Source organism: Glossina fuscipes, unplaced genomic scaffold (genome assembly GCF_014805625.2).
Source record: "Glossina fuscipes isolate IAEA_lab_2018 unplaced genomic scaffold, Yale_Gfus_2 174, whole genome shotgun sequence".
In the NCBI taxonomy this organism is placed as follows: Eukaryota; Metazoa; Arthropoda; class Insecta; order Diptera; family Glossinidae; genus Glossina; species Glossina fuscipes.
The window spans coordinates 2,245,598-2,316,935 of record NW_023998517.1 but is presented as its reverse complement, the minus strand read 5'-3'; the positions used below and the strand labels follow the sequence as shown (position 1 = coordinate 2,316,935).

The following is a 71,338-nucleotide window of genomic DNA, read 5'->3' as shown; positions in this document are numbered from 1 at the left end:
AAACGACGACGAAGTCAAGTTTGTCAAATTTCACATCGGTTTTCTTCATTGAAAGGAAAAAAGAAATACTTGAAAAGTCTTTAATTGTTAAAAAGAAATCCTGAACGCTTTACCAACCGGGACTGACAGAATTTTTGCTGTTTTTTCTAAACATGGCGCGTTTAACTAACGTATATAGAACGGAAGAACTCCGTTATGTGAACATCGGCAAAAGGCAACTTCCAGTTAACGCAGGAGATGATAATCTAATGGTGAGATTTTACGTAAAATTCATCATAATTCTGTAGTTATCATCAAGACAAGGAGATTAGCAAAATGATCGAAAAGTTATTTAAAAAGTCTATTTAATACGCATTATTATCGATATAATTACGTACATATATATATGTGTGAAAAGCATCGTGCACTGTTTCAAGTTAAAGAAGGGAATAATTTGATGTTGCCATTATCGCTTATATATGCTCTCGAAAGAAATAATTCTTATTGAAAGTGTTGGTCTTTTTATCGACAAAAATTATATATATCTTATCCATAGTTTAAATTACTATAACAAATATATGCCTTGACCATAAAACACCATTAAATGCAATGGCAGCAGTGCGAACGCGAGTAACGCCTACAGTAACATAATTTTTCATTGCATTAAGGGAAAATTAATTAATAGGAAATTTTCCTTTTATTGTAGCTCCTGTTAATTATTATTATAAGTTAATCGTCAAATATCTACAATTGAAAAATATTATAACGACTTATCTTCTATTCAGAGGCCTTTGGAAAACAGGTTTACAAAACAAATGTAATTACAGCATAGACAATATGTTAAAATATTGTTTTTAATCAAAGTTTTCTGCAGCGCCACTTGCGACTCTGCTTCTCACGTCTTCCCAAAATGAAAACTAATGTATTTATTAAACAAATGCATTTATGGCATTTTCATCTGATATACGAAGTTCAAGCGTAATTTGCCCACTTTTTCATCTAGAATATGGATGACTTTCTAGTCAATTTCCTTTCCATATTATTTCTCATATTTGCTTCGAGTCGCGTTTAGCTACTATATGAAGATGCACGCTGTGTTCTATGCGTGAAGCAGCCGGGCACTGATGATTAAACATTGTGAACATTTTAATGTTTTAATCCGATCAGAGTTTTCGTTGTTTGATAGATAATTCATTATCTATTTTTCTTCTAGTTTGCTATCAGATGACGTGTTAACATTTTTATGCTTTTCTAATGAAGGCGTCGTGTTTGGTAAGGAATTGAAATAAGTGCAGTCGCTGAGGTCGGATTGTGGATAATTAACAGGATTGTTAGGCAATTGATTGACAATACCATTCAATGAGGTAGAGAAGATTTCAATTTTTGCTCGACGATTTCATTCATTACCCCGGTCCAAATATACCGCTTTGTTACCTTCTTCATATTCCACCGACATCACAACTGTGTCTTAAATATCGTCCACTTAATTCCTAATGAATATAACGACGACCTTCTTAAGAGGAGAGTACAATCAATAAAGAAGCTACTACTATTACTGTGCTACTGCCTTACGTGGGTTAGTGTAAGAAATTTTATTATTCTGGAAGATCAAAAAGGAATTTTTTTTAGACATAAGGAATAAATCGAATCATAAACTGAATGTCCGAAAAAACGAAAACAAGGAGTCGCCAGTCATTGTTTTGCTCGTGAATTAATTAGTTAAGGGTTAAGTATGGGACTGTATTTGAACATGACAAGGTATTCTAAAGCTTTGAAATGGGGCGAGCAAATGCACTCTTAAGTTCTGTTATACGTATGCATTTCTTCATTGATTTATGTAACTTTTTTTGCAGATGTTAATGGATCTGAATAGTAAAGGTCTTTGCATTGATTGTCCTCATATACGTGGAAAAGAATTGGAAGAGTTTACACGTAAATTTAATTTGCTTACAAACGAAGAATTGCGTCAATCATTGGAAATTAACAGCACCACTTTCGTATCGGTTTTAAACCAAAGTGTTCAATGTGTTGGTTGTCGTAGACGGGTGGAACGGCTCTTCTATCAATTGACGCTTTCCGGACATCCCACTCTAGATCCACTGATTTTGAAAAATTCGTGCATTTTAACTGTAACTGATGAGAAAATGAAAACTCCTCAAGCTCTGGGCACCTTACTGTACCGTCACCATGAGATTCTGAATAATCTGCTGGAGAGTAAATTGCGTAACAAGACGCGTTGTGCACTGCACTCATTGGATGCGTTTCGATCGAAACCATTTTCGGAGTCTTGGCGGGAAGTTTGGTCATCGATGAAACATAATTGCCGTGATGAGTTAGCAGTAATAGAGACTAAGGAATTGCATGAAGTGTTGGATAATTACTTGAAAAAGCACAAATTCTGCACTGGCTGTCGTACTAAAGTAGGTTTTTTTTTGTAATGTTTGGTCATGTTTTCATTTATAAACCTCAACACGCAGATCGAGAAGGCCTACAAGATTTTAGTGGGTGAAACACGGACGAAAGAGAAAGGCTATGTAGCTGCTCTTTACTCAAACATAAAAAGATGCCAACCCGAAAAGCATATACATGTGTTTACGAATAAAATTGATTTTCTTGATGCTCTCATAAGGCGAGCTGAACCTGAAGTCAATGGCAGGTAAGCTTGTAAGATTTAGATAGTATCTTCAAGAGGTTTATAAATAAGTTTAAGCGTAATTCGTCCAATTCACAGTTATTCAAAGTTACGTGAACGTCATGCTAAGACATTGGAAATTGCTCAAGAGGAAGTGTTGACCTGTGTAGGCATGATTATGTATGAAAGACTACGTCGGGCTTATGTTAGTCTGCGTGAAGAAGAGCGAGCTTGTCAACTTCTAGCGGCTGTGGGCGTTCATGCGCTCTGCCGTAGTTTTGATATGTTTGTGGAAAAAAAACAAGGAATCAGTAATTTAGAGCTGCTTTATCAAGAGATTAGTCGAGCTGAAAAAGCTAAAGAGCATAAACGCGAGCAAAAGAAACTGAAGAAAAAGAAGAAGAAGAATGAGAAAAAGAATTCCCATCGTTTATGTGAACATGCAGATGCCAATTCTGAGGAAGCACAGGAGCACAATGCCACCGATGACGAAGATGTAAATGAACTCGATGACGAGAACGTTGATGTTGAGATCGATGATGTCGATACGGCCATGGCAGATGAGGTGGAATATGATACTGAACTGGAAAAGATAAAAGACGGAAACGAAAACAATGAATTGCGCGATACGGTAGCAGGTTGTGATCAAGTGGAATCTTATCGTCATTCTTCCACACCCGGCCAACAAGTATTCGGACAGCAAAAGAAGAAGAAACAAAAGCAAAAACAGAAACAGAAAAACATCCAGAGCAAAATATCGATAAATAACAACAATGATATTACCACCAACAATAGCAACATGAAAGCGATTAAAAACGAAAAATCTCAATCGGAGCAAACAATGTCTAAGAGGCCCTCGAATCCTGTGTCAAGCATCAATTGTGACGATTGCCATTCTCCCTCCTCGGAGTGTCCTTGCGAAAGCGACGTTAAAGATTCGGGATACGGGAGTGAGCCCCTGTCCCAAGGAAACTCGTGCACTTCCAGTGTAGTTTGTTCTGCTGAAGATACGTCGGAAGGTTCCGAAGTCTCTTGTTCAGATGGTTTCTGCAACCACGAATCTAACGCTGTTGTAAATGAACTCGATGAAGACGATCATTCAATTGGGAGTCACGGTTGTACTATCACAGGTGATAGATTCAACTTTTGCATGCAGCAGAAATACTTGAATCCATTGAGTTTGCAGCAGATGTTGGTAGGTTTTGTTAATTTGCCAAATTTTTGCTTAATATAATGTAACGCATGTGGTATATACCTAACAATTTCTTTTGCTTCTAGAATGATGTCGCTGGTTACGAAGAAAATGAAGAAAGTCACATTCCCGAAGATGTGGTGCTAAAATATCAATGCCAGCGTGAAAAGGTGCAACAACAACGCCTCCAATTGCGCGAAACGTTACGTGAAAATTTCGCACGCCTTTGCATGCAACATCGACGAGCAGCCACCAGTGGTTCTAAACAATAAACATTAAATCGCTACATGACGAGCGTAAATTTTCATTATTAACAAAAAAAAAAAAAAGGAGCTGGAGAAAAATCATAATTATTGCAATGCAAACTTGAAAAGGCTACACAACAACATTAAAATGAGCGAATCGAATCCATCATGTCTGAATAAATAAATGATGAATGTAATGTGTTATTGAAGATACTTTATTCTTTGCGAATTGATCGATTTATGTTTCTTATGTTAAATATACACAAAAATGGGAAAATATGTTAAAAAAAAAAAAAAAAGAAAGTCTGTTTTGAATTTTAAAGCTTAGTTTTTGCATTCTTCATGGTAAGGCTCTAAAGTTCTTAAATCACGCCATGTTGGCGGAAGACCGTTGGCTAAGAACTTCCCGCAACGTTTGCAAGGTTCCACAAACAGTCTGCTATAACTGTGAAACCATGCCTATAAATAACGGAAAATAACTCAGCATCTCTCATATATAGGAGAAGTCAATTACCATATAACTTTTTATCGCTAAATCCGGTAAAGTAGGCGAGAAGAAATGTAACATAGCTGCTTGTGTATTTTCTTGAACTTTGCGAAAAACGGCATAGCGCGATTCAGCGAAGAGATCGTCAAAATCAATATGTTCATCAAAGCCCTTGACGGAGACCCATTCGATTAGTACCCCCTTGCAAACCAAAGCTGCTTTCAGCACATGGCTTATAGTGATCTACAAAAGGGTCAAAACCACCAAGCAGGCCACACATAGGAACAAGTACACAAAAATAAACGTTTACTCACCACAACAACTGCACTTGAACCAAATGGACGACAAACTTTGTAGGTAGTGTTTGGATGACTCATTTCACTAAATAAATTGTCCGTATGACTTTTTTGTTTTGCATGCGTAAGACAAAAGATGATGATATAGTGACATATATGAATCAAAAGTAAATTTACAATTTGTATTTACACGCGAGGGCCTTAAGATGCCATCATGACTCGGTCACACTAAATATTCCTAGACTAGAAACTGCCCACTTAATGGCGCCTGAGTAACTTCAAACCTGTGCAATGTTTGCGTTCTTTAACATTATTAAAAATCAGCTCATGATGATTTATCATTAACTAAAGTGTTAAACTATGTGATTTCAGCGACTACAACTTACAAATTTAACAATGTTGTTCTAGATACAAAAGTCAAAAAGCAAAGCAGCAATCCATTCTATTAAGAGCAAAAATATATCGGTATTAACTTGAATGCGGAATGAATTGACTGGTACGTTGACAAAGTTTACAGTGCAATCTTCACGTTTAGGTCTTAAGCCTGTAAAAATATATATCCCTTTCTCATCCAAATCCTTTAAAATTTCTTAAAACATTTTTGCTCCTTTGTCTAGCTTTAAGTCAGCACTAATAAAAAAAAAGCCAAATGGACGCGTAAAGAAGTAGTTTTTCTACCCAGTTGTGGCGTTAGATAAACTTACTCTGGATCAGGTGTATTACAAGTGGAACATTGGACACGTCCCCTTTTTTGTGAATTATAAATATATGAACGACGTAAGCTGTTCACATTCAGGTTATTGTAAGCTAACAAGCTATGATCATGCACCTATAAAGAACAAAACTGGTTTTATTCCCCTAAAAAACGAATCCGCAAGATAATACGATACTTTGTCGATCCATTTGTAGCTATTAACCAGTTGCGAATATAAGGCTTGCCGATCCTGTGTAGTTTCTTGGGCCAAATAAGTAGTATTACCCAAGTAATACGGGGCTGGTGGCACTTGCAAACTATTTATTATACCTTCCAATTCCCTGCGGAGTACGGAGTGATTGTTAACATTGATTTGACGAAATCGAACATAAAGAAATATTTTACTTTATTTGATGATTGATATCACTAAAGTTTTCCTGAAACTCTAACAAGAATTTCGCATTGTTTTCTTCATTCTGCTCTGGACTGCCATCGGCCAATTTTTCAAAGCATTGACGCACACTGGATCGGAGGTTTCTTACAGCTCCTAAAGTAAAATTCAATTTTTCCATGTTTCCAGGTATGAATGAAAAAACTTATCGTTTTTTCTTGTTTACAATGAAACAGCGTTTAAGATGTTGACGATTTCCTTATGCCCAAGCAAAAAGCACGAAAGACTGAAATAAATACAATTTCAAATGTAAATAAATAATTCCGATGGGCGTAGTTGCCAATCTGTTTTCGAAAAGTGGTCGTTTACGTTTAATGGGGGGATGAATGTAAACTTAACGAAGCAAAATCAGTAAATTTATTGCAAAGAAATTTTTGCTAGCACATTAAAAATAGAATAAAATAATAAATAGGAATAAAAATATAATTTATAAAAAGGTAAATAAATTTTTAAAATATAAGGGTTTCTCTCTCAAGGATTCACATGCTTTTTAGGAAATCAACGATGCTCCATCTGACTAGTGGACGATCCTTTTGATCCACTTGTTATTGAACAGCAGTAAAACAAAATTCCCAACACTTAAATAGACTATGAAGACAATTGGGAGCATTGCCTCTTCTTGTTGACTTTAATTGAACAGATAACAACACATAAGGAATGTCAGGACCAAATAGTATTTTGGAAATTGATGGCAAATATCTGGAAGGTGGTGGACAAATCTTAAGAAACGCCTTAAGCTTTAGTTGCATATTGTATGAAATTTTGACTTTCTCTGTTAGGAATATTTTAGATTAATTTGTACTTTATTTAAGGCGGCGACCTGTCCGCATTGTAAATATTCGTGCGAATCGCCCTAATCCTGGTTTATCTAATCAACATTTATTTGGTTTGAATTTGTTGGTGGATATTACTGGGGCTCAAGTGAAAGGCAATTCCATTAAATCCACAGAAGTAGAAATTTGCCCTGGGAAAATTAAAGCCGGAAATTATTATGTTAATACAAAAACTGCTGCCAGTATATCGCTTGTATTGCAAAGTGCCCTTCCAGTGCTTATATTTGGAGCAGCCCCTTCACAACTAGAATTAGTTGGTGGTACTAATGTGGGCATGGCGCCACAAGTAGACTTTATGACTGAGGTACTTCGTCCTAATTTGGAGAAATTTGGTGTTACATTTGATTTTGATCTAATACGACGAGGTTATTATCCGCGAGGAGGCGGCTGTTGTAAGGTACAAGTTCCAGCTATAAAATTTATTAAATCGGCTTCTGTGGTGAATTTTGGTAAATTACATGAGATTCGTGGTTGGTGTTTTGTGGCTGGCAACTTGCCAGAGCGCTTAGCCGGTGCGATGCAACAATCTGTTGCTTTAGAATTACAAAAATTGAACTGTCGGCTTTTAAATATTGAGGCCTACAAAGAATCGCCTGATGTGGCTAAAGATAATGGTTCGGGAGTTATTTTGCTTGGTTTAACGTCGGAAAATTGCACTTTAGGCGTTTCGAAACTAGGCGAAAAGAAAATTGATGCCGAGAAAATGGGTTCTGATGCTGGTCGCAATTTATGCAATCTCCTTTTAAGTGAAACCTGTGTGGATGAGTACGTTCAAGACCAACTTATTATTTACATGGCCTTAGCCAAGGGAAACTCGCAAATAAAAACCTTACCCCTGACTGATCATACACGCACTGCAATATATGTGGCCGAGAAAATGACTGGTGTGCATTTTGTTATCGAACCGCAAGGTAAGCATGTCTTATTATCCTGCACAGGAATTGGTTATGAAAACCAAAATTGAAAATTCATGTAAGAACAAAACAATATTACATGTAAATACATAAAAATGTCCAGCACATAATTATTACGTAGTTTTAATTCGTTTGAAGTGTGTAATAATCATCGTATGTGATAAAAAGTAAAAATGTTTTAGATTAGATTATTCGTCATTATATGTTGAGTGCAGCCGCTTTTGAAATTTGGAAAAATATTGGCGTTGTTTACGGTTTTCCCAACATAAATGCAGATCCAGTTTGATAATTGATGCGAATCAAGTAAGAGTTTTTCGCAATGTAAGGCGGCGGAGGGGCAGGAGAGGTAGTCGCCGCGAAGGGAGGGGGGGAGTCGCCGTAAGAGAGGGGGAAGGAGCTCACGAGGCCCCCGAACGGACAGACGTCCATACAACACACTATAATTTGTAAGCACTACTATTCATAATTTTTAATACACACATACCGTATAGAAAAAAATGCTTTTATAAAGAAGATCCCTATAGAGATTCGAATAGCTGTTGTGGTATAGGTTATTCGTAATTGCTCTTACTCAGTTGCTTGTCAGCCCCTACGTACCGCATTGGTAACAAATACAATCCTTCGGCAAGTATCCCATAATTTCACATTACAATTGCGATTACTGTCGTTAGTTACTTAATGAGTCGATAAATAATGTAATTGCCACTACAACGGTGGCCATTACAATATTTTTTTTTTTTTTTTTGGTATGTTGAATGGAGATAGACCAAACCAATAGATTTGTGGCTTACATGTCCAGATAATAAACTGTCGTAATTTTTGGTCACAATTATGTACAAAACGTAACAAAAAAAAGAGCGGCCGGAATAACTGGAGCCAGCATGTTAAGTGTAATTGTGTGTGTGTAATTGTGCTTGTTGTTTTCTTGAAAGTCAAGCAGTCCATTACAATAATGAACGAAAAAATTTTTACTTAGCTCCGAGCGTTATTCAAAGAAATAAACATAAATTGATAAATGAGAAATCAATGAAAAAAAAAACAGATAAATGAGAAATCAATGAAGAAAAAAAAGATAAGAAATTGATTATAAATGAAGAGAAATGAACCTGGGCACGCCCAAATTTGTTTGTTTGTAAATTGATAACGAACCTGGGCACGACTATGTATCAAAGGTAGTCTCTTCTTCAATTGGAGATTTTGTGAACGTTTTTTTAACTATTTCTATTTTTTGGCAACACTAGACATTTTTTTAGAACTTCTTCACGTGTTTAACTAAAGTAAATTTTGTAAATTAATGAAGCATGGCATTAAAGCGTTTAAAAAGTAAATATTTTAATTTGCAAAGTCAAAAAGGAACTTTAATTTATTATTGTTTGGATACATTTACTTAGCGAAGAAATCGAAAAGGATAACGGGCCGTTTGAAGCATAAAATTGAAAAAAAGGTTCGTGAGCACAACAGAAAAGTGCGTCGTGAAGCTAAAAAGAATCCCATCAAGAAAGGAAGCAAAAAGCAGAAACTCATTCAAATTCCCAACATTTGTCCATTCAAAGAGGACATACTTAAAGAAGTCGAAGAAGCTAAAAAGCGCAAGGAAGAAGAGCGGAAGAGAAAACGGGAGGAATTTAAAAGGGAGAAAGAACAGCATAAATTTAAGAGCTTGGAAGCTTTAGTAAATAACGCGGATGAACGAGACACAGTATATTCAATAATACACGAAAATGAAACAAAGGAAGGAGAGGTATGTCCGATTTTAATTCTAAAATCCAGGAAATCCATGGTCTAGCACTTCATTTCATAGCTGAAAAGTTCCTTTTAAAAACTGAAATGAACATCTGCTACAATCAGCAGATGCTTAAGTGATTGTTTTGTGGGTATAATAATGACTTTAATTTCTCATTTTAACAGAATATTGACTTCGATTTCTCGTTTTAACAGAATCTTAGCATCGATTTCTCGTTTTGATATAAAAATTTTTAATTTACTTTTTACTAAACTTGCAGGAAAAATATAAAAATGTAAGCGACAAAGAGCAATCCCTAAAGCAGTACTTTAAAGAATTCAAAAAAGTTTTGGAAAATGCTGACGTTGTTCTGGAAGTTGTCGATGCTCGTGATCCCTTGGGAACTCGCTGTAGTGAAGTGCAACGTGCGGTAAGGGCGGCTCCTGGTAATAAGAGATTGGTGCTGATTCTTAATAAAGCTGATCTAGTACCGAAGGAGAATCTGAGCAATTGGTTAAAGTATTTTAGACGGCTCGGTCCAGTTACAGCGTTTAAGGCTTCAACTCAAGATCAAAACTCGAAATTAGGGCGCCGTAAGTTCAAACAAATGTGCACTGACAAAGCTATGCAGGGTTCAATATGCCTGGGAGCTGAGCTGCTTATGTCCATGCTGGGTAATTATTGTCGGAATAAGGGTATTAAAACTTCCATAAAAGTGGGTGTGGTTGGGATACCTAACGTAGGCAAAAGTTCAATTATCAACTCTTTGATTCGGGGAAAATCTTGCTCCGTTGGATCTACACCGGGTATAACAAGGTTGGTCGATAAAGAAATATTTTTTTAAAAATCTTGAAGATTCGTATTTCGTACATTAGAGCTATGCAGGAAGTAGCGCTGGACTCGAAAATCACTCTTATCGATTGCCCTGGAATCGTGTTTACTAACAATCTTAAAAGTGAGAACGTACCGGCTGTATTGAAGAACGCTCAACGTGTAGGTGATGTAAAAGATCCCTTCACTGCAGCCGAAAGTATTTTGAAACGGGCCAGCAAGGAATTTTTTTGCAAATTATATGATATCACTGAATATGAAACTTTTGAAGAATTTTTTGCGAAAAAAGCTGTGCGCATGGGTATATAGATCCAGAAGACTTCTCTTTAGACACATCACATATATTGATGTTTGATTTTTATAATAGGGAAACTCATGAAAAAGGGGGTACCTGATGTGTTGGCCGCAGCGCGTAGTATTTTGAATGATTGGAACACCGGAAAAATTAAATATTGCACTGAGCCACCTGAGGAGAAATTCGATGATCCACACGTCAGTGCAGCTATTGTTCACGAAGATGCTCTTGTATTTAACGTTGACGGTTTTGAAGCTATGGAAACTGAGATTCTTAATAAATTCGACGTGAAAGAGCAAGATGTCATGAAAGTCGATAGTACTGGACCAGTTGAAAGCAAAATCCGCGAATGTGGCGTAGAAGATGATAAGGAAGAATATAACGCCGTTATTAATGAAACGAACGTATCAAATAAGAGACGGAAAAGTAATTTAGAAGAAAACGTGGCAACTCAACAACAAGAATCCACAAAGAATTTGGAGGGTGAGTCATTGTTTTGCTTTTGAAAATATTGTAGACAAAATATTCATTTTTCGTTTCTTTCTATAGGTAATCAAACCTTGAATAAAAGTATGAAGCAACAAATGAAGAAACGCAAAAAACAAAGCGCTCGTAACGAAAAGAAAGTGAACAATATAGCTCAAGTACTAGATGGCTTCACCTTAAATGCTTCGAATGATGAAAAGTACGATTTTGATACAGATTACGTGATTGAATAAAGGACTTTTAGCGGATTTTATAAATTCTTGAGAACATACACATGGCTTTACTAGAAATATACATGACCTCATAGAACAAATGCGTATTTATTTTAAGGTTTTTAGCGAATGTTATAAATTTTTTTATAAGTAAGGAAGTGGCCAAGTTTTTAATTTGTGCAACTTCAGATAATAGTCTCCTTTTTTTGTAAACACCTGCAGCTAAGACAATTCTAAATATTTTTAATCACCGAATCAGCTGGCATGTATAAAACAACGCGCTTGTATGTGCGTTAGTATCAAATGCCTTCAAGTCGACAAATGCGCTTTAGAAACGTCCATTTCCTTCCCATGGAAATTTGTCTTTTAGACCATTCTTTAAAGAGAATGGGAGAATAGGAGAACTATATTTTTCCGACGCTGTTATTTGAAGTTTGGATGCTATCAGAGTGTTTGTAAATAAAATGGGCTAAACGAAACATGAAAATTCTTTTTTTTTTTGGCTGTGCGGATGATGGGATGTTATAAGTAAAATAAATACAGCATCCCATTGCCCTCGTAGGTTAGCATCAATGGTCCATGGATTGGATAAAGGACGACAGTTGCGAAGTATATCTAAAATTATAAAAGCAGTGGGTGACTACCACCATGTTAGGTCAGCCCGATTGTTAAATACTCTACGACAGCTAGTCCAATACACTTGTTTAAGTTCCATTTCTTGTTGGCCTGTTTCTTTTTCAATAAATCTTTTTTAATTTTTAAGGACTTACATTGTGTTTATAGATTTTGTAAAAATTTACAAACCCAAGCAAAATCGGGAAATGTCTTACAAATGCTGACTGACGTCGAATGTTATACAAATAGAAAAATCTGCAGAAAAGCCCAGAAGAAAGTACAGAATCTTCGGTCGAAACGATCCGCGCCGCGTCCATGTACACGTTGCACTTGTTGACCACAATAATTCTCATAACCAGCTAAGATAATTATGGTTGTATTTCGTCCTACATAAGAAAACAAGAACTTATGTAAAAATACAGATCCAGTGGTTAGGGATTGTATGTGCATTCAAAATTCAACTGTACTACGAAATCTGGTAACCGAAAACTTGCGACAGCGGTGTTGTAATATTGTTTTCAAAAATTAAAAACAATTTTCTACCGAATTAAAAAGCAATTTCTAAAAGTCTTGGATGTCTTACTTTATTCTGAGGCATAAAAATGTTTAATATCGTATCTAATAATTTTCGGGAATATTTGAAAAGACGCTATCGCCCGTTATATTGTATTTGGTATGGACGGCGCAAGGACACGTGGAGAAAAACTAGGTTTGCCATAAATTCTGTGGCTGGAATTCTAATCGCTTGGATAATATGCAAATTAGTCTTGATATCGTTTTCATTTTCCAAAAGAAATGAGGAACGTATTTTATGGTTGTCAATGGGTATTGTTGGTGTGTAAAACCAAAAATCAATAATTCTAAGCAAGAGCTTTTCAAAGATTACATTATTGTTATGTTAGGTCTGGGCTTTGTATTCACTGATGGCGTCAAGTGTATTACGTTATTGGTATTTGTAGCTCTTGTAGGCAAATCGGGTCGAAGTTATTTAAGGGCGCTATGTTTTGCTTACGTTATAGCAGGTAGGTTGGAAAGAAGTTTCTTCTGCAAGCCTGTTGTTGTGTGCACTATGTACATATATGTACGCTACGAGTGGAAGTTAAATGTTGGAAGCGGATTTTTTTTTAGGTCCTATTGAAAATTTAGCATCAAACGTGGGTGAGGTTGTACGTGTGTTCTCCTGTTCAACAATATTAACCTACAATTTGACTCGTACACGTTTTGATTTGATGACCAAGCCATTTCAGAGGACAGTCTATCACATGAAGGAAGATATTAAGGAAGTTCAGAATACATTCAATGATTTAAGGAATGTGACTAACGCTGTTCATCAGGAGATTATGGGAGAGGACCCGGTTACAACAACGCCGCCTTTATCACCGATTACCGTTGCTAACGTCAATCAAACATCATCAACAACAATATTTTCCAAGATGATGTTTACAACCAGTGCTCCGATAAATATTGGCCTAGAAAATGAGAGTTCGGGGAAAAACTTTAGCGCAATTGACACGGCGTTTTATACAACCTCAGATTCTCTAAACGATACTTTCCTGTTTCCTGCTACAACTTCCAAACCCGTTCAATTTACTTTAGTACCTGTGCCAGTTAACGAGAGCGATCCTTATTCAAATATAACGGCAATTATAGCTGGTTTACATTCGACTATAAAACCAATAAACACATCAGTACCGGCTTCTAGTACGGACTCTGTCCCGGTTGAATCCTCTAGTTTAAATTCAAGTGCAAGACCAATCAATATTCCCGCAACGAGTAACGACACGTCTTCGAAACCGATTCAAAACTCTTCGATTTCTGAGCCAAACAAATCTGATTCCCCTACTTCGAACTACGATGTACTTAAGCCCATCGCATCCGCTCCGTATTTACAACTTGGAAAAATATTAAAAAGCGGTAAATTTTCATTTGTTCCAAAAAAAAAAAATTACGCGCCGTACTCCCCAAAACCTATGAAGAACAAAATAGAACCATTTCGCAAGGGTAGTACAACTTTGAAACCAAGTCGTTTTTCTACAATTTTTAAAGGGCGTAATCATGCACCCTCGTTCTTAAAAGTAAAAACATTTTCATCAAATGAAGAAAATCGCCGCAAATCAGGAGGAAAGATCACAACCGAATCAATTCTCGCTACAGATAGAATTTACAGTCAAAAGCCGTTCTTATCAGTGGTAAATAAGGACAATGACGTAGATTCGTTTTTGAATCCCACTCAGTTTCCATCGTTTCTAACAGAAGATAATAATAAAATAAAACCTTTCACAACTTCGACAGATTTAGAGTTTTCCTCCCTTCCGAAAATAGTTGATGATTTGAATCCCTTCCTAAGTCCTACCCAGTTCCCTTTCTTTCTACTAAAAGATAAACCGCCAACAAGGCAAGCGAATGTTCCCGATACGACAGCGCAACCCAACATAATCTCATCAATCCCGAAAGAAAATGATGACCGAGATCAACTTGGAATTCCTCACCAATTCCATTTGTTGCCAATAAAGTGTAAGCTACCCGAAGACGAAGCAGATGCCTCGGATATACACGATGACAAGATGTCGAAATCGTTAAACATCTTTTCTCCTCCAAGAACTAATGGCGGTGGGGATTTTTTTGCAAATCCTATGTGGCTTCCTTTATTTCTTATAAAAAATAAACCCCTACAACAGATGGAAAGGGATCCGATCATGACTGTGGAAACGACTACGAAGCAAATCACATATTTCCCAGTTTCGAAAGGAAGCGATGATCTGGACTCTTTTGTAAACATAAATCAAGTACCTTCATTTCCAGCAAACGATAAAGCTATTGAAACAGAAGACCCCGTCTTAAGCGCTCAGTCTACCTCGAACGGGAGAAAATTCTCATTATTGTCTAAAGATGATGATGACTTTAATGAATTTTTAAATCCCACTCAGTTTCCTTTATTTGTTACGAAAAAAAAAACGGGAAAAAGATCGGATTCAGTTCGAGGTGCCTTGGAACCGAAGGATTTTTTTTTAAATCCCAAAAATGGACAGGGCCAGGAATCTTTCTTAAAACGAACTCATTATCTACAGCCATTAATGATCCCCGATACTTTGTCGAAACATTTTGTTAAACGAGATGTTCAATCTGATGCTGAATATTCTCAAGAGGATGATAATTATGATGACTTTTCAAATACCACTCAGTCGCCTTTGGTCCTTATGAAAGAAAAATTTGAAGAATCAGCGGGATTTGATTCAATTGCAAGTGTAGGAAGTGAATTTTCCACCCTTTCTGAAGATGAAAGTGATGTGAAGTCTTTCTCAAATCGCACTGAACCTCTGTCGAAGGGTTTTGTTGATTCAGGTCTTCTACCGAATGCTGAGTACACGCAAGAAAAGTATAAAAATAAAATGAAAAAGCGATGTATTCAACAGCTGGATAACGGTAAAGACCGCTGCCGTCAAACATTTGCCAATTCATTGCAGAGATGTCGTGATAAAATGCCATTTATATTGAAGACGCTTCTATGTTGGCCTTTCAAGGCCGATTTTATATGTAACATAAATTTCTTGGGTAATCCAGATAGTATTTGCGATCCTTCCGACGCGATTCCTAACAATTTTGGCGAAGCTTATGCGGATTTGGCCGATACTGAGAACAAACTCTATACAAACGGCTCAGATGTGTCAGTTAGCTATAAAGTGATCAGCTTGGAATCATCGCCGGAGTTACAGTGAGTACAAACGATGAATACAGTTAGTTGAAATAAACATGTTCGTCCGTGCGTCCATCGCGCTGATCATGACAAATCTTATATTTGTATAAAACTTTAAATTCATGCCTGCTATGAGTTGTAACGTTACACTTTGCTGGACTATTGTAGATTTAATTGTGAACGCCCACTTGCGCCCATTTCTAAGCTTAAAAGGCACGGTTGAATTTGCTTATGATATTATTTTGCATGAATATACTAGGATATATGAGACTCTGTGATTAAAAATATTTTAATTAGTTTGAAAAAATTGAAATTGAATTTCAGATCCGCTAAGGAAACAGCCGACGCCGTCATGCAGGAATTTAATCTTAAAAAACGCTTATTCAATGCGATTCTAAGACAACTTCAAAGGGTTCTAGCTTTTATGATATTACGAGTCTTATGGGGTAAGGTGATAGTGTGTGTAAAAAATTGCCAAAAAGTTAAAAACGAATAAATAAATTATTTATTACAGCCTGCGTACAATACCATAGCAAATACAAAAAAGACGTCGATTTCGACAACATATACGTAACTGAATATTTTAAACATGTGGACGAGAGAAGACTTAAGGAGGGCAAAAATCCATTATTGCCATTAAAAAAGGTTTCCAACCTAAGAGTGTCCCTTTATCGATAAACATGATAAGATATTTTTATTTGCAGTACGAGAGAAAGAATTTAGTTGACACTACTGAAGGATGGGGGCGCACCAAGGAAGAAAAACGAGATATTGGTTATCATTTATTTCAATTTTTTGTGGAAATATTTTCAGGATTCTTTTTTCTATTTCTTGATCATACTATCGTTGTCTTGTTGCAAATTGTGCGAGAACATTCGGAGATTCATTTCCTTCAAGAGGGGGAGCATACAATAAAATTTTATGTAAGTAAACGGTTTATATGTATTGCAGACAATACGATTAACGGTAAGACACCTACGTCATCGTTTAGTTTGTGATAGTTAGGAATATGTGTCACTTGTGTGAACTTTGGAGACAATCTTCACCTGCAGAAATCAATTAAAAATAAGTAAAAGTCTCTTTTCTGCCGGGCGATAGACGATAAACGATGGATAAGTCAAAAGTGAAGATATTTTATTTAACATCGAATATGTTGCCGGCTATTGAAAGGGGTGTGGCTCTTTACAAGACATTTAAAAATCAATAATAGTCACTTTTCTGCGAGCAAGTGAACGTAGAGGATTGATTCAAAGATCAAGGCATTCTGTTTAACATCGAAAATGTTGGCGGCTGTAGGAAGCCGTGCAGCGCTTTACATGACAGTTAAAAGAAGTGTGTGCTGACTGACGCTAGGCATAGCAAATTGACTTACAAGTTTTTGTTTAACAAACGTACTCACTTTTCTGGTACACATAGAAAATTGACTCAAACGTCAAGGTACTTTCTTTCTTTAAACATTGAATGTCTTGTCGGCCAAAGGAGGTGGTGTCATTCTTTGCTTGAGTAAAGAAGAAAAGATGTGTTCTAGAGTACTAGCTAGTCTTGACTTAGTTCTTTTTTTCTACTTCCCGAAAGATCGAAGGAAGTGGACTCATAGCAAGGCTTCTACGAACGACTATGCATAATTTTAATATGCATGAAACGGTCCATACCGAGCTTTCTAACAAACAGTGCCTGCCAAATCCAAATGTATTACCTAGCAGGTATCTATAAATATAATAAAAATTTCGGAGATTTATTTCATTTTTCTCGTAAATATCATTGACAGTTTCTACTATAAATTGTTCAGCCTGTACGCAATAATATTGATTCTTATCTATCAAAGCACGGCTTTTCTGCGCTTAAGACGTGCCACCTGTTCGTATTTCTATCGTAAACGCGAAAAAAACCGTGTTTTGTATCTATACAATACTTTGATGAAACAAAGAAGAATTTTAATTAAAACTATGATCAAAAAGGCAAAACTGAATTCAGTTAATCGACGCGTGCGCCAGCAAGCAAATTTGTTCCTGGTAACTACTCTCGATCTTTTAACGATTGCATAAAGTATTGAAGGAAAACAAAAAACCTATTTTAGAAACTTCGTTTCATGTATCCGAGGTACTTTGGATGGTTGAAAAAGTTTAAAGTTGGACGACGTAAATGTGTTATATGTGACGAATTTGAAGGTAAAGAAAATTTATTAAAATTTCAATTTGCATTCGATGCATGGGATTTTGTCTCTTTTATGAAGTTTGGAGTTCGTAAAAAATTAGGATGAACATATAACGTATGGCCGGAAAGCGATTCGCGCTCATTAAAAGTAACTGCGTTTGCACATTAACAAGCTGAAAAGTATTTGATATTTGGGACAGAATTTGTGGCAAGGGTTTAACGTGGGTTCCTGCCTGTAAGGCTTAACCCCACGGTGGCCCAAACCACTTTTTAAGCGTACTACGCCCCCTGGCGAGTTAGACAATCCCCACAGAGTAGGGGCCTAAACAGCACCAGAGTCCAGAATAGTTTATTGTGTATGGAACAATAAACCCCACTCTGGTGAATGGCGAGGCCTAGCTGCACTCAATTGTTCCATTTTAGCTAGGAACTCGCCAACCACAACCACCACGAGTACTCCCCGAAGGGCCGCACCCAGTAGTCAGGACTCAGTTGAAGTTTGGATATATAAAGTAACCGATGCATATAGGTGTAGAGATGCCTTGCCCAGGACGCCCACCGAATTGAGAACGATAGCTCTATTTAAGTGGCGGTTAATTGCAGTTCTTAATGTCCTCCACGTTTAAGAAGAATACCTTAGGTTCACTTTAATACCTCTTATGGCAGTATACAACCTCTGCGTTGAAAGGGTCTAATAATATATAATAAGCATTTGCATGCGCATTAAGTTAAAGATATATTCTTGCATGAAATAATCATGTTTATCCGCCAATCTGCTAATTTGTTCGTCCGTCTGTCCATGTTCGCAAAAACTATGATATATATAATCTCTTACCTTTCCCGCAACGAAGAGAGAAAGATTTTTCAATTCTGATCTAAATCTATTGACGTAAGGTGACGGATACTAAGCATTCACACAAATTGAATGAAAGACACTACTTACTTACTTATAAATTTTACTTTTTTTCCAATGTTTCCAATGTAGATCATAGCGTTGTAGTTTGTGGCAATCTGCAATGTGGAGTTTGTTATTGTCACGAATGTTGGAGCGACATGGATCGTGAATGTTTAGTTTGCAATGGCTTAATATCTCAAGATGTGATTATTAACTTTGAAGAATTCTTTGAAGAATTTATATTTGAGTAACGGAACTTGCCTAAAAGAAGACGGATAGTTATATTTTTATTATTATAATATCAGTTAATCTTTTCTTATTGACATTTTCATAACATTTGCATTATTTTTAATGTATTTATTTTAGAAAGCTCCGCCTGTAAACGCAAAGGCAAATATATTTACTTATGTTAGTAAACTATATAAAAGAAAAAAAAAAAAAAAGACTGCAATAGAAAGAAAATATCTTCTGTTTGAGCAAATCTTTGCAACTTGCTATCCTTGTTTTTAAAAACAAACAAATAAAAACACTATAGTGGGACGGGGCGCAGCATTAAACATCACTGTTCTCCTTCGTTTAATACAATTATTCACATAATGATTTTTCAACATAAAGCTTTATGTATGAGAAAAAGTGATCTGCTCCAAATCGGAAGAATTCATGCTTGAGTCAAAGCACATCGGTTCTTCGCGATAATTTCTCGAAAATTGCCTCCTGTAGGTTGAACACAAGAAAACGACATAGACAGAAGGACAGACAAGCCTACGAAAAGAATCGATCGAAAGACGGGTCTGTCCCAATTCTTTCCGAGCGTTGCATACATTCTCACAAATTTAATATGCTATTGCACCACAAGTGGTGTAGGGTATACAAACAAAAAAAATTGTAATCTAAGCTAATTTGAATTCAAGTATAAGAGGAAAAAAAAAGCATCAAGAAATTGTGCCTTGAGGAAAAAATGAATGAATGAACATCGCCAGAGGATGAATGTGTGAAGACTTCAGATATTCCATATCTACGAAAGTAATTTATTCAAGCGCTCCGTGGCTTTTTAATAGAAGATAAGAAGAACTTGATATCATGCACACACATCTTATTGTATCGAAAGAGTTGGACTCCTTATTGGTCGAAGGCAAAATAAAATGTGCGTCAGATTCCACCGGCTGCCACCCATCGTGGCATTATGGAAATCAATAATTTTCAATCTAAGCAGTAATAAGGGTGTAGTGCGTGTATACCTGATACGCTTATACTGAAATAGAATTTTACTTGTCCTTGCTTTGTGTAAATAAACCAGGTGAAGGAATTTGAGAATTTCTAGGTTACCGTAGCATTTGTTTAATAAGATATTAATTAGACTCGCATATGCATATATATGTGTAAAGTAATGTTCTCCTTTCGTCTTTAGTTCTCAAACATGAACTGAGTCATAAGTAACGAATGAATCACTCCATCAATTAGCAATAAATTCAGTGGCTCCAAAGTTAAATGTTTATTGTCACATTGCATAGCATAAGATTTCCTTTAACAAAACAAGTGACACTTAATCAGTAGATGTAGTCAAAGTGCTTTTGTATTTGCTTTCTTCCTTCAAGTTTTTATATATTGTTGACATTTGGATTTTTTCTTACGTGTGTAAGTAAATTTTCGTTGGCAGACTAACTCTAATAACAATAATAAACACATACACATTTACGTTTAAGCGTAGAAGATAACATCGTGGCCCCATTTTATTTATCGGTTGTATGACGACTGTCGTCACCCAATGAAAGCAAGCAGGCAGGCAGGCAAGCAAGCGAGCATGCACGTAAGTAATACGGTAAACTGGCAACAACTGATGTGCGTTGGTTTCTTTCTCTCTTCGAGTAAATGATTGCGCGCCATTTTTTATAGATTAAAGGATGCGAATAATAATAGTATAATAGTTGAAAAGGCGCCAAGTGCGTAACAAGTGGCGATTTTCGAAGATTTGTCGATTACATATACCGTTTGTAATTATATGTGTGTTTTGTAAATATTGCTTTTTTTTTTTTTTGATATGTTTCTTGCAACGGGGCAATGCAAACAGACAGAGGAAGAGATTGTTAGGTTTTCTTTGTCATCTTTCTCTGCCCTATGATTTCGTACTCACGCATACATATTTACATACGCAACCACAAATTGAAAGATATGTCTCGATTCCTTGCCCAGCCTGGCTGTCTATTGAAAGAGTATAAGAAATAGAGAGGCAAACAGGCGATAGTGTAACCCGTCAGGCGACAAGTAAGTCGCGACTTTCGAGCTTCGCGGAGACACACGTTTACTGCGTTTTTCACTATACGATAAGTCGAACGCTTGCGTTTGAACACAAGGAATTACATTAGAAATACAGTAATTTTATGGGTGGTGATGGTAGTGGTGGCGGTGGTGGTTTCCTATCACGCTTCCATATGGATATGATGTTGGCGACATTTGAAATCATGGATGAGGTGCATTCAAAAAATAATAAACTCCCCAAGTTTTTCCATTGTTTAAGCGAGACTGGTTAGAGCTTCGGACGCCGTCATTTTTTTGTTTTTTTTTTCTGTTTCGTTACTACTTTAAATGTGACAGAATACCTTCGTACATACATATACGCGTCCGTCGCCACTAATGCCGACAGCCAACTCAGAATTATGTCGCGTCAACATTTGAATTCAAAAGTCGCCCCAATTGTTTGTTTGACGCTGTTTATATTTGCAAAATATCCAATACTAGTGACAATGACTAGGTGTCGCTGACATTAGACTACCGTTAATAGACGAGGAATTATAATATAACCGACCGTTAAAAACCATTACTCTTGTTCTTCTCTCTCTTTTTCTTTCTTCTTGTTACTATTACGAAGCGTGCTATTCGTTTTTCCGCAATCGAAACTTTGGAGAACTAATTTTTAGGCGGGATAACATGATTGATGCGATTGCTTTAGAAAAATGCCTAACTGGACAGAATAGCGTGCCATACTAGGATTGAGCTATAGATTAGAACACTAAATGATCGAGTTTCGCAGTTTGCAAATTCTTGTTTCGCGTTGTAACTGCGTTATATTATGTCGTTAAAAGTACCCTACGCTTGCGTGAGCTCGGAGAGTTTCTCATTATCTGAACCAGATTGGGCTCGAAGCGAAAAGATCGCTATATGTTTAGAGTTCATGTAGCATAAGCTTCTAGACAATTATGAAGAAAACGTATGACATTACAAACGAGAGAACTCCAAAAAAAAAAAAAAAACTACAGAAGATCATCAAACAAAGCGTTGCGCTTGTGTTATTTGCAGTAACAAGTTATCATGTTTGTGTTTGCGCGTGATTTTCGATACGGTTCACAATTTGTAGACAGGCCAATATCCTGCTGTTCGATATCCATACGTTTCCCTCTCCTTTAGTTGAGCTAAGACCGGGGTTCGTATTTGACAAAAGATTCCTAATTTAATATTAATATGTTTCGAAAGCGTGGAGAGAAGACGCCATTAAATCAAAATTTGTGCGTTTTCAAGAAAACAAAGCGTATATGAAGTAGACAGTATACCCACAAACACATGCATTTATTTTATTAGTTAACTATTCGTTTATGTTTACTGAACACTAGTGTGTATGTGTGTGTGTTTGTTCGAAAAATTTGTTCTGTAATCATTTTTATAGACATTAAGTGTGACATTCTTACGATTATTTGAAATTGGTGGCAAAATAATGACAAACCGAATAGTGTAGACAACATATCTAGACACACACACACACACACACACACACACAAACGCATATATACACTTCCACAAAGAGTATCTATTGATAGTGCGATTTCCTTTGGTTGAACGAACAAGCGTGCATAGTATAAGCATGCACATATACATACGTATACGCATTTATATGTACATATGTTTATAAACATATATATACATATAAATTTATATGTGTTTATATTCGTCAAATGGTATAAAAATTAACGAGCAATGACGCTAAGTTTACGAGAGAACACAATATCAATTGGGGTGCGATTTACGCGTTGTTTTTGTTGTAGCTGATGATGATGACATTCCCTCCACATCATTTAGCTGTTGAGGTTGCGATGATAATGATTTCTGTGTGTATTGAATCTCTAACCGTTAGAATTGATTGTGAGACACTCCGGCAGCCAAGAACGTTTTAAATCGAAACAGAAAACTGCGCAGCATTCAGATAGATTTCGACACCACGGGGACTAGACGACGAATGTCGCCAGAAGAAACAGGAATTTTTTGGTTGGTGCGGATGAATGGCCAAATAGTTGCCATAATTATTTTGTCGACTCTACTGTGTTATAGTAATTTGTTATTGTTATTATATTAGTTATCTTCGAACCACATTGTTCCGTAATGGTAATGGCGATGATGATAACGATGGCGATGGTGATGGTGATGGTGATGGTGTTTTCCTCTCTAGTCTTCTTTTCTATATTCCTTCAAAAGAATTAAGTCAAGTGGCGACCGTCTTTTGTTTTGAACGCGTTATAAAATAAAATATATTTAGTCCTATTTAATATTGTTTGCTTTTTGAAAACAGTATATATATGTATGTACGTGTGTGTGTGTGTGTGTGTGTGTGTATGTGTGTGTCCGCATATCAGTATATTCACGTGTGTAGTTAAAAAAGACTAGGGTGTTTCACAAATTTCTTCCAACCTGCCTAGCTTCACGTTTAATACTAACCATCTAAGTAATTACAACTTTTTACTTTCACTTTAGACATTTGTGGGGAGACGTCTTCTATGCGAGACGATTATTCATCATTCAGGTTCGTTCATTTTAGCACATGTATATACGTGAAATTTAATAACTTGCATCATTCTCTCTCATCTCGTCCGTCATTCCATTCAAAATTAATGGATTGGATGGACCACTCTAATAAGTATTCAAATGTCTCTGCGCAAAATATTGTTGATGTTTTTCGAAAAGGTATGAGTTGTAAGCCTTATGTATAACAAGTGTAAATCAATTTGTTAGTTTGTTGTAAACTGTTTTATGGATATTCCACTCCTGGACGCTAATGCTAATATTTAACGAGTATTCCTCGAGAAAAACAATTAACTGCACTTTGTCATATTTTCATATTAAATATTCAGTAATTTTGATTTCAAATTTCCGAAATAGTTAGAAGCATATTAGCCTGATTATTATTTCCTTCAATTCAAACATAAAAAAGGAAAAAGAAAAAAAAACAAAAAAACACTAAATGCAACTAACAAACAAACGGAGACTACTGTTGTGGCGACAAAAAGAAAACGAAAAAAATAAAATAAACACGTATTAAGTAAAAAAATAAAAACATCCTGCATTTGTGCGCCAGCGAGTCAGCCGTTGTTGAAATTCAGGAGTCAGGATGAATGGCGACCGGCAAAAGGACGCTGCTGTCTTTGTGAGTGTGTGTTAGCGTAAATGTATGTGCGTAAAAGATATATAAGCTAAGCAGAGAACGTAGAAAGATATCCTTTCTTGAATGAAACATATGACTACAAGTTTCCCGCGTATCCGTAACAACTGGCTTGTGGCATCATCATCATCATTGTATAAAAGAAGCCTCGAAGCAAACTTTCCCGTTTAGTACACATGTAAACATGACTAAGAAAAGTTCATAACCAAATATTATTAATTCAATACAAAAGACACAATCACGTGCCTGCTGATAATAGTGTTAAAAAAAAGAAAAGAAGAAAAATAAAAATTAAAAATAGGAAAGAAAAGCGCAAAAATCAAGCTCCAGTTATTATTAATTAATTTCTTTCAATTTTCTATTAACTTTTTCTATTGAAACAACATTTGCACGCATTAGTGTATATTCACGCGAGTAAAAGTTAAAGAAAAAAAAATCTCAAATATAAATAAAAAAAAAATATTGCACTACTTTCAAGAGGTAAGTTACATGCGATATTTACAGTTTCAATAAGAAAATTCATTTAATAATAAATAATTGATCAGTGATCAGTATGATCCAACATTTCTCATTTACGCTTCTATGCTGGACTTTGTCTTTCTTTCTTTCTCTTCCTGGACTTGAATCTTCCAAATCTATATATTTTACAATCAGGGAGTTTTAGTCTTCAAATGATTGGGAAATCAACCAATCAATCAATCAATCAATTTTTATTTAAATGCATGAATGATAGAATTGATCAAACATTAGTGAAAAAAAAAAATCTCTGGCATTCCTCTCAACTAACATTTGAAACAAAACTCGTAATTTTCCTCGACTAACGAAGACCCAGAATCGGTCTTTTCATGAATATGATTTTTTGACATCTTTTGTCTTCACGTCGGTGTATACTTTTAATATGAGAAGGCTTTCGAAAAATACATAAAAGTTTTACAAATTTTTTATTTAAAACAATTCATATTTTGAAACCGTCGATAACACACACCCACACACACACACACACACACAAAACACACAGGATGCGATAAAAATAGGTAAATTGATTCGGAATCGCATGCTAGTTAGTTTAGTTAGGGAAAGCCTTTAATGCATAATTTTAGATGTTACAAAGGGATCGAAAAACTTAGCATGATGCCAACGATGTCGACAGTGAGCAAACAAAGAAAGAAAAAAAAAATGCTTAAAATTATGTTTATTAAGGTGTCTCTTTCGCTCTCTCCCTTTTGAAGAACATTTTCGCTAAACTCTCAAGTAAACAGATCAAAGTTAAAACCTTTGTTGCATTTTACAATGCCATGAGCGTGCATAAATGTACAAACACACAAAACAAAAAACGATGTTTTTCGTTATAATGCATTCAACTTTATACACAATTCCCAAGCCATTGAAGGCGCCATCAGCTAATATACAACCAGTATGACTTAGGAGCATACGCTAACACAATTATAACCATTTAACTGCCGTCTCATGCCATCAGATATGCATGTGTAAAGAGCAAGAATCACTCAACCAGCAGTTTGAACTTCACTTTTTTTAAAGGGTTCGCAGCAAATTCCATAAAAATATTATGTAAAAGCAATATTTAGACATATTTTTGAGAAGACTTGAAACCTTCGAAATCGGACATACTTATCTCTACGATTTCATCTTAAATCGTTTATTTTGAATTGTTTTTAATAGAACCGAAAACAATATTACGTAATTTATTGTTCCTAATAATTTTTAATTTACTATAAAAAAATTTCTTAGTAAATTTTTCATTGATTCCGATAATAATCGCTTAGTATTTGTATACGCGGAAAGAAAAAAGCAAAACAGATGTATGTGTCGTGTCTGCATCTCCGGAGAATATTTTCTAGCCTCTCGCGGATCTCTCACAAAATCGAATAAAGTGGTAAACTTAATATATTTCCCATGCGTAGCAGATGATATAACTACACGTAACCAAAAAAAAAAAAAAAAAAAAAAAAAAAAGTGACTGCAGGGAGGTAAAAAAACTTGTTTCCAGGAATTTGATATAATAAGAACGTCACACGATGTGATTCAAGAAAGTGGAAGTTATGTTTGCATTATTGTTAAGGTATTCGTAATTATTATATTAAGAACAATGCACATTATTTTACGTTAAGTCAATTGGTACATTAAGGATCCAGTATATAGTCAGTCCAACATAATAGATGTGATTAGATTCTCTAAAGACAAATTTTTTTTTTTATTCTCTCCGCTTTCTCTGTAATCAAGTGTTACTCTTCGTATTCCCGATCTCGGAGACGGAATCATCCTTGTCAGAACGCAAGGTGATCGACAAAAACAATAAACCGACAGAGATGCCAATATTTTGTTAAATTCTCATGTTAAAACAGCTAATTATGGGCGTCCCTCACAAATATTTGGCAATTTGACGCGAATTTTTTATCAGTCGTATGCGAATTTCTGTTATCGCGTTAAAATCGCTAGTCGGAGATGTACAAAATAATTCGAATTTTTCAAAAGCTTAGTGGCAGCGCAAGCACAAATGTGGAGTTAGGAGAGCAACTTGAAAGCGAGAATTCTGCTCAAGCTTCAACGGAGTACTTAAAACTTTAAAAGTAACTACTCTGCAACATAACCTCAAAAGAATTACAAGCATTATAAAAAGAAATTTACATATCTTATAATGCACTAAAGCTGCCTGCATAAAATAGAAGTGAGATCGCTAGTAGGAAAATTTTGTCATCATTCGCAATATACGTCCCAATCATAGCTTTCGATAGTAGTAAGAAAAGCAGAAACATTTGGAGAAGAATTTCGTCTATGCCCAGATCACAAAAGAATTTTTACCTTTCAAGAGTTTTTTGCTAAACAAAAAAGTTTTAACCGGATATATAAAAAATATCCCTTTATTCAAAACAGAATGGGCGATGGGCTTGAAAGACTCAAGTTCAAAGTTAAAATTGAATATTTTGAACCTTAAACGTATTTATGATTCATTTCCATTTTATTGTTAGCGCATCGAGTTTTTCAGTAGACACGTTACATAATTATCGGTGTGTTATAAAACGTCTAAATTATTTATATTATGATAAATAAAATGATAAACAAATTGATGAATAAATATTTCGCATATTTCAGTCATCGGTGCGAAAGTTAAGAAGAAAAAAAAATATATTAAAAAAAGAATGAAAAAAAGAAAAAAAAAATATATATATATACATATATATATTTATATATACATATATTGAGCTATGCTTGAAACAGTGTAAATATTGATACAACATAATAGAAAAGAATATATGTTGAAACCTAATACCAGGAAATCTTGATCGTTGGCAAAAAGTTGTGAAAAGCGTAAAGTTGTAAATATACAATAATTCGTTGGATGAAATTATCAGTTGGTGAACCTATTTTATATAAAAAACACGTTCTTTTCCTTCTTAGAATTTACTCACAAAAACAAATAATAAAATTCCTTAATGGGATATAGACCGCATGCATTCCAGAACACACACTAATCGCTCTCAATGAGACGAATGTATAAACAGACGGGACGCTACGACAAACATCCAAGCGGGCAGATAGGCAGTCATAAAGACAAACAAAACATTTCGATAGATGGTTGAATTGTGTATGTTTATGTATGTATGTATGTGTATATATATGTGTATATATAAGTGTGTTGTGGCGTCGTACACGAAAGATATACAGGTAAAGACACTAATAATGACCACAACCTTGGTGATGATACGCGAATACATTTTAAAGACGAAAGAAGAAATAATTTAGCAGCCAAAGGAGATGAACGCTCCATAATGAATGGTTAAGTTTCGGTAGAGCATAACAAAAAATACAACAAGTCGAGGCGAAATAATAACAACTTCAGTCACTCGTTTCAGAAAATTGAATTAATGGCAAGAGTCGATCTTTAAATATGCTTTAGCTGATTTTTCCTTTTCATTTATTTTGTGTGTGTGTGTGTTGTTTTTCTTTTTTTTTTTTTAATAAAAGAGAGAAAAATGTGTGTGTGGAAAGATTTTTTATGCAAAGTCATTTTTATAAGGAATTGTCAGAACGGAATAAGAAATGCGGACGAGTGTGTCTTGCAGTTTATCTTTGTCTAAATGTACAACGATTGAGATCAAGTTTTGCTAATCAAGAGTGTAGGGTGCCCTTATATATCGTTTGGATGGATTGAAACTTTGGTAAATATGATCGCGCGTTTAACAAAGATCGAAACAAGCACCGGATAAACACAAACGCAAAACCAGGCTTGATCAGCCAGCTTATTTCAATTGTCGACAGCATTGCAATCTAAGCAAAGTTGTTAAAAAAGATAAATAAAAACTTTAATAACAATGAAAATCAAGAAGAATGTCGCCTTTAGTTTAAGACGAATTTCTCATGCTCTGCTCTGCTACTTGCGGAAAATTTTGAAGAGATGTGTGCTTGCGTTTACTTAAATTATTATAAATATCGAAGATGAAAGGATATTCTTGTGGGTTTTCTTTGAGGTTTACGAAAAAGTTCGAGTTTCATGGGAGAAATAAAAACAATCGCTCGCAGCAATAATCTACATAAAGCAATGTAAGGTCACAGCTTATGCTTATTTCATTACTCGGGCCGACTCTGGGCAAGAAAAACTATACTTTAGTCCTTTTTCACGGTTGGGAAGTGGGAAATATTATCAGAGAATTGGAGGCGATTTAAAGGTATCTCCTTGCCCGTATACTTATACACATACATATTGCTGTAGTTTGATATCAGTTTGTTTAATATAGAAACTTGCATTTCTGTAAAAGCGTAAGTTATTGAAAGCAACCTTAGCATGAGATCTTAATAGTCCTACGTAACGTTGAGTGTGATAATCAGTGTATGCAACAATTCAGACAATTTTCTTCTTTTTTTAAACCAAAGAATATTTGTATCAATCAGGACATTCATACGCATTTGTATTTTCATATTCACCTTAGTGTTTCGTTTAGTTATTTTTATTCCTTCTCAATATGAAAGATTCAATAGGATTAAGAGAAATAAAAAGGAAGAAAAAATCAAAAAATTAATTTTACAAAAGAACACGAAAGAAACTTCGATTAGTGCAGGATGGCATTCAGAAGTATTCTAAACTAAACTCAGAAATTCGACTCTTTCACTTTTGCGAGCGTTTTCAAGTAATTGGTGATGTCGTCAATTTTGGACTGAAACCGAAAATTTCTTTCAAACTTGAAACCCCTTTTGTATTTGTGTGTACACCTAATTGTCTTTTTATATGACTTTTTTTTACGCGAAATGTTTTGTTTTAACACGATTTTGAATATTCTTCGAAATCGAAAATTACTTTTAAACTTGAAACTCCTTTTATGTACACATAATTGTATTTTTATATGAATTTTTTTTACACTAAATGTTTTGTTTTAACACGATTTTGAATATTCTTCGAGATCGAAAATTACTTTTAAATTTGAAACCCCTTTGATGTATTTGTGTGTACACCTAATTGTCTTTTTATATGAAATGTTTTTACACGAAATGTTTTGTTTTAACACGATTTTCAATATTTTATGAATTTTTTTTTTTATGAATTCTTCTGATGAATTATTCTTTTTTTTTTTTATGTTTCTATGAATTTTTGCAGCACTTCTTAAAAATTTGCATTATTATATGCGTATGTGATTCGAATTCCATGAGTTACGCATAGAGTAGAAACGTCATGTATTCTTTAGTTTGGTTTTTCAAAGTATAATTTATGTTTTATAATATATTTAATGAATTAAAATGAAGAAAACTCTTAAGTGAACTCTAATAAGAATTTTTTTCATATCATTTATTGTACTTTTCAGCTGCTTTTTTGAGTATGGAACCAATCACCAATTTTTCCATTTAGGTTTTTTTGACAAGAATTTTTTTGCGAATGTGCCTATCGTGTAAAAAGAGAGTACGATGTATATAAATATATATATTATTATTATTGTTAATTTTAGGCAGAGAATAAATTCTAAGACTAAAGTTTTAAGGCTTTATTGAAAACTCTAGCGCGCTTGCGAATTGAACGCACGCCAATTGAGTTGTAAGTCAAGACTCTGCCTACTTAAGTGGATAAATAAATATATATATATATAGACGTATATATGCCTTCGTGTGTGTTTTCAATGAGCCTCAGTGGTTCAAAAGCAGCTGCTTTAAGCTTCTAATCTATAATAGATCGTAGATATCACTGAATTGTTTCTTTTTTCAAAGTTATTTTAGTTTTGTTCGTATATTTCCAAGACTATTTTCATAACATAGAATATTAGCTGGTCTAACAATATATGTACGTACCTATAAGCTAAACTTTCCTCGTTTAACTTTTGTAACTTGAAGAATCCAAAATCCATGACCGAGGGAGAGATGGATGTGGAAAAATTAATTGAAAGTTTTATGTTAATTAGCATTGAATGTTACAATAAAGCCTTCAAAGCTCTTCCATACTAGTTTCATATTTCGCAAATAGTTTGCAAATTTTTATAGTACGTTTCCATATTTATTTGTATATGACCACGGAAAGGAAGAAAATTACTAAATACATATTTAGGTGAATATATGTATACATAAAGGGAAAACATACACAGGTGTGTACGGATACAAAGCATAATGATGATTATATTAACGGAGATGGCAACTGCCTGTGTTCGAAGGGTAAACCTTATGTTCACTTTATCGGCTTAAACGCAAAAAAAAAGAAAAGAAACGATGCGAGTAAATGTTTAAGCTTTTGATGACTAAAAACGTATGAAAACGCCTGCGCCAACACTAACAGCAACTGCAATTTACTAATTCGCAATGCTTAGGCGTTTCGGTTTGCCCTATCCTCCCTAATAGCTATGACTTGTACTTTTCCTCTTGATTTTCGTCTCGATGAGTGTATATTGGATGAAAGCATGCCATTAATTGTATCTGCCTTATCTTTATGTAATGTTGATCTTTATTAATACATATATAATATTTTTTATTGATTTCATTGGAACTCTGAGCAAATATTTTAACGACTAAAAGGATTCGTATTTTGCTAGTGAAATGAAAACATATCTGATCTGATTGACTTGAATGATATGTTTAATCAAATTTTCTATTAACTAAAAAAGTTCCAAGAATGAAACAACAAACAAAGTTCTTGGACATCTATCTAAGATGGAGTAGACGGTCAGTAAATCAATTATTGCCATATTGACGCTTTTATCATTATTTACTGTCGACATCCTATCCCCAGTAAGATAACATTTGGTCATGAGAATTTTTTGCAGTTAGTGGTATGTGGCTCACTAAAGGGTGTACAAAATTATGTTGATTCGCTTTGTTTACAAACTTCTTTGAAAAAAAATTTGTTTATAGAAAACAGAGAGATTTGATTATGTAGAGCGACCAAGCAATGTTTGAAAATAAAAACTAGTAGAATCTCAGGGACTTTTGTTGTGTCTGTCATTAATAACAGCAATGGCACTGTTAATTAACATTTATTTAATTGCTTTCTGTTTCATTCTCATATTATTTGTTAGGGCAACAATTCTGTTGAAGGTTTTAAATTATCTGCATATATGAAATATCTTGAAATATACCTCTTGGTTTGTCTTCCTGATCCATGCTTCTTCACTCGTCGCTTATAACGTCTCTGTTATATCTTCTGTGCCAACCCGTGGTTTAAATTTAAAATTTAAAAACACATTATCTTCGTATTCATAATTCGAAATCGACTCTAGAATCGTAAACATTTTTCCATGGCTTACTTTGTTTCGCACACTGACGTTCGTCGTATTCGTATATAACTAAAATATCGTCTTCATGGGTTATCATGGATGCTCTGCAGGTATGTTTATAGCAAAGCAAGTGGAAGAGCTGGCACACAGATATTTTTCAGGAACGAGTTCTCGAAACCTTCAACGGAATTTTTGCTTACACAAATAATGGGACTGAAATAGCAAGCGAGTAAATGGTTACTAATTAATAGCGCTACCACTGTTATTTGCAAAAGAAACATTTAAGTTACTGAGACTTTTCTGTTTTTTATTTTGAAACCTTTCTTGGGTGCTCTACATATTTATTTCCCTCTGATAAAAAGCCTTTCTTTCTTTTTTACTAAATCTCACGATAACAAAGTTCAAATTCGCCTAAGGCCTTGAAGCTTTTTTTATTGCATTAATTGTTAATATATATATGTTGATGTTCTTAAGAAAACATAAATAAAATTCTTAAACTCCGAAAACCCATTTGATACCCTGCTTAAGCGATTCTGCTTATCAACTAAACATGATCAACATTTCAACTAGTGAAGTGCGCCCAATATTTTTTCTGCTGTTAATCCACGGCCTAGCTATAGTAAAGAAAACTCAAAATTTTTCCAAGTGTTCCTCAGAAAGTACAAAAATTGTTTCCTATTCTGTTTTCTTTAGCTACTTTGGACTGTTTTCTAAGGTTTTTGAGATCGTGTTCTCAATTTTTCTTTACGTTCTTTATAGGTCAATGTCCGGGTTATATTTTAATTGAACACACCTTTTCCTATTTTGAGTATAGCCGTCCAAATGTTATTATTGATATGAATGAGCTATGTGGAACTGTGAATGAGTAATGAGGCATTAGGGATATATATAACGTACGTATAAGTGATCAAAATGAAACAAACCTCGTAAAAGCATGTCTGGCGCAATTTGCATGCATCTGTAAACACACACTATTAGTGTTTTTGCCTATCGTCACATATGCAAAGAAAAATGACTCAAGTTCCCAATAAGGAGAGGCAAGGGTTGGATTTCTTTTACTACATATAAATTTTAACAGATAGAAGTCTGTTACGATTTGCCACCGATTGCTGTCTTCATGGGCATTTTAAGTGTTGCTACAGCGATTCAAAATATCCAGTGAAACATCTTTATTTATTCATTCTCTTTAGTTGAATCAAAGAGAAATTGTCGAAAGAGAAGTAGTGCTATCGATGGCCGAGCCGAGCTATGTGATGGTAGATGCGAAGGAGGATATGTGGAGGGGGATGGGGAAGGGGATGGAAGTGTAGCGTTAACTTAAGAGAGGCAAGAATAATTTCCTGTGTATCTATCGAATTTAGTTGCCGTTCGAAACTAGTCCGTGTAACATGCTGTCCGTTATTAACAAAGAAAAGCGAAATAATTGTGGCCTGATACTTAGTTTCATACTAAACGCATATCTTTCGGATGAATTTAACACAAATAATTAATATCTTACTTGCATATCTATCTATCTATCTATCTATCTATGTGTGTGTGTGCGTGCGCGCGTTTATGTTTATTTAAAGGCTTAAAAAGATATATCAAAAAATGTTGGTAAAGACTATTAAAATGAAAAACTAAATATGCCAGTTATCTAAAAGGAAAAAGAATATATGGTATAAATAAAATGAGAGCTAAAACGCTGTGAGTAAAAATAAAGTGTGTTTTGTGCTTTAAAACGACTAGTGTCGGATTGTAAAACGAATAGAAAACAAACGAAAAAAGAAATACAAGAAGGAAATGCAAATGAAATGTGGAAAGAATTTTGTATATGTATGTGTATGCAGCATATATGTGCGCACATTGAAAATAGCATCTGTGTTAAAATGCCATAATTATGAGATGGATGAGATGGGAGTTTAAAACCAAAAAAAAAAAAAAAAAAAAAAAAAAAAAGAAAAGAAAAGTAAAGGAAAATTTGAATTTTTAAGTGTATCGTAAGGAGAATCGCATAAAGTAAATGAAGTAAAATTAATTGCAAGCTACCGAACCAATTTATGCGTTATATTTCATAAGCATGTATGCGTAAAAGTTTTCGTTCTTAAAACGTTGCCTTTATTTACTTACAAATAAACAGATACTCTTGTGCGAATATTTATTATACGTGCCAGAGAAGAACATATACAAACATATACACAAATAAGAAAAAAATAAGAAAAAGCACTGAGTCGTTTTGCTCGCCTGCTCATTCGGTTCTTTTTCAAAAAAAAAAAAACAAAAAAAGAGGGAGAATCGACTCTCATTTGTATTTTATTTAATGGTTCTTATCGCAATTTTACACTACGTGCCGTAACCGTGTCTCCCCCTTTGCGCTGTGCGATTTGATCCTAATATTAATGGCTAGCCAAGCCAATCTACCAATCGGTCAAAACTAGCAGGCTGCCTAGTCGTTTGTGTTTTCTTAACAACACTTTTCGGCGTGAATAAGTATAAAATATACGAAAAAAACGAAAACACACAACAAACAAAATCATCGAAAACACATAAATACCGAAACATCGTCATCAGCGCTGGCCACACAAACGCCAAATTATTTATTTTGTCAGAATAATCAACATCTGCATAAGTTGGTGTGTATGTGTTAAATCAAAAAAAAAAAAGAAACAATAAATAAATAAAATAAATAAATAAATAAATAAATAAATGAATAAATAAAATAAATAAATATATATAAGTAATAAGAATAATAATGATAGAAACGACGACAAAAAAAAAAAAAAATATAAAAATAGTTATTAAAAATTTATAGTCAGTAAAAAGGGAGCTATATCAAGCCAAATCAAATAATTTCAACGTAAACATATCAAAGATACAACAATAACAAAAACAGCGACTTACACATATCCTATTGTTGTACATATCATACAATAACGTAGCCAGCGTTCGTTCTTATACGCAATTTCTATTGAAACGCAAAGTGCAATAAACAAAGTAAAAGGTGCTCTGGCATGAGCAAGAAGAACCCATCCGTTAGATATTTTCCGTTTGATTACAAATAGAATTCATGTGAAATCGAAGAAAATCGGGAAAGAAAGGCCGCTCGCATGCATCGTTCATATTCAGCTACTGCTCAAGAAATGAAATAGTAATAATATAAAAAAGGGAAAAATTAAAATTCAAAGCACGTAATAATCGCTCACTGCTGCAGTGGTTAACATTCGTTTATTGAATGTGTCGTTACATTCTTTCGCTGCTAGTAGTAGTAGTAGTAGTAGTAGTAGTAGTGTAGTACTAACAAGAACAACACACATATCCATCTGTAAACAATATACATATAATACATAGCTGGCTGTCTGTCAGTCAGTCTATCGACATAGCTAAGAAAGCAAATCAGGCGAATAAACAAACGGGCAAGCAAACCAAGCGCACGAGAAACAGGGTAACAGAAACAAGCACCGTCTTACATACTTACATGCATTTTTGATCGAGAACGCTGTGTAAAAATATATCGTGAATATTAAAAATAAAAAAAATAAAAAAAAACCTTTCAATCTATTTGCGCACACGCATATACACACACGAGCCGACTCTTCAAACCCATAACGATACACGATCTTATACATACGTAATTCGAGCTCATATGTGTGTATCTCTGAACATACGCCAAAGTCCGTAAAAAAAAAAAAAAAAAATCAGCAACAATAACAACTACAACAACAACAACAACGACAACAACGTTAGCAAACGTGGTCGAAGTAAAACATCGAGAATAACAATAATTCTTGTCAGTTCTAAGAGCTGTCTTATAATTAATGCGGCCATTGTATGTGAGCAGTTTACATTGTTTTGTTGTTGTTATAATTCGAATATAACCTAGTGCCGCATGTTCAACGTCCATCTCTGTCTACGTCTTAGAAGAGAGCAATGTTACTATGTGTTTATATATAAATTAAGAAAAAAAAAGAAAAAAAATTTTTTCTTCTATGTGAAAGGACGTAATAACAAGCGAAAGCTAACCACGAAAGCAAATTCAAAAAGGAATTTTTCTAGTTGTGTGCGCATAATTTCTAAAGTTATTGGAAACTAAATAAAAATCAATTCTTATAAGATCGTGGGACAAAGTTTTCCTCTAAAAGCATTGAATTTGATGGATTAAGAATCCGATGACTTCTTTCAATTACGGAAACGTTTTATTACAACGTTAAATACATATGCACGCGCATGCCAGAAATGAAAAAAAGCAGAAAAATATACGTAAACAAGTAAGTTCCTCTTTCATCATATTTCCAGATTGGAAAAGATACAAATTAGCCGACGACTAACTTTATACTGCGTACGGTACGACCTAATGAATATTCTTCTATTTCGTTAGTATATGTCAAGAAAACACTACTAATACTATACTAATTTTATCATTCCATTGGTAATAAGTTTAATAGACAGCCTCCGCTCGTCGAAGCTGCAAATATCTGCATCGATTCAAAATATTTATCAGTCCGGCTCTCGGTCCGTCTCTGATTCTCTCGAGAAGTTTCAAGCAAAAAGCACCGTTAGGTTAATGTGTGTTTGAAACTCGCAAAAATACAAGTATTACATGGACTTTGCCCCTTCGCTGATTGGCAAAGGAACACCTTCTTGCAACGTCCCTCCCGCTTACTCCATTACTATTCTTGATAGAAATTTACTTTTCCTGTTTGCTGCTACTAGGCATGCTCTTCCCGACAGGCATCCACCTTATGTTTTTAAAGACATCTGTTTACTGCTGCGTATATACAATATATCCCGTGAACGGTACGTCTAGTCGACTCCTTTCTCAAAGAACTGGCTTAGCACATTTAATTGAGAGCAATCATTTTCTAATTGATTGCTGGAAAGAAACGAGCGCGGGAGCAACAGCAGCTTATTAATGAACATCAAATTTTAATTCGAACGCTAGGAGTAATTTTCTTATTTTTGAATTTATTTAAATTACAATCTAATTGACAAAATCAATGATAACAATAAAGCTCACGACGCGATATCACTATGAAAACGACTTTCGCAGTCATAGGGAGAGGTAGGGGGTTGTTGTGTAGTTGATTAATTAAGGAACTAATAATAGCGCCAACCTGTCGCGTCTTATTGGTGACAATAACAATAAACGCGTACTTGTAATGTCAAATAATAAGTGACAAGACCGGGATTCTCACGTAATCGAACGCATACATATACAGATAGATGCGTTGTTTCTTTAATGAGTGCTTTTTTTTCCTCTCGTAAATTAACTTTATGCGTAGAAATTTTTGGAAACAAATTGATGGAAATCTGTCGCATATTATCTGTAAATATTATTTTTATTGTTGTTATCATTATAATTAATTGGGCCAGAGTAATAAATTCCGAGAGTGAAGTCTTAAAGCACTAGCATTAGCGGCTAAGGCAACCCCACTTGCGATTTGAACCCACGACCATTGAGTTGTTAATCGAGATTCTTTGTCTACTCGTCACTCAGGCCACTCAGGCGGATAACAAGTACCTAATTATCTTTTGTAAAGAAAGAATAGATTTTATAAATATCTAAAGATCGATATATTTAAGTTTAAGTCGCGCATAAAAATCGCATATAAGCAATCGAGTAAAAGAGTTTGCTCACGTGTACTAAAGTTTGATTCATGAATAGTTGTTTGGCAACTTTAGATTGACACTAGCACTACACCATCAATTATTGTTTTTGTGTAAATTTGTGTAAAATATTTTCCTTATGCTATAGCTGCAGGTTGCGTTTAGATATTTTTATAAGAAATTCTTTCTCTCTCCATTCGTATGCAAGGAATAGATTGTCAAATGTCATATTCGAATAGTTTGCATGGTGTACGGCGATAACAATATGGATAAGCTCGTCCGTTATTATTAATTTAAGGGACTTTAAGAAATTAATTGAAAATTTTCCACACATCTCTCCAAGGCTTACAATATAAGGACTCATTGATACGAACAACAAATTTCTTAGACGACGTTCGTTTTAGCCCACACATATATATATTAACTCTTCATATATAATTGCAGCCTTCCACTTATGTTTGGTGGATTTTTAATTGTCTTTGCAATTTTAAGTAAAAAAACAATAATAATAAAATATTAATAACCTGAGAGAAATCTGCCGAATAGAAATTGTAAAGTCCATTATTAATTGTACGTATATTAGTCAGTTGATCGTAAATGGCTATGCACATTTTTATTCTTTGTTTGCTATGTGCTCATCGGGTCCGTCATTTGATTAGCTTTTAACATGATTTTGCAAATATCTTGAAATTCATACCGGACTGAGGATTGCAGGTTACAGTTAAGTATTGTGCGCATGACAACCATTTTTAACTAATACATACACGCCATGTTTCACTTCTTCTTTTACTTTTGCGGCCACGGATATTCTGACCACAGGCTGCCTACTGAGCTGAATCGACTAAATATACTCGCTGATACTTAACCCGCAATTCTGGATATATAACGAATAGAAATGCTTGCATGGACAATTCCAACTTATGTTCTTTTTGTAATCTTTTCTTTTATTTTTTTCGAAGCTCGTAGTTATTACCAGATTTACTCTAGGAAAAGGTTTATAATATTTGGTAATTAATTGAAGACTAAAACCAATTCTCTTCAGCAAAAGGTGAGCATAGGACTGAATATATCGTCAATTGTCTTAATTTGGTTCACATTGCGACAAGTAGCGACAAATTCAATTTTACCTATAAAGAAAAGGGACACAAAACGAGAACCAATTGATTCCAAAGGCTTACTGATGGAATTTCCGCTATGATATACGATATAGTGTTTTGCATAAACATGTGAGCGCTTATGGTGAAACTCTATTCACTTCGTAATGTTTATTAAGTTTTCGCAATCAAAACTCAAATCAAACCAAAATTTTTAACAGTTAGTTTAGGTGGACGAAAAACATGAAATTTCCGAGTTTCTGACTTTTAGTTATATAGAGTATCGTTATGGGAGGATAGATCATAAACATTGCTATTATATATGATTTACGTATGTGTTGAAAAGGACAGCAAATATGTTTTTAAGTAACAGGGATAAATCTAATATTAAATGCTCGATGGTTGTCTGGGATTGAATGAGCATTTAAATGTATGCCTTTGCGGTAACTCAACAATTTTTTAAATTGTTATTTATCCATAATTTGAAGCCGTTGCATGCACACAAAAAGTATTGATTGTTTTTTTAATGAAATCCAAATTTTGCTTACGCACGCATTAGTGTTCTTATTACACTGGGATTATATATAAATCCATTTTTCAAAAATCGAAAAAGAAATTTGATTCGCTCTAAATCCACATGTTTATATAAATTTCTTACATAAACTTTGAGTACGAAAAGATTCACCTTAAAGTGTGTGTGTGTGTGTGTGTGTGCATTGTGTGCATTGTGTGCGTGCGTATTTGTGTTGCATGAAATCTCCCTTATTTTCTTCAAAAACAAAATCGAGAGTTAACATCACTAACTATATCGTTGTATGGTGACGATTAGATTAAGAGAGAAAGAAAAAGGGAAAGAGCAAAAAAAAAAAACGGAGAGAGTGGAATTCAGATCAAAAACCAGATTCCTATACCTATTGCTCTCCATTATTTGGTTCGCTGAGTAAAGAAAACCAGAAATTCATTATCACGATATATTTGAAAAATCTCTTTACCACGTTACCACGTTAAGTAAACACATTGTGAACCGATTTCTTACACACACACACACACACACACACACACACACACGCGCGCATATTAATAAATTTGTCATTTTTTAAGAGAATGAATCGATCGGAGCAGGTTCTCTCTCCGATATTTTCGGTTTTGGCAAATTTCAAAAATGTATTTTCTTTTCTTCGCTTGAGAAGTTTATGCATGCATAAAAAGTATTTTGTATGCACACGCACACACTAACATATATGATATTGTAAGTATATGTAAGTAAACATCTCAACGATTGTTTTGTGCTTTTCGTAATTCGTATCTGTTTCATTAATACACACACATATGAACATTTACTCAACTGAGTGATTTCAAGATTTCGTATTTTAATCGTATTCCGCTCTCCGTCTGTCTAAAATCTGGTTTAGTTGCTTTTCACTGTATGTACTTGAGTTAGTGGCGCTATGAACGAAGTCGCCGTCGTTACTATTATTTCTTTTATTACGTCAGTGGCGCCCACTGGCGCCTAATATTTAAGCTGCCTTCACTTACTAATCGTCTAATCGATGTTTCGACTGTATGACTCGCTGACTGTTATTGCTATCCACCGTAGCATTGTATGCTATACACTTTCTTGTATATTAGCACGCAAAGTTATTTTAATTTTTAAGCAGTCAAACTACACCGAGCCGTTCATTTTCTTTGTCGCCACAACTCATTCACAGAAGGTCGTTAATACGATAAAGAACATAAATTAAAAAAAAAAAAAAAAAAAAAAACAGACAAAAAAAAAAACAAACCTAAATAACAATAATATAGAAACGAAAGAGTAGATAAGTGTGAAGTAAACCTGCGTAATTATGTCCAAGAATTATTTTCGAAACTCTCACTCATGATGTACAAATGATATTTAAAAAAAAAAAAAATATATATATATATATACAGCATTTTTTAATGAAGCTCACAGTAACTAAAGCAACCACACCCGATGCATTAATGTTATGGTTGACTGACTGACTGATTGACTTTTAGTGATTAAATAGTTGCTTGTCAGTTAGATTCACTTACGAGACCGACTCGGTGACGCTGATAGCTATTCGAAATAACAAAATTAACATGAAAGAGAAACGCAATCATTTACCAGTGCCTTGTACTAGTCGTCTAGTTGTTGTTAATGTCAGTCACCCATAAGTCGGTTTTTTGTCTTTAAGTTTTATATACATTTATACACATATACTCGCACACACACACATATACTATATATATATATATGTGTGTGTGTGCGCATAATACAAGACAACAGTGTCTTTGCACAAGTCGTTGAATTTATTGCCCGCTACTGTCACAGTTGGCGAACATTTCAACCATGACATCAGGTCTTTGAAGTGCATTGAGTATCTGCGCTCAAATTTTTGAAGAGCCAACAGTGATTTTCCGCCATAGTCTAGAGCCGCCGACTTTTTTCTAGTAATTTTAGAAGCTTATCAACAATGTTTTCTTCTCCCATTTCTGCCGAAGCAACTTTTTGTAGATGATAATCTACGCCTGACAATGAAATTGATTGAATTTTTAATTTTCAAATTATTTGTTTAACTGAATGACTGAATATAAAAGAAAATCCATTGACTGAAGAACGATATTAATGATTCAAAAAAATTATTAATTTATTCGAAAAATTATATTTTTTAGCTACATTGCTTTCTTTTTTTATTTATTTATTTATTTATTTATTTTTTTTTGTCAATATAAAATATAATGTAACATAATAATGTACCAATATTGGCATTAGAGGTTTAACTAATAAATGGAATGATATAATTAGTATATCTTGGTAGTGAAATTAAAAATCTTGAGGTCATTTTTAATTTTTAATATCAGCATTTGTTGACACGTTCTTTTAGAAATATCATACGTTTTTTTTTTTTTCTTTCTTATTTCAGAACCTGATTTTGCGCGCTTACAACACATATCATTCATGTTATACAAGTGAATTGTAACGCTCTAGTGATAAACCGTGATTATTTTAATAGTCAAAAAGGAGAAAAATAAGTCAAAGTGTAAATAAACACAAAAAATTTCAACTTGTATATATATACGTATACATACGTACATATATATAAATATATATATATATATATATGTATATGTATATATATATGTGTATATACATATTTTATGTGTATTCCATATTTATATTTTCAACAAAGTTGCCTTGAAACGTCGTGTGATTTGCTTTACCTTTAATGAAATAAAGCAATTTATTCTTAAGTGTAGTTATATATTATATACCTGAAAGGCACCGGCTTTAAGAATAATAACAGGTCGGTATTAAGTGGCCAACTTACGAATAAAATAAACAAAAAAAGTCTATTAAAGCGAATAATGCAAATAGGATAAGATCGATGTTACCAACATATTTAATGTCTCTCCATGAAATTTCAAAGCGAGAAGAAAGAACTATGGCGTTATGCGTCAAAAAACTTACAAGGGCCTGTCGGTGGGACGAAGAAGTCACCACTGCTGCATCGCCTTCAACATCAACGCCTCCTTCAATCAGAACAGAAAGGGAATCAAAATCATTCGTGCAACAATGCTTATGCGAACGACTCGGGGGAGGCGAGATCGATCAGTACTCCCCCGCCACCTTACAGTTCAATACCCGAATTAAACGTTTCGCGAACGATGGATTATCAGGACGACAATTTTCAAAATCATTCGTCTGCGATAAATGGAGACGCGGAAGTTTCGATGTCAGCTACAGAATCGGAAATGAATTGCTCTCAGATATGTGGCATCAGCAAAGGTGGTTACGATATCGTAAATACTGGCGACATAATGCTCGCCAACAATTACGAAAATCTGAACGAGATAAGCACCGGCAGCAACAGTGTTTATCTACCGCCATCAGAACAGCAGAAGAAACTGCGCCGTATATCGCCTATAAAAAAATCAATCAATTGCGACTGTTCACCCTCCTCTCAAACAATCACCTCGAGCAACTCAACAACAACCGGCTTGTTTGCTGCGACGGCAGCAAAAATTCTTCGCAATTGCTGTGGCGGTGGTTTTGGATCAACGAACAGCGAAAGCATTACGAACAGCAGCGACAACAACAATTCGTGCAACAAAAATCGTGTAATAGAAATGCAAACAGACTTATCACATCCATCCAAAGCTCAACCACCGGAACAATATTTCAATGCCTTGATGAAACAATTGAAAGCCAGTCAAATTACTTTATTGTTAAAAGCGGTGAAAGCTCGCCACGAATCCCCCGAATTCTTGCAATCGAACCTGAGCTCAACCTCCCGAAATACTGTGCACACCTTTCAAGCGAATTGCATTCTCACCCAACGCGCATTAATACTCGGAGAAGAGCCCTATCTTATCGCGTGCCGTTTATTTCTTTGGCGCGATTTAAAGAGATCATCCCAACTAAAACGTTTACCAGCTTGTCCAAACGAATGCGATCCTGTCTATGTATGTTGCAATCCATTACATTGGTGTCGCATACTCGAAACAGGTATGTCCATCATTTTCTCCTTTAACGGTCTGTGCACTATTCCATATTCGCTTAGCTTTCCGATTTACTTCTAATTCTCTGCTTCTATATGCATATAAGTGAGCATATAAGAACAAACACTATCGCAAAGCCATAGCATAATATGAACGAAAAAAAAGAAGCTAAATAAATAAATAAATAAATATATAAAAACACTATCAAAGGCTAACTATTTGAAATAGTTCAAATGCGTTCGTTACGTATGTCGGCGATTTGGCAAAAGTCATTGCTAACCAAGACGAAAAAAAGAAGAAAAAAACATCAACAGCGACATACAACCGCGCTATCCGTTAGGCAGCGCGTAGATTATTTCCTGGCGCCACATGTTAAATGTACGCAAATTGTATATAAAGAATTTAGCCGCCGTCTCGTTATATTTACCCAAACTCGTATACGTTATAAATATATGTACGTTTTAAGTGTAAAAATACCCTCGATTCTATCTTCCCACCACATATATATATATATATACGTATGTATATACGTGTGCGTGCGATACAGTGGCACACATAATTGAGTTTTTCGTGGACATTCTTTCATATGTGCAAGGGTGTGAAGTGAAATTCAAATTTTAACTAGCAAAGACGTTCGTTCACCTACTAACACAACGACGAAGCACACAACAGTTAAGGCCCAAATTTAGCGCTATCCAATATTTCGTATACATAGATAATAGCATTAGATGAAGCTTAGAAATTGTAGGGACGTACTTTTTTTCTTGTTAAAAGAAACTAAGCGATTCACTTTCGGGAATTATTTAAAAGAAATTCATTAATGTATGTTTGGTATGTTAACGAAATCATAGAAAGAGCTAAAAAATGGCCTACATCAAGGGAATCTATGTTATTATACTTTTTAAACAGTACAAAAATAATAAAAAAACAAAAAGAGGAAAATACTCTTCATTTCAAAAAAATAAATAATCAAAATGTTGTGTAAACCTAAAGTTAACGTAACTGAAGCTTTGCTACTTCAAACAATGGCAATGTTCTCTAACCGCCTTTCGGAAAAAATTAAATTCAAGTAAAATAAGTAAAAATGTTATAGTGGGGCACGACGCACCGTTAAATACCCCAGACTGCTTCGTTGAATACCGTTATTCATATACCAACTTTTCAAGTATAATGTCGGAGATGGTCGAAAATGTCGTCCGATCCCGACTACCTTCAATAGCGTTTGTCCTCGCCTAAATTATGTGGCGTGTACCAAATTTCATGAAAATATCTGAAAAAAAGTCGCTTGTGGATTGAACGAAAGGCGGACAGATGTACAGGCAGCATCCGCATAAGAAAGGTTGGCCTATTTCAATTTTCGCTAGATATTGCAGACATCCGCACACACTTAATATACCCCTTTATAAGAACTGGTTCTGGATCGCAATCACAAAATCAGTTGTCACGAACTTATCAACTTTTTTTTACATTTTTAAGCAAAGACTTGTTTGGCGCATGCCAAATATGCGAGATTTTGTAACCTTTCCAACTTACGCGCCCCTCGAACCCTATTCTAATACGTTCATCTTTGGCTATTTACCCTTTAATTAATTTCTTAAAGATTTAAGCCACAACCGTGACTCTAATTGTAATCTAAGTAATAATAGAAAGATTTGAAATTAAAGCTTAATTAAAGCGGCTATCGGCTCAGAAAAGTGGGCATGATCAGATCTAAAATCTCTTTTATCTCTCTCTTCTAACATGTATTTTTCACGTTACGAGTGAAAAGATTAACATAATGTGTCGCCTTTATATATACGATCTTACGATATGCTTGTATGGTAAGCCCATGCTTTTATGGGTTCATTTCAACAAGCAAATGGATATGGATGTGGATATGGCTTATTTGATTTAAAATTTCACCCTAATCAAATGTTTGGAAACCCGAATGCGGATTCATACAATTTTCTCTTTTAGAAGTAAGGTATGGAAGGCGAATACATTTACAAAGTATCAGCTTTCAATTGAAAATGTTGCCAAAGACATGTAAAAACGGACGGACATGTCCGATTTACAATATCATTATCCGTAGACACCATATTTCCTAAAATCTGATGCTTTTGGTGAATTCATATTTACGTATATCACATATCCACTAACAAAGTGAATAAAAGGTATTCACATATTCGTTAGCAGTAGACTACAACTATTATCTGGCCAAGGGAAATATCGTATAAAGATGCACTACAGGGATCCTTTTCGATATAACCTAATATAAGAGATTTTCATGTCGAATCTAAGTAGGATGGCTCTCGAATTTGCCTTCGGGGAAAATTGTTTATTTTTTATTTTCTTTTGTTTATCGTAATTTATGCAACAAATTTGATATAATTTTTAAAATTTGTACATTAGATCAAGTTCCAAATAGTGTTATTTTGCTATTGCTATTGCACTTTTTCTCCTCTTCGTTTGTATATGTGTGTATGCCTGGGTACGATTATTGTCAGTCACTTATTTCTTATAGATCAAGTTTCGTACGATCTAGCAACAAACCAGTTAAGTGATTCTATGAGCCATAAAAGCGTTTACATGTATGAGTATTTATACATTTATATATGTATATATATATATATATATATATATGTATATGTATATCGAACATATTACTACCTCGCACACTTGCTACACAAATAAAAGAAACGAAACAAAATAAAGCAACAACTACGACTACTAAAATCAACCATACAGCGGTAGTGATAGAATTAGCAACAAAACAACAATAGCAACAAAAACGATAATAGTATAGCGAAACATACAAACAAACAATATATTGGTGTGTCGGTCGTTGGCGCCTACTTGCTTGGCGCCACATTACGTGGATACTGTCATAAATATGACCGACCAAGTATTTATAAGCGCCAGAGTGGAGGTACTTGTACATACAATCACAAGAAATATTTGTATAGATATATACATATATATATATATATATATATATATACACATGTGTGTACCTTTCGGTGCGAGTACATCTCCATGTGTATATTTCTTTGTGTAATTTCACATACGTATGCAGTGCTTTGCATTTGCGTGCATATCAAGAAAGTTTACGAACATATTCATTTACACCCATACACATGATATGGTATGTATGCAAGTATATATATAAAGTGTTCATGTGTGCGACTCCGTCTGCTTATAGTTGTATATGTAAGAATTTTGTGTACATTGTGTGTATGTGTAGACTTTTATTTCTTGTTTATTTCACAGACAAAATTATTGACTAAATAACGAGCGCACTGTCAGATCGACTGACAAATGAGAAACCGTCTGACTATGTTTTAGTGCGTAGCAGAGGTGGTCTTGTTTGCTGAATATTTTTTAACTGTTTAGTGTACACACACGCACACAAACACATACACAAGAACACGCATACTTAAAGAAAGAGTTATGTTTGTGTGCACATGTATACATCTTTCGTTGTTTTATTAAAGAAAAAATTTACAAAAAAAAAAAAAAAAAGAAACAACAAAAATAGATAATTAGATATTCATTCAGAAGAAGAGTTATAAAATATATTTACTAATTTTTTTTTTTTATTTTTTTTTTTTGTTAATAAAACACTCGAAATACACGCACCAGTTGTCATGGATACATAGACACACGCATATTCAAGCATGTTCGCCTTGTCAGAGTGTGCAACAATGCTATCCTTGGCGGATGTGGACTTTTTCTGTACAAGCGTTTACTGTTCTACTTCTGCACTTGATCCTTTCATGCTCATTACATATGTTTGTTTTAAGCAGCGCTAGTGAAGAGAAATAAGCTTATATTAACCTTGTGCTTTTGTTTGCAACATACGGAAATATGCAATAACGGTCACATAGTGTGGATATGTGTCAGCGTAGTTAGTTTGAGCGTTTCGCTTGTCTGTCATTTGCTTATGTAAGAGTTAAATGCAAAACTAACCGCAATTAGTTAACTAAGACCCATTTTCACAATCCTTACATCCTACGTTGTTTTGTGGGACAATGGGATATATATTAAGTTGGCATGTGTGCAAGCAACATCCAGAAAGATTTAAGGTAAACTCACTTTTTATTATGACGAAAGAGTGAGAGAAAGTGTTTGTGAAGCTTGTCCGTTCGCGATGTTTTCTTATGGTCAGCCTACAAGGTGTCACTTTGGAAATATTTGAATAGGATTTGCTACATGCAAGGATGAACGCTTGTCTCCGATCGGACCACATATCCTACATGTATGATGGCGTAGAATATCTATAGTGCTTTTACTTGTTTATATAATGCTTACTATCCCGAAGGTAGACAACAGGGCAATTATCGCTACTTTTCATTTCTCATTATCAACGACGAAGACCAGACAGGGGCAATCGCCGACCCGCTATGTCATGGAGTCCGGTCTGCTACTTTTAAAATTTCAAATAATTCGATTTGTTCACACAAAACAATGCTGAAAATGGATTGTATCTGCCTCCACTACCAACTTAGCCATGTTTGCTTTTCCTTTTGTTCTTAAGGCCATAAAAAGGAAAACTTGATGCAAAATTTCTCGTTTATGATAATAATTGGATGTTCTTCTTCTAACTCCCGTTGTGCTAAACATTAAAATTTATCCGTTTCCATCCGAAATAATCGCAGTAAATTATAGATACCTGTCACATCAAGCCTATATATATATAAGAAATCACAAGCTGTTTTTCCGACCGCGGGCGCGCAAATCATCGTAATTGCGCTTAAAGGTTTGATCTCAACCCTTGGTACATGTTTCCTCTATAGTTTTTCATAAGGCTTTCCAAATCTCGAAGGCTTTAAGTTGTCGTAACATAAGAATGGTTGGACGCGGACAAATCAAATCAATTCAGAATTTCACTCTTACCAAGATATCATATATAATATAAGATATTATATATAATATCCCATAAGTACAACTGTATGTTACAATTTTAAAGATAAGTCTACTATGCGGACACATTTTATATTGGCGAAGATAAATAGAAAAATAGAAGCTTAATACTTCCTTCTACTTAATAATCAGCTGATTATAAAAAATTGCCACTATTTCCGCTTTATATCAATTACTATTGTTTTTCTTTCGATTGGAATAACGGGAATATTCATTCTGTAAAAGCACTTCTTTTTCTTCAATACGGACTCATACTCGACCGTGTGATAGTGTTTGCACGAGATTGATGGGTGGACTAAGAAATTAACGTAACGTGATTAAATTGATTTAGAATATCGCGATGATGTAATAGCAAAACTATGTCATGTGCTCATGTTAACGTTCACACATCCTCTCGTACCGCGATAATTAATGCATGACAATTATAGCGAAAAACTTATTTAAAGCAATGTGAAAATCATGATTATTCAGACAACTGTAGTCCAAATGAATATAATTCTTCGTATTCAACTATCGAAGAATATTCATATTCATCAGTAAAAGATGTAGTGTAACGGCTTTATAAGTTCTATAAATTTTTTATCAGAACACACGACTACGAATTAATTCACTCTTCTTTAAGTAGAACTATATGTATATATATTTAAATGATGGCTGTTGATCACTGGGCGTGATGCATTTGCAAAACGTAATTCAACGTAAAATATCTAAAATCCACGCCCAAGGGGATTATTGAATAATGCAGCAATATTTGTTCAAATTAGCAATGATTGAATAAAATAAAAAGGAAAGAATTAAAAAAAAAAAAAAAAAATGCGAAATTGTACGCAAAATCAGTAGTCTGTGGTCTAAGGCAAGAGATGATAATAAAACTTACCCTAACTTGCTTACCTAATTTTCATTTAAAGTTTGCAAACAATTTTTTATTGTATTATGGCACAATCAACCTCACGCTCTTTGTTTTTTTGCGCACAGGAATTTGAAACCGCACTAAATTACTTTTTGATTTACCTGCCAAGTTTGCAAAACACACAAACGTATACAAACATACAAATATTATATGAAAAAAAAGGAAACAAAAAGTAACTAAGCATCGCGTAAGCATTTTGAAATGAGATCAGTACGCTGTAGGGTTCGAAATGGTTTCACTTTGGATTTTGTTATTCGCATAAACTTTCTTCCCCTCTCGCCGAGACCAAGAAAGCTTTTTCTGTATGGTTCGTTTTCTTTCCTTTGCAATTTTACAAATACATATTTATATATATATATATATATGTTTGGTTGGTTCGTTGGTTGGTTAGTTGGTTGGTCGGTTGGTTTGTTGGTTGGTTGGCTGGTTAGATGTTTTGGGGTTCCGTGCACTGGCTCGCTGGCTGCTAGTTGATTTGCCCACTTAAAGTCTTATTATAGAGACGAGAGACTACTCTTATTTCCTGTAAAGGCTTACGTGATATGCTCCATACTTGAATTCGTTTCCTTATTAGTTTTCGTTTGCCGGCCGCCAGCCTATGGTCATGTTGTTCATGTTAACGTCGTTGTTGCCTCTGTTATTTTTCTTCTTAATTTATGTCAGCTTCGTGACGTCGTGTATGCGCTTCAAGAATAGTTTGATATGCTACGGATGCCATTTATATAACAAGACATGCGCAAGTATCATGATTTGTCAGCAGGCTCAGCTACATCAGAATAACATGAAAATCATCAGAAGTTTTATAAATATCAACACATTTTTAAGGCAATATTCGTGTAGTGGTAGCTTAAGTCAAACAATAAATTGGCCATCGTTTCGAATTATGGCAAATTAACTGAGCAAATGAACTCTTTTTTTGTTTTTTTGTTTTTTTGTTTTTTTTTTGTTGTTGTTTGTTTCTCTTTCCCTATCTCGGTAAACGCATATACTGCTAGCAATCATGTGCTTAGAGAGCAAGAAGTTTTTTTGCCATACATTTGCTATTTAACGTGCATGACGCTTACAGACTTTCCCCAAATTTAAACACAAGAGTCTAAGGAGGAGAGCTGAAGAATAGTATACCATATATGATATTTCCTTTTTCTGTTTGAAATTATTTCAATCACAATTTAAATCTAAGTTCAGTCAGTGCACGCAGAGTGCATCATAACAGAGAAAAGCTTTCACTGCAAAGATTGCTTACAAGTAACATGAAACTCGGTATGAAGAACAATTTGTGCTTTTTTCCATCAATGCTTATTTTGGAATGATTTTTAATTTCTACTATCATGCAGTACTTTCATTACTTGAAAGGCTTTGTAAAATGATTTGAATTGGAAAAAACGTTGGCATAAGTTGGCATAATACCTAAAGGGGTTTACTTTTGAAGACGACAAAATACATTTGGAATAACCGATAGATTTAGAAAGTATACAATTAAACTGGTCGTCAATTTTGACCCCAGTAGTTTTCTCTTCAAGTGCGATAGTGCAACGAACTAAGTATTACATAATAAATTGATGCTACTTTTTAAATAAATTTTTTATGTATATTTTATCTAAATGCTCAAATTTCGAATCCTCATAGTAGCTATAAACCCTTCACGAGTTCACCTGAACTGATGTTAAACTGAAACTATGCGATTCTTCCACAATAAAAGAGGTTTTCCGATGCGCACAAAATTTCCTGATTAGATATAAAGGTACATTTACATATATGTACCGATATCACTTCAATTAACCTATGAAATAGCACTAAACGTAGTCTTGAAATTGATTCAAATGTCGACCGTCCAATTCAATTTGACCTATTTTTAACACAGTTAACAAATTCAGTTAATAGTGCCTCTGCAGATATGTTAAATATCTAAGATTAGTTTATAAAACGTTGCAATGTTTATTTTTAGACGTTTCAAACCTAACGAGAAAATTAGTATACTCGCGTTCGTAATAGTTTAAGCATAAAAATTGATTTGTTTGTTTTATGCCATTAACGCAACGTTAAACCTTTTAGACATCAATTGGTCGACATTAATATGAAACGAATTCCTTAAGAGTTGGATTTGTTGTGTGTGTGTGTGTGTACTTTTATTCATACGTCTTTTGTTTTAATGTGCTTCAGTGGGGCAAAGAGGCATAAAATGATGTTCGATGATAATGAATGTTTGTGGTTGAATAAGATGGCGACCACGATGACGAAGACGCCGATGCTAAACGTAATTCTTGGAATTACTGCACCGAGCATTCAATACATGTTGAAATCTAAATGTTATTATCCAAAGGAGACGACTGGTTTTAAAAGGTTCGGCGCCATGTAGAAAATGAAGAAAGCATAATAAAAAAAATAAATATATACATCTATACATACATATATATATGTATATAAATAAATGAAAAAAAACTTGTCTACTTCTTTGCTTGTTGCCTGGTAATTTTACTGCCGCTATTGTTGGTGGTTTGTTATTATATTATTATTATTATTATTATTATTATTACGTTTCATTTTTTTTCCCCCCATTTTTTGTTTTACTTGTTGGTTTGGAGTTGAAGCTGTTCTTAATGTTGTTGAAAAGAAAAAAAAATTTTTTTTTTTTTTGCTATAGTCAATTGGTTTGTGTAACGACCACCAAATCATTAACAGACACATCTATCCACTTTTTAATGAGTGGCTATCATCGAAAAGATTAAAGCGAAAAATTGTGCGTGTAAAAGGGTTATGTTATATGTTATGTAGCATGTATCAACATTTGTGTGTATTATGCATGCGTTGTTCTTGAATAAACAATCGAAAACCGTAAAGGAATTTACTTGCGCCAGAGTTAAAGTATTTTGGGTACACTTAGCATCCATCTTATTAGGTATTGAAAGGAAGTCTTTCTTTGCCTTCTTGCCTCCCCCAGTCATACGGTAATAGGGTTAGTTCGTTAACTTGCTATCGATACATTTGTACGAGCAAATGAGGTCGTCAATGTCCTCAAGGTTCCATTACATCTGAACTGATATAAATCAATCTCTCTGCCTATTTAAATATAAAGATTTAAAGGTCGAACAATTAACTATAATCTATTATTATTCCGTTTCAGAATCGCCACCGCCAATCTATCAAACACAAAATATGAACCAAAACGAAGGTAAGTTAAGTAGAAATAAATAACTTCGTCCTATATATCACAGGATAAAGTAAGGATGCAATTATAGCCCTCTCTCAGACATACTTGATTTAAGTCTGTAGTCTTCGTTAGGTTTATTTCAGATATAAATCATTGTATTTGAAAGCGCGTTTCTGAAAGTTTTTATAAGTATGCATATATACAAACATATGTACGCTGCACATATTTGCATATATTTTGGTCAGCGACTTCTGCCGATCAGAATGGTAAAGGCATGGGAAATACCAGAGCACATAACGTTCGCATTCGATGGTTTTTTGACCTTCCGCTCCATAATATAGCAGTTTTCCATTTAATATAATTGATTTATTTACCGTATGCCGACGCTAGTCATGGAACGTTCAAAATTCTTCTTCTTCCAAATTCACCAAATGCACCAAACACGTTCAGAGTCTTATGGTGAGGCGGCTGCACCATTCACCATCTCAATTGTCGGTTTAAAAGTCATAATGGTATTTTTTGGCCACTTGTTGCAAGAGTTGCTTAGGATACACTGTTGCAGTTCGAAAGGGAAGTTCTGTCACATCCAGCCTACAGCTTGGCCTGGGACGGCATGCGGCTGCGCAAAGTTGGAGATGTGCAAAAATGGATGGATGGATCGCTGCCAAACCAATATAACTTCTTTCGCCACGACATCGCAAACATATTGCCAAACACATTGCAAAAAAAATATTGTAGAAAATGATGGAAACTATATTCATTACATGTACATGTTGTAACAATTTGCCAGAATAAATGCTTTTTTCAAGTGAACAAATGACCAAAATATATGCAAACCCATAATATATGTAAATGTTATTATTATTGTTATAATTATATAATTTGGCGAGAGATATATAATTGCAAAGACTAAAAGCATTCAGGCGAATAATATATGTGTGAATACGTTACAGGTAGAAATGATTTCATATAAAAATCTATAGGAAATCTATTGGAGAACTATTTAAATGGCAAATTTAAAGCAATTTTGTGAACGAAAAGTTCAAAAGTAAGGAACGCATAAATATTTTATTAAAAAGAAAAAAACACAAATAAATTTGTGTGAAATTTCTATAACACTTGCGAAAGCAAGGAAAGAATGCTGATTATTATCAAAACAATCCGACGCCGATATATTCTTAAGTAAACAAATTTACAAACACACGCATTTATATATATAAAATAAAATAAAATATATATAAACATTAAAATACTCCTCCCACCTTGCACCCATAGCTTGCGTCTTTATACACATTTTATAAACCGCAATGAAGCGTATAAACGAAAATCATACGATTTCTATGGCGCCAGTGTTATTATTTGCAAAAATTAAATGGTACAAAATGTAGGTAAAGCATTTTTTTTTTTTTTGCGCACTTCCACGACCTTCAGTACGCTTGATACCGCTAATTAACATATCTATAGGTAACTAAATAAAAAAAAAAAAAAAAAAAAGGAAGAGAGGAAAAACAATAAAAAAAAGTCATATAACTGAATCCAACTGATATACATCAACTACGACTAGATTGCACCGACATTCTATGTCATTAATGCTTTACTTTAACGCATTTAATTCAACTGAATGTACAGCGGCCATATTGCAGAAAGACCATTTTGTTCCGGTAATTAAATTACTATACTTCTAGGAATATACCTTAAGTTTTCTTTTTCAAATTTTATACCCAAATAACAGCTGTATTTTTATATTTGTGATGCAAAGGTTTATCAAGTAAGTGCGGATGTATGCATCACTTAGAAGGACTTGAGATGTACCTAACCTTATCCATATATCGATAGGTCTGTCTCTTTTGTTTTTTTGTTGTACTCACCTTAAATGCCGCAATTTTTGAAAAATTTGGTACACAGAGAGGTTTTGGCCCAAGCAGAAACACAATTGAAAATGTTTCGGATCGGATCACTTATTCGATCACTTCCCGTATCATTCTTCTTATTTTGAAAAGATATCGTATGAATAATTGTATTAAGCCAAGTGGTGTAGGGCATTCCACGATGGGCCCTATGTCTTGTCTATGTTTATTCAATAAGCATTTTGAACCTTTTTGAAAATTTCATTCATTTTGAAGTAACATTGACCCCTTTTTTGCTTTGTATTGCATTTTTTTAAAATCACTTTTAATTTTGTGCTTTCTTTATTAATTTCAGGCGAAAATACACGCAACGAAGACAACTGCATTCTTTTAGCCAATTCAAAACAAAGTCACAAGTCCGAGGCCAACAAAATTTCCAGCTTAGAACAAAACCACTCCGAAATGCATGGCCGGTTTCCAGTACCATTAAGCACCGGCGGTGAAGGTATGCTATTTAAAAATTTTATAAAACACCTGCCAGTGACAAATCAATTAACTTCAATTTGCAATCCTTAGAATAGAGTTAATGTGTAGCCGATTTAGGAAAGCTGTGTAAGGTTTTCTCACAAACCTATTTCACAACATTAGTGAAGATGACTTTCGAAATTTTCGGATTTACGAGGCCTTTTCTATTTCTACTAATTCTATCATTAATAACGCTTGCATAATACCGTAATACTTTATAAGAACTTCTCCCGAATTACGAGATGGCGTGAGCTCAGAGCAAGCAAGTAACGAAATGATCTGGGGGGTAATCATGTATGAAAATGTCAGCTGTTTGCCATAAACGGCTGAATATAAAAGCGAGAGCTAACTTTCAGTTACTTGATTACTCCTCTGAATTTTTTTTTTCTTTTGGAAAAAATCGAATCTACATCTGAACTTGAAAATGGAGATGATATTGCTTATACGTGAGAGGACTAGCTAATCATTCAAATTCAGGGAGAGGGAGTGTGAGGGAGAATTACAAGGGATGAGCATTTTCGCGTCTAGTTTGTATCTGCTTCTTATGAATTCAATTGAATTGAATGAACGGTAAGGGATTCCAGCAAGGGACTGAGGATCAGGGAATTTCTCTTAATCAGATTTTTAAAAGTCGTAGGCAAAACACTTAGGCAATTTAGCTGATTATCGAACTTAAGCTAACCTAAAAGTAAAGAAGAAGAATTGAAGTTTGACAGCTCCAGCCATGTCCTTAGCAGGCTGCATTAGCTAGATCTGTTCGCCAGTCGTTTGCATCATAAATTTATGCGCAGTTTAGAGTATCTAATGCAATAAAATTTCATTCTCCAAGTGCCAGTAAATTTTTAACGCTCGATTAAACCTCAGTAAAGGAGAGGCATAGAAAAGTGGTCTCAATGGAAAAAGAAAGTTTTAATATTCGGAATACGACACATTAAGTATTTGGAAGGAAACAATAACACTCAATAATTTTAAGGAATAAAAGAAAGCTCTGTTGATTTCCCAACTATCTTTGGAGCGGAGTCTAACGAAATATTGAAAGTAGTTAATAAGAGAGTTTATTAAACTTAAAACAAAATTATATAAAAAACGAATTATTTTTATGCTCGATAAATAACTTATTATCATTTATTAGAAAGTCATTCTCAATTTTAATATTTTCGTTGCAATAAATGTTCACCTTGACCGCCTTTGTTTATTAAGAAAATTGAACTAAACCACAGCAGCACGCCTTTGTTTGTGCTATATATGGGCCGTAGGTTGCGCACGGCTTGCCTTTTTCGATGATGGCTGACAATTTTTCGTCAGTGCCGACCGCCAGTACACTTGGCGTCATAGGCGAAAAATGTTAACGGCGTCCCTTTAATTAAAACATGTCGCCGACTTGCCTTTTGATCGTCCCATATCTTGCTCGTATCGCCCCCTACTTGGGTAACGCTAGACTTCTCGCCTTGTTTGCTCCTTTGAATATTGTTTGCTGGAAGAACTCAATATAGGAATTTTAAACGCATCTATGAGAACATATATCTTCTGAATCGCTCTTGGAACGTCGAAAATCGTTCAATTATTTTTATCATTGTAAAAAAAAAGTAGACATTTATATATAACACACATGTATATATACATCTCTTGCGAGAGAGGAAGAGAGAGAGAGAGAGAAAGACTAAGAGAATGAAATGCAAATGACAAGACATTTCCAAAACTCTCTTGCCCGAGACACTGTTGTAGTCAACAAGAATACGAAAAAGAAGAAACGAGAGAAATAAACAAGTATTTGCTTAGTTTCATATGAATATATATATATATGTATATATATGTATATATATACATGTATGTGTGTTTGTATTTTGGCGTGCAAAAGGCGGCTTTCGACTCGCTTGTTTGTTTATTTATTCATCGTTGTCGTCGTTTATCTTACGAATTTGTCGGCGTCAGTCTCGCACAATTGGCGCATGTGTATGACGGCGGGGGCCAGGGTTTTGGGTTAGTAGTCATGTTTTCTTAGGCGCCAGTTTGCCGCGTCAAGTCGTCACTTTCTACAATATATGTATTGATGATATTTTAACTTTTCAGCGCAATTGTTAATGAGTGAGTGTGCGTTTTTTATTTTTATTTTTTTATTTATTTAATTCCGTCCGCGAATATTAAGTATGTGCATATAACAAGTCAAATAAGTGCCTATATATATATATATATATATATATATATATACAGACGCAGTTACCCACACATTGCGAGCACTGTGCTCAAATTTACAAACTTGTACAATTAAGAACATCAAGGCGATACGTCCGACAATGATTAGCCTTTATGTGAACGATTTTTTCGTCAAATCAAATGCAAAGTCAACCGGTCACCAAAATTTATAATCATCTTGGAGTGAACTTTCAGTCTATCTATCACTTCGAAACAGGTTTACTTTAAATCAATATGTAATCTGCGGCATTTCTGCGCCACCGAACGAATGTCCGAACAAGTGTAAGTAGAGGTTACTCATGAACGTTTCGTGAGCGCATAAAAATCGTTTAATTTTTTCTGAGTGAATTGAAGTGACCGGCCAAACTAGGGGGCTGACGAAAAATTACCTTCATAAGCGATCTTATTAAGTTCTACATAGCAATTGAGGTCATTCAAGAAAGTATGTTAGCTTTGCGACAATTCAATCGATGCTCTTTCGTACACGTATTGCGACTTGACATCGGCCCAGCCTTCCAGTGCTGGTTTGTCTTTAAATCTTTAAAGTACTTATAGCACATTGCACACACACACACACACACACACACACATACATACATACATACATACACACAAGCACACCCAATCCACTGATAGAGAATATTGTTTGTATATAAAATGCATTGCACAGATTCACTTACAGATTTAAATATATATTTATAGTTAGTTGTGCATAAGTGAGGTACGCAAATGCACACACATTTACCTTTAATATGTAAAATATAATTATATGTATAGATTATACATATGCATATATTTATTTTTCTGAATTATTTAAACATATTACAAAGTCTTATCATATTTATTTGCCTTTGCCTTGTAATCATTCGCTTTGGTTATTTAAAATTAAAACGATGATGTCAGTTATTCGATCAATATTCATAAATATTTATTACACATACTAATGTATTCAGGTCTCTCTATTGGACATGTAAATGGACATTATTTTGAAATATTCCACAGATTCCATAGATATGATATGAGTTCGCGCCTCGGATTCAAATCCAACGGCAAACAGAGAGAAAGAAATTTTAACAAAAATCTATTTACAACAAACGCCCACTTATCTAATAATAAGTGGAATTTACTGATTATCAGAATGATTTGATTCAAAACGGATTTGATAGTGCTTTACGTACACTACCTTCTTGTCTTCTAACTTGTTTCATACTCTTAAGAATTCTAAATTAATGTAAAGTGATTTATTCGGTTTAATTAAACAACGTCAAGTGGTTGGTTGTTGGTTATATTGTCGCACATATGGTTATGCAAAAACCTTGTTTTATACAAGCTTTTTAGATTTTCCAGTGCATACCAAAATATGTCTGATAAACGTTGGCTTATTAGTTCATTGTAACCTTTTTTAGATTACTAAAGGATGTCTACGTCACTTTCATTGCTTAAAGAGTTACGTTCAGTTTAGCGGTGCTCTTTCTAGTTTATAAGGTACCGTATGTGTGTCCTTCGATCAATTTGACTCATTTTCAATAGCAATATGCGCGCAAGAACTTTCAATTTAAATTTAGTTTGAATGTGATGCTGATCAAGAATAGGACAAAAGGAATACATCCTCATTCTCCGGTGATAGGAGTAATAAAAGATTTTTTATGAAAACGAATTAAATCGCGTACTTTCTACACAATACATCGCTTGTAATCTATCGTATGTTAAGTTTGTTCATACAAGTACTTAGGATACCCTCAACTTGTATTATATCCGTCGGGTCATAAACACAAACTTGTCTATCCTTTAGCTTGAGACATTCATTAACACATTTTGACAAACATTGGTATATGGAAATTTGTTCGATGTAGGACGAAATCTATTGGAGATGAATTTGATTCGATCACTTTTAGTATTCTACGACTTCACATAAAGCACTTATTCTGCAATAAATAGTACTACAGAGTGTAATAGTATTTATAATACACTAAGGACATGTGAAAATTGTCGAATGGATAGACCAATTTTTTAAGCCCCTTCCTTCTTCTCTCACGCAGCTTAAGGCCTTCTAGGCTACAATAATCGAATTTTTAATATTTCACGATGACAATTGTTCCTTAATACTAATTTCACGTTAAAGTTAACTGTACGAAATTTGATTCGCAGAAGCCTGTCATTTCGGCCGCATAAGGGTTCTACAATGAAAATTAAGGCTTTTTGCGGGGACAAATTTAAATTTTTGGTACTTCATCATGCAACTAGGTAACGAATAATAGGACCTTCGGCGAAAATCTAAATTTGGACCACGTCAGTTAAGGTTTTGGGCTCCCTGTAATGACATTTCATTGCGAAAATAAATGAAAAGTTTTATTAAGCAAAGCGGAAAAGGGTATTTAAAGGTCGACCTTGCCGAACTATGACAGCTTTAACTTATTCTTCCTGAGTTCAATTCAAATATTTTATCATTTGCTTCAGTTGAATAAAAAGATAGTCATTAGTAAAAAGGTAGTGAGCTAATAGTATATATATTCTATGTCAACTAAGCCGACACATCAATGCTAAGCTAATGCATTATTTCTTATAATCAAATATGCATAACAGGCCGTCGGGGCAAGCACAAGTATTTTCAAATTCTGATATTAATCGTGTCATGGATTTGAAAAAAGTCAAAGAAAATTAAATATCATCCAGTGTACAAAATATTGTATAAAGCGTTATTTTTGTGCTGAGGCATGTGTGCCTGTGTACAATGAATGCACACGACTTTACAAATTTAAATTTCTCCCGGAGTGAGAATTGTATTTGTTCACTCATTTGCTCATTGATTGGTAGATTGATTGTTTAATAAGTTATTTGCGGTGGCATAATCAGTAATTGAAACGTGCGGCGAGCGTATGGGTGCATTTTGAGCGACGAATACAGTGCACGGAAGCAATGGCAATAAATGGTTATTAATAGTTTCAATAACAAGACGGTGTCATTAATATGATTGGCTTCGTTATGAGCTTGGGAAAGGCTTGGATAAATGACTAGTTGCTGTTAAATGGGAAGCTATTTTCAACTATTTTATGCTTTTCGATAGGCATGTACTACTCGACTTTTTCTTTCTTTTCTTTTCTTTTCTTTTCTTTTTATCTTTGTCTTCTTCTTCTTCTTCTTTTTCTTAACACTATTCCTTTTGCATGTTGAGAATGTAAACACATGAGACTTTGATGCATTGCAGCATATACTATTTTTAGAAAGTCAGCAGCGTTGGCGGCAATGCCGTTAGCATTATTTCATATACGCTTACGTCCTATTTTGCGCACCGAATAAATATGTAAGCGCATAAATATTGTGTTAGCTACTATATCCCAGAGCGTTGACCCCTCAGAGATGCTGTCCGTATTCTTATCTATCTATGTAATATTTTAACTTATTTCCATTGTTTTCTTTCTTTAAAAAGTGAAATTTTCTAGAGATAGACACACGTTAGAAAGTGTGCACTTGTTTGCCTCCCTGCAGTTTTAAAGCTGCCTACAAGCTGTTCTACATACACACCACCCTATATGTAGGTATAGTAAGTTTAAGAATAGTTTGCTGGATACAGCTCAACAATCTAATCGCACTAAAATTATTGCTGCGCCACTTTTAATAATCCGGCTTGAGGAAATCATCAAAAATGATTTATTGAAAGGAAAAGCATTACTTAATACCTAATGAAAAGAGTAGGACGAGAATCCATAAGATATTTTGCACAATTTATCTCTCCGCACATGCACTACAGACTGATATTAAGTTTTATTTTTAATATATTCATGTGTAAGTCGATGAGGAAATGTTTCGTATCGAAGCGGTTTTTGCGTTCACTTCCATTCTACACTTGTTATTGTGTCTTCTTAATTGTTGTTATTGTTTAGTTAAAGTGGTGGCGCCAAATTAATATCATTTTTAATTTAAACCAGTATATTTTTATGAAGCAATAAGTGTGACCGGCGTCGGCTATAACTGGCTTACGTCTGTGCACTTGACGGGTTCTTTTTTATGTTTTTTTTTTTTTTTTTTTTTTTTCTTTCGATTTTTGTTTTAATGCCATCAGATATATTGTATGTTCGCTCGTATAATTAAAAGTCGCAATTTCCTTAGCAAGTTTGATTTCATCAATTCTGCAAAACACATATATATATATATATATATATCTAAGTGTATGCGATTATAAAAAACTTCATTTCTGCACTCATTACAATTCATAATGACACACATACATCCTCACACGTAATCTACGCTATTCAAAAATTTCACTAGACTATAAAATTTATTTCATTAAGTATATCTATTTGCTTTGTCAATCTGTCTGCCTCAGCGACCGTCTTTCCGCTCAGTTATTTGTATATGGTATACAACGGGCCTTCAAACTTTTTTTTTTTTTTTATTATTAAAGTGCACACATTAGCAACAACGTCCGGTAGGGGCGACATTTCGTCGCCTCATGAATAATGCGCTTATTTTTATATAAATAAACGTTTTATACTTGTAAGCCTAGTATTCTGAAGCGATGACTTTTTCACTCGACTGCTAAATTTTTCATAGTAAATTGGAACGTCAAACGAGTACGAGTATTAACGTTCTTACGCACTGCACTGTTAGAGAAGAAAGCAATACATTAATGTATGAGAAAGAGGGAGATAACTCAATTTGAAACACTTTTCTTTTCTTTTCTTTATTTATTTATTTATTTTTTTTTTTTTAAATTCAATTTCTTTCAATTTAGTTTTTAAATTTTCTGAATAGAAATGTCCTTCCTACCAGTATGCAACGGTGGGGGCGGGTGGTTATCAGCCATTATCATAAGAACATTATGCAGATATATATAAATTTATTTAATTGTTTTTCCAAAGAGATTCCGATCATTTTCAACGTTTCCATAAAAGTAAATTTTCAATGTCATTCAATTCAACTGCTTTCAGAAATATGTTGTACACACAACGTACACACTGATATGTTATTACGGGCAATAAAAATGATATTGCCGCACTTGCGTCCACTTCATTAGATCCAAATAACATTTCGAGTAACCAATAGACAAACTCCAGGCCCAATGTAAACAATTTTATGATTAACCAGGGCATCATAAGAACGGAAGAGACATTAATAATTGCGTAGAACAAGAGGAGCCAGACATTAAGCATAATCAAAGCGCCCACAAGTCGGCATTTTCTTAACACTGAATACGGTAGTACATAATATGTTCGCCTTCGCCACATCGTCACTTGTTTGCGATTACCCAAAAATAAGCGAGCAAACTCACTTGCACTGTAGATTGAACCCATAATACTAAGTGCGAGGACGGTCCAATAAACGATGGGGAACCAATGAGCCTTACAAGAAGCACTTTCACCAAAAAACTTCTTCACTGTCCTCCATGTGGCTTCGGGACGAAAATTCCATATCGAATATATATCGCAATCCTCGCCTGGCAAATGTAAATGATATTTCCACAAGTGCCATACTTTCTTATCGAACTGCGTAATTTTACGCATTAGTCAACCGATATTAATCGAATTTTGTCATAAAATAATTATTGCGCAGCCCGTTGAGAAGAGAAACGTGCACTTTAAACATAAAAAATTAAGCGAATTTAAAATTTCAATCCGAAAAATTAAACGACAATTAAATATTTTATGATATATACACAAAAGAAAATGCAAAATAGAAATAAAAATATATCCTACAAAAAAAAAAAAAAAAAAAAAGAAATGACAGACTTTCCAGTTGAAATGAAACAAATGTAAAATTTTTCTTCAGGGGGTCCTCCTAACCGAATTTGTTTTTTCGTAACTCGGGGTTTCACCTCCCGAAGATAAGGAATGCTTTCACTTAGAACTTCATTTGTCTTAACAAACTTACTTTTAATTCTTAATAATTTTGTGATTTTTCAGTTTCTGGTATAAAACATTTTTCTCTCCAAATAAGGACGTGCTTTTCATGGGGTCTGAAAAACAGACCTATTGAACCCTTTTCTGAAGGCTTTACTATTCCTAAGAAAATGTACATGCTGTGGACCCATATGGTTCAGTATTGATACACTTAATTTTTATGTCAAATTACTGTCATGAAAAAATTTTTATCATCATTTAGGCAGTGGTATCAAGAAACAGGACTACGTAGCCCAAATTCGTTAAGGTTGATTTCTATGTCAGTTTTCAACATGAAATATTGGGAACTGCTTCTTTTTGCCATATAAAGGCTCAGTTTTCTTAGGAACGGCTGCATGAGCAGGGATGGGCAAAATTGCGCCAACCGTACGAAACACTTCGTGCCAAATTTGAAGTGTCGAAGTGATATTACTCCGCGAGTTGTGTCGAAAAATTTTGAAAATTTGCAAATTTTTCTCCATATAACACTCCATTTTGCAAAGTCCTAGGGAGTGGTCGAAATAACGGACAGATGCGAACCATTTTCGACACCGTTCGTCCTCACATCAGAGCATGTCAGAGTACCAAATTTCATGAAAATATCTCACGAGTTGTGATTTGTAGGTTAAACACAAAAATACATGAACAGATATCAGGTGAACAGACAAGCTGAGAATCATTTCGTTTTACGTACATTTGCACAAAGGTAGAAGTGGTATAGAAGTGGCATAGAGTATAAAAACGGAGAAAATAGCTTTGCTTGTGAAAAAACATTGCATGTTAACTAAAAAATTGTGTTTTAGCGTTGTGAGGCCTATTTAGTTTCCTTCAGTGCTTTACGTTTAACCACTCTTCACTTTCCTACTTAATTCAAGTTGTCATCACTTTTACATATATTGGAATGAATTTGGAGAAACATTTTTACACAATTTTCATTATTTCCATAAAACACTATTTGCAGATAATACGTGTCCACTAAATTGGTGTGAAATTGCTTATTGGGAAATGGCACAGCGGGTAGGCGAACGCTATCCGGCACAAGGGTCAACTCTTAATATATATTCCGAAACACCGTATAGTGCAGAAGGTAAACCTAAAACGGGTATGTGCTTGAAAGATTTGGTTGAAAAGCGTAACATGCCCTCTCCCGAGCATGTTCAGTATACGAGGCAAAAGATTGGTTTAGGTAAGATAAATGGCTTCGAAATTAAAAAAAAAAAAAAAAAAAAAAAAAAAAAACTAATTAGCTTATTATCCAACAATTTCAGGCATTACCTTGCAACGAGAGATAGATGGCGTTTGGTTATACAATCGCTCAACAGTGCCAATATTTTTATATTCGCCCACCCTAACTGAAAGTTGGTTTCGCGTTTGCCGCGTAGAGCCAGGAGACTGCATACGAGCCTTTGACAAATATAGGTGAGTTAGTTGACTATCTATCTAATAGATAGCGTATTTTCTAATAAAATAACTTTAATGTTTTGTTTTTATGCATTTTCAGAGCTCAAACTTTAATATATCCCGCTCAATTTCCTGGTGTCCAAATTGGACCCATTGACACGTTCAGTATGCGTATCAGTTTTGGAAAAGGTTGGGGATACTCTTACAAGCGTCCAGACATTACACGTTGTCCGTGCTGGCTTGAAGTTCTATTTACACCACAACGGTGACAGGCATCTTCAATGTTTATTGGCCGGAATACATTAAAATTCGAGCGAACGAATGGAATTTTCTATTTTGTTCACGCTACGAAAAAGACAACATCCGATAAGGTTGTAAACAAGAAAACGCTGAAGGCTAATCAAATTAATCTCTGCAGCAGTAGTTGTTGCGTCCATGGAAATTGCTTAGTCAAATGGGAAAGAAGTAATTTTCATGACACCACCGATTATAGTTGTCCGATGATGAATAGACTGCGCACGTCACTAGTCAAATTTGTAAGAGTCTACTGGAGAACGGTCCAATTTTATACGATTGGTCACCAGGGCCCAGAGAATCACAGTAAATAAAGTCAATAATATAAATTGAAGGACTGCTTGTTAAAATGATTAATAATACCATCATATCGGTATAGGTGTAGAAGGAAGGTGCTTACAAACAAAGGGGCTCTTGACAATCGATTAAATGATTAAATGAGAATCTTGTGATTTAAAACCTATTAGTGCTTAAGTTCAATTTGCAAAGAATCTAATGTGTGGCGTGTAAACGATTATAAAATGTTATTTTCAACATAAAAAAACAAAAAGCAAAAAACAAAAAAAAAAAACCGGATTTCCTGCTGGTCAGATGCCTAATTTCATATAATTAATACAGCAGTTAACAGTTACCAATAGACTTGTGTAGAATTAATTAATAAATTATTAAAAGTGAAATTTGCTTTTATTACCTTTTTAGCAAAAGAATAGAGAGAGAGACGCAAAAAAAGAAAAAACAGAACTTTAGAACAACTTGGTCCGTTAATCGTACTTTAGAAAAAGAATTAAGTCTTCCAGATTACGCAAACACATCTGGCCAATGATATGAAATTGATAATAATAGCAGTAATAGATCGGTCGCAGGAAAAATTGTTTCAGAATATTATTTACACTCTATATATTCACCATCGTCCCGCTTGAAAGACCCAGAGATGTAGGTATAAAATATCCTCTTCAAGAGACTTATCTATTTTGGAATTGGTTACTTCTGTTGTTTCATCTGTTTTCAAAATATTAACAGACGCCATATGCGTTTCAAATCAAAATTGGAACTTGGGACAAGCATTTTTCCGGCATTTCGAAGAAACCAAGAGTCAAAATGAAAAAAAAAAAAATTTTTTTAAGTATTTACAGTAAAGAAGAAATCATGCTCGAATGATTCAAAACCAAGCGGTCAGTTGATAAAATTTCTTTCAGGTGGTGGGTATAGAAGACTCGCCCAAAGGCGAACTTAACTTTTGCATTCAGTTCATTCATTAAATCATTGACTACATTCAAACTAATGATTATGAATTTCCAAAGTAAACGTCAAAATTTTTACAAAAGTGAGCAAAGCTTTTTATCTGAATGAATAGCAAATTTCCAGAAAATTGAAAAAAGAAGATGAGAACAATCTCTTAGGTCTTTATTTTGGTCAACGCTAACTTATAAAATGATTAAATGTACGTCTGAAGTCGTTTCCTTACAATTTCAAATAAAAAAAAAAATTTAAAGAAATTAAAAACATTTACGGTTTGAAGTTAGGCAGAATCGGGTTAACATCCTAGGATGATGTGGTGTTTTTAGCTAAAGTCCGTATCTGTACATGCATACAGATATTTGATATACTAATTTCTTTCTTCTTTTTTTTTTTAATTTATTTTTACACTTTCTATATCAAAAGTGATCAGAAGGGATGTAAACGTAGTAATGTTTTAGGTTGAAACGACCAAATTTTCTTTTTATTACCTTGAAATCTATGAATTCATTTTGATTTAATTCGAAACGTTAAACTCTCGGGAAAGCCTTTTTTTACACGTGGTCTTTCAACTCCTTTAGCGGATTGAATTTTTTTGCAAATCATTTCATGGAAAATAAAAAGAAAAGTTGTTCTTGAATTCAACTGCGTTTCGTTATTGAGCAAGAAATGCAAAATTGAATTACTCTTCAACTCCTTAGAGAAGAAAAAAAAGAAGAAAAAAACGCCATAAGAAAAACAAAAGCAAATAAATGGTTAGATGATTCTGATAAGCAGTAAGTGTAAGTGTAAGGTCGTCAGCTTAGGTTTATTGAATTTGTCAACAGACGGTTCTGCCGTCCTCACCCCGCCCTTTTTTTTTTTAAATGATTTAACTGTAGGTATGTGGAACATAACTCTTATTAACTTACATGTTATTTAGTTAGATACAGTCTACCCGCCTCGTTGATGTTAAGTTTGTATTGCTTAAGAACCGTAAATTATTGCATTTGGTAAGCATAGCTTCCCTATATGATAACGATGATGATGATGATGATAATGATGATGATAATGACGATATATTAATTAACGTTGTTGTTATATAATTGCTTCTTTTTTTTTTCCTAATGCTTATATGTACGTAAGATTATATTTAAAAAAAACAAAATAATAAATGAAAGAAAATCATTTAATTCCATAATTGTTATGTCTTACCATAATGCTATTACTGCTTAAAAAAGGTGTTAAAAATCATTTCATATCTCTACGTAATATAGAAATTTATAAAAAGGAAATTCACTTTGCAGTAAAAAATATGCTGTGTTTGCCGATTCATCTGTAATGCACACGATTTGTAAGGACGTATATATATATATATATATATATATATATATATATATATATATATAAATGTTTCTGTACTATATTCAAACTAAATTCCAAAACTCTATTGTATACATATTTATTAAATTGTATATATATTTATATTTAAATGTAAATATGTATAAGAAATAAAAGATATATATTTTTTTTTTTTTTTTTTTTTTTTTTAATTAAAACAATTTAAATTAAATGAAACCAGTGTGTAAAAAAATAAATTATCGTTAAGTTTTAAGAAAATTTTGTACAATAAAATTGAAAAATGAATGAATGAATCAAAATTTGAAAAATTCTTGAATATATTTATTGTTTTCATTATTTATATTCTTTATCAATCCTTTTTGGATCGATAATTGAAAAATATATCTATCGAATGAAATCTTTCCGCTTTTTTTATTCAATTCAGCAAGTCATCATCATCACGTTGTTGATTTGCTGACTCCCAGAAGAAGAAGAAAAAGAAGAAGAAGAAGAAAGAGATATCTATCTGAGTTGAACAATTTCCTTCATTTAATTTTTTTTTTTTTAAAGCTTATACTCGAGCGACCGAAAGAGAGCTCTTGTTGAGCCGAAGATAGCCGAAGGAACAAAATAAGTTTATAAATGTCACTGAGACAGATTGTTACTGATTAGTATAAATAACGTCGCTTTTAACAGGATCGCTCTTACGAAGGGGAAGTGAGTATATGAGAATGATATTCCAAGCCGTCGCAAATGGTTTCAAATTTTTACACTTGGAACCCTCGAAGACTTAAGACTGACTATAGAGGATTGGGGACTACAGGACAGTGCTGTAGCATCGGAAACAGCAAATACCGCAGAAGGAACGATTTAACATACCAGTAAGTTTTGAGTAAAAGCAAAAATGTACAGTGCTTTACAGGAGCGTAAAGTTTTTTGCGTTCAATATTAGTTTTGTGTAAAGTCGAAGAGAAAATTTATATTGTAAAGTTTTCTCTAAATACTCGCTTACATATAATAGCGTTTGAGAGTAAAATTTTTATTAATCTTCGCGAATCACCAAATTTCGATATCCCAAGAACAATGAGGAAGCAATGCATTTTTGGAAAGACGAAATTAAAACAAAATCTCGTGACTTTAGTAGAATTGAAAATTGATTTGTGTGTTATTTTATTTATGTTATTATAAACACCATTCATATTATATTTTCCTTTTTTGCAGACAGAGTGTGTTAATACGAAAATTAAATTGTTGTGTTGTGAGTGAGTCTAAGCCTTGAACGGAGGGATATATATATATATATATATATATGAATATATATATATAGGTCGACGCCTGCTTTTTTCGAAACATAGATTTACATTACGGTAGTCCGACTTTTGGACTATGCACGCTTGTAGTTTTAATATTGAGAACAAGTAAAATAACAAAAAAGTTGAAATATCTTCAACCTTTTTATCGAACCCCGTAGCATTTAAATATTGCAGCTGAATACTTTATATCGATTCGAACTCCGCATGTGTTCTATGTAAGTCAATTTTAATCATTAAACTTGGGATTTGATTATTATACATCAGTATGCGTGACTATGGTTATCGTTTTTACTTTCCCTATATTTATATTGTTTACTTTTAAGCTTCCTTTTAGTTGTTCAGTTCAGTTGTTAGTGTTTTGTGCAATATTTCGACAACTATAATATTTAATAATAATAATGATAAAAAACATACCAAAGAATTCATCATTATCCGTGATTACTTGCACAACTTAATCATCACTCATTTCTTTCTACAATTTTTTTTTATACATAATGTGAAAAAACAAAAATTTTGCTATAATAACATGCAGAGATCCTGTCAAAAAAAAAAAATAAATAAATAAAAAGAAACGTATTCTCTTGTCTTCTCCCAAGCACCTTAATTTGCTTATGTTAGCTCTTCTGTCCGCATGTTTCGAAAAAAACAGTATCATGCTTAAGCAGCAATGGTCGAATTTACGTTTCTATTTTCTAAATATACATAAATCGCATAAAATGATGCGATTTTAAAATCGCATATAATTCTTTTTTCTGATTCCAGTTAAATATTGTTGACAATTTATTATTAGTACGTTTTTATAACATTTAGTGTTATTGAGTGTGTATATGTATGTGTATGATTATATCAAATTTACATAAAGTATTTACTATTTTTCTTTTCTTTTTTTTTTCTTTTTAAATATTTTGCTTATTTCGCTGTTACAATAATTTCAAAAGTATATTTATAATTTTCAAAAACGTGATAAAAACTCAATATTATATTAAATTAATTAAATTAAAATAATAAAAATTATAATCATAATTAGTTACCTATTTTCTTCTTTTTTTTTCTTTTTTTTTTTTTGCATGCGTATAGTTTTAAAATTTATTATTGTAAAATGTGTTGTTAAAAACCGTCAAAAGAAAATAGAAGTTGAATAAGCTAAAAAGTGCGTAGCAGTATTAATAAAAAATGTATACTTTTAGACGCAATATTTTGTATTTAATGTTTTTTTTTTTTTTCAGAAAAATCAAGTGAGAAAATTACATTCGCCTTATAGCGAATTTTCGTTACCCAACACCTTAAAAATAATTTATAAGTCGTCGATATGTTAAATTAATTGGCATAAATTCTAAGCCGCTTTCTTCTAAAATCTTTTGGTGCAGCTTTGTTGAAAATTTGTTTTTTTTTTCCCCTTGGCATTATCAGCCGTTTCCGTATGTACGATAAGTGTAGAGACCCAAAAACGAACAGACAGACTTCAAGCTGATCAAAACTTCGTAAGATATAACAGAATCTCGTTTGATTGACAGTTCAAAAGAGTTAAAGACGAAGGCGGCTAATTCAATTCAGAATCTTGTTCCTATATTTTTATGTTGAAGGTATTATTTAAGTGTCTCAAATAGTCTTCCCAAGGTGGTGAGTACAAAATGTGTATTAAATCTGTTACATAGTTTGTTCGTATTTTTATAAAAGAAAAAATATATATATAATATTATTTGTATAATTTTACTAAATACACAAATCAACTTAATATTAAATAAAAATTATTAGTTTTTTTTTTCATTTTTTCTTTCTTTTGTTTAATAACGCAGTCATAGGGATTTACGGTAACATATATTCATCCATAAACTGCTTCTTCTTTTTTTAAATTTTTTTAAATTTTTTTGGTTTTTTTTTTTTTGTTTTTTTTGTTATTGTTATTTCTATTCCAATAATGTTTTCAAATAAGTTAATGTGATATTTATTATTCAGAGTTTGGTTCTCTGATGTATAAAAAAATACATTAATAATATTAACAAAATTCAAATAAAAATAAAATAAAAAAAAATTTACAGAAATTCTTAATCATTATTAATTTTGACGTTTTCAAGGGAGCATGTAAATAATTTTCTAACGCGACAGCTTATGGTTAACATTTAATTATGTTTGACGCAATAATAAAAAAAAAGAGTTGAACCGAATCCGCACAGGGGTGAAAAAAAGGGAAAATCGCGAGAATATATTCAATTTGTGTAAGCAATCAAACGGTCATGGGTTAATATATAAATCACGAGTTTAAATGAGTTGCCAATAGGAAGAGTTTTCATCTAACGATATACTTTCAAGAAAACAGAGCCAGTATTATACGGACCTGGCCTTCACCCCTGTTTTGTGTGTTATTTTTCTTTTTTTGTTACTTTTCCCTCTTTTGGATTGGGCATAATTTAGATCCTATTTACTATAGTTTCCCGTTTACAATTATTTACAAAAAACTTCCGCAAGAAACAAAAAAAAAAAAAAAAAGTGAATAATTTGCGTATATTAATTAATATAAAACTTACATTTTAAAAGAAAAAAAAAAAAAGCTAAAATATAAACTACACATACATACTTATTACAGTTATTTGTAGTTGCGTTAGCTTACAAAATTCTTTAAACACTATTTTAAAAAATCATATCATACGTTTAAATTATTTTCATAGCAAAGCTAAGGAAATCTTGGGACCTACTCTTTCTTTTTTTTTTTTTAACCATCATTTTCTCATATGTATAAGTGTGTTTGAGTAAATAAATACATACATTTAAGTATATATGCATGTGTATGTATAATGGATACAATTATTAATTTTTTTATAATCGTTTTTTTTTTTTTTTTTTTTTTTTTCATTTTCATTTTCCTTTTCCTTTCTTTTTTTTCAATTATTGTTTCTGTTTAATGATTATTCAGAGAAAACGCATCACTTTTCGAAATAAATAACTGTGTGCAAAATTTCTATTAACACAAATTGAAAAAAAGTTGGAAGTAATCCAATAAAATTGTTCACCATTGTTGTTGTGTCAGAATTCATTCTACGACTTTTAGTTTAATTTCCTTTTGCGTTCTTCGTCCTTTTTGTGGAAAATCTCATTGTTTGTTAACGTTGTGAAATTCATTATAAATTTTCTTCTTTTTTTTTTTTTTTGTTTATTACCGCAAAATATGTCGTTTTTTTGTTTCCTTCTCTTTTTGTTTTTTTGGTTTAGTTAATTTGTTGTTTAGCTTCGGTGATAAGAGCCAATAATGAATCTAACTTCAGATCTTTGAAACGTGCAAAGTGATCCATTACGGGTTGTATAGAATCGGATTCAATTGCAGCACAAATCGTTTGACTTTGTATTGTGCGATTTAGCGAAGAAGCTACTTGGTCCAGAAAATGACGCCAGCTCTCTTTATGTTCATTAGTAAGACTAACATCGTCATTTTGCACGTAAATATTCTC

The 71,338-nt window shown here is 33.8% G+C and overlaps 8 protein-coding genes across 11 annotated transcripts in view; 5 read left to right on the top strand and 3 right to left on the bottom strand.

The window, feature by feature from the left end:
* LOC119641764 (gametogenetin-binding protein 2-like) overlaps positions 1 to 4,163 on the top strand; it is a 4,202-nt gene extending 39 nt beyond the window's left edge. Inside the window, exons 1-5 of one of the 2 annotated variants that reach the window (XM_038040601.1) lie at positions 1 to 251; positions 1,833 to 2,399; positions 2,457 to 2,635; positions 2,690 to 3,806; positions 3,890 to 4,163. The exon at positions 1 to 251 is cut by the window's left edge and continues 39 nt beyond it. In XM_038040601.1, the coding sequence (XP_037896529.1) occupies positions 153 to 251; positions 1,833 to 2,399; positions 2,457 to 2,635; positions 2,690 to 3,806; positions 3,890 to 4,075 (2,148 nt within the window). In that variant the 5' untranslated portion in view covers positions 1 to 152 and the 3' untranslated portion in view covers positions 4,076 to 4,163. The remainder of the gene's footprint in view (positions 252 to 1,832; positions 2,400 to 2,456; positions 2,636 to 2,689; positions 3,807 to 3,889) is intronic. The other variant, XM_038040602.1, reaches the window with a different exon arrangement.
* A 79-nt stretch (positions 4,164 to 4,242) lies between these two features.
* On the bottom strand, positions 4,243 to 18,755 carry LOC119641767 (mediator of RNA polymerase II transcription subunit 27). The gene is made up of 7 exons (XM_038040605.1): positions 18,681 to 18,755; positions 5,931 to 6,202; positions 5,722 to 5,866; positions 5,536 to 5,660; positions 4,850 to 4,937; positions 4,563 to 4,778; positions 4,243 to 4,507 (listed from the first exon to the last, which is right to left on the bottom strand). Exons 2-7 carry the CDS (start codon positions 6,095 to 6,097, stop codon positions 4,373 to 4,375), a joined length of 876 nt encoding a protein of 291 aa, XP_037896533.1. The 5' UTR covers positions 6,098 to 6,202; positions 18,681 to 18,755; the 3' UTR covers positions 4,243 to 4,372.
* LOC119641766 (RNA 3'-terminal phosphate cyclase) lies at positions 6,377 to 7,835 on the top strand. The gene is made up of 3 exons (XM_038040604.1): positions 6,377 to 6,413; positions 6,471 to 6,728; positions 6,789 to 7,835. Exons 2-3 carry the CDS (start codon positions 6,634 to 6,636, stop codon positions 7,771 to 7,773), a joined length of 1,080 nt encoding a protein of 359 aa, XP_037896532.1. The 5' UTR covers positions 6,377 to 6,413; positions 6,471 to 6,633; the 3' UTR covers positions 7,774 to 7,835.
* LOC119641765 (guanine nucleotide-binding protein-like 3 homolog) lies at positions 8,952 to 11,444 on the top strand. The gene is made up of 6 exons (XM_038040603.1): positions 8,952 to 9,046; positions 9,115 to 9,464; positions 9,727 to 10,262; positions 10,322 to 10,578; positions 10,645 to 11,055; positions 11,122 to 11,444. The coding sequence occupies exons 1-6, from the start codon at positions 9,025 to 9,027 to the stop codon at positions 11,289 to 11,291; spliced, it is 1,746 nt and encodes a 581-aa protein (XP_037896531.1). The 5' UTR covers positions 8,952 to 9,024; the 3' UTR covers positions 11,292 to 11,444.
* LOC119641695 (protein sneaky) lies at positions 12,488 to 18,879 on the top strand. Its single transcript, XM_038040482.1, has 11 exons — positions 12,488 to 12,719; positions 12,788 to 12,907; positions 13,014 to 13,282; positions 15,179 to 15,597; positions 15,904 to 16,025; positions 16,094 to 16,224; positions 16,284 to 16,502; positions 17,155 to 17,282; positions 17,348 to 17,591; positions 17,657 to 17,747; positions 18,719 to 18,879. The coding sequence occupies exons 1-11, from the start codon at positions 12,488 to 12,490 to the stop codon at positions 18,877 to 18,879; spliced, it is 2,136 nt and encodes a 711-aa protein (XP_037896410.1).
* A 15,639-nt stretch (positions 18,880 to 34,518) lies between these two features.
* LOC119641759 (mothers against decapentaplegic homolog 6) lies at positions 34,519 to 64,004 on the top strand. 3 transcript variants are annotated; one of them, XM_038040595.1, is made up of 8 exons: positions 34,519 to 35,997; positions 41,355 to 41,471; positions 41,684 to 42,937; positions 51,864 to 51,911; positions 54,093 to 54,242; positions 63,293 to 63,517; positions 63,600 to 63,750; positions 63,833 to 64,001. In XM_038040595.1, the coding sequence occupies exons 3-8, from the start codon at positions 41,845 to 41,847 to the stop codon at positions 63,999 to 64,001; spliced, it is 1,836 nt and encodes a 611-aa protein (XP_037896523.1). In that variant the 5' UTR covers positions 34,519 to 35,997; positions 41,355 to 41,471; positions 41,684 to 41,844. The 3 variants fall into 3 exon arrangements, with proteins under 3 accessions (XP_037896523.1, XP_037896524.1, XP_037896522.1); XM_038040594.1 differs by having other exon boundaries at positions 34,521 to 35,997; positions 41,622 to 42,937; positions 63,833 to 64,004; XM_038040596.1 differs by lacking the exon at positions 51,864 to 51,911 and having other exon boundaries at positions 34,520 to 35,997; positions 41,622 to 42,937.
* On the bottom strand, positions 61,150 to 62,043 carry LOC119641761. Its single transcript, XM_038040597.1, has one exon. The coding sequence runs from the start codon at positions 61,954 to 61,956 to the stop codon at positions 61,330 to 61,332; it is 627 nt and encodes a 208-aa protein (XP_037896525.1). The 5' UTR covers positions 61,957 to 62,043; the 3' UTR covers positions 61,150 to 61,329.
* Positions 64,005 to 71,042: 7,038 nt separating the features above from the next.
* LOC119641726 (protein PAT1 homolog 1) overlaps positions 71,043 to 71,338 on the bottom strand; it is a 7,439-nt gene continuing 7,143 nt past the window's right edge. The window contains exon 5 of the mRNA XM_038040540.1: positions 71,043 to 71,338. This exon is cut by the window's right edge and continues 39 nt beyond it. Within this exon, the coding sequence (XP_037896468.1) occupies positions 71,099 to 71,338 (240 nt within the window). The 3' untranslated portion in view covers positions 71,043 to 71,098.

Coding starts and splice junctions, on each gene's coding strand:
- LOC119641767 (XM_038040605.1), bottom strand. CDS start 6,097: ATGGAAAAATTGAATTTTACTTTAGGAGCTGTAAGAAACCTCCGATCC. Junction 4,938..5,535: donor TGTAATACACCTGATCCAGA/GTAAGTTTATCT, acceptor AAAACAAAAAAG/TCATACGGACAATTTATTTA. Junction 4,779..4,849: donor GTTCAAGTGCAGTTGTTGTG/GTGAGTAAACGT, acceptor ACCCTTTTGTAG/ATCACTATAAGCCATGTGCT.
- LOC119641766 (XM_038040604.1), top strand. CDS start 6,634: ATGTCAGGACCAAATAGTATTTTGGAAATTGATGGCAAATATCTGGAA. Junction 6,729..6,788: donor TTAAGCTTTAGTTGCATATT/GTATGAAATTTT, acceptor ACTTTATTTAAG/GCGGCGACCTGTCCGCATTG.
- LOC119641765 (XM_038040603.1), top strand. CDS start 9,025: ATGGCATTAAAGCGTTTAAAAA. Junction 9,047..9,114: donor GGCATTAAAGCGTTTAAAAA/GTAAATATTTTA, acceptor ACATTTACTTAG/CGAAGAAATCGAAAAGGATA. Junction 11,056..11,121: donor ATCCACAAAGAATTTGGAGG/GTGAGTCATTGT, acceptor TTCTTTCTATAG/GTAATCAAACCTTGAATAAA.
- LOC119641695 (XM_038040482.1), top strand. CDS start 12,488: ATGTTTAATATCGTATCTAATAATTTTCGGGAATATTTGAAAAGACGC. Junction 12,720..12,787: donor GTTGTCAATGGGTATTGTTG/GTGTGTAAAACC, acceptor TTGTTATGTTAG/GTCTGGGCTTTGTATTCACT. Junction 17,748..18,718: donor TATATGTGACGAATTTGAAG/GTAAAGAAAATT, acceptor TTTCCAATGTAG/ATCATAGCGTTGTAGTTTGT.
- LOC119641759 (XM_038040594.1), top strand. CDS start 41,845: ATGAAATTTCAAAGCGAGAAGAAAGAACTATGGCGTTATGCGTCAAAA. Junction 51,912..54,092: donor AAATATGAACCAAAACGAAG/GTAAGTTAAGTA, acceptor TATTAATTTCAG/GCGAAAATACACGCAACGAA. Junction 54,243..63,292: donor ATTAAGCACCGGCGGTGAAG/GTATGCTATTTA, acceptor CACTATTTGCAG/ATAATACGTGTCCACTAAAT.
- LOC119641761 (XM_038040597.1), bottom strand. CDS start 61,956: ATGCGTAAAATTACGCAGTTCGATAAGAAAGTATGGCACTTGTGGAAA.